General features: G+C 38.4%; 1 protein-coding gene, 1 long non-coding RNA gene and 1 pseudogene across 2 annotated transcripts; all 3 read left to right on the forward strand.

Moving 5' to 3' along the window:
* The first annotated feature begins 440 nt into the window (after positions 1-440).
* On the forward strand, positions 441-7,746 carry LOC133097817 (uncharacterized). The gene is made up of 3 exons (XR_009702066.1): positions 441-501; positions 5,938-6,064; positions 7,711-7,746. It is a non-coding gene; the product is annotated as an uncharacterized LOC133097817 (long non-coding RNA).
* Positions 7,747-10,550: 2,804 nt separating this feature from the next.
* LOC133097285 (zinc finger protein 420-like) lies at positions 10,551-43,378 on the forward strand. The gene is made up of 3 exons (XM_061199181.1): positions 10,551-11,351; positions 11,430-11,649; positions 41,834-43,378. The coding sequence occupies exons 1-3, from the start codon at positions 10,551-10,553 to the stop codon at positions 43,333-43,335; spliced, it is 2,523 nt and encodes an 840-aa protein (XP_061055164.1). The 3' UTR covers positions 43,336-43,378.
* A 24,732-nt stretch (positions 43,379-68,110) lies between these two features.
* Positions 68,111-72,089, forward strand: part of LOC133098265 (salivary lipocalin-like) — a 5,287-nt pseudogene continuing 1,308 nt past the window's right edge.

Below are 72,089 nucleotides of genomic sequence, written 5' to 3' on the forward strand. Positions count from 1 at the left end.
TGATTTAACCAATCCCTATCGTCAGACATCTAAGTGGTTTCTACTTTTTAGGTGATAAAGCAGCATTGTGATGAATATTCTTGCAGATACATCTTTGTGTATATCCATGCCTATTTTTTTTTTTTTTTAGAATAAATATTTAATAGTAGATTTGTAGAGTCAAAGGAGGAAAAACTTTCTAAACATATAATGGAATACAAACATTCACATCCTCAAAGGAAAAACATCATGTCCTGATCCTTTCAGAACTGTAAATTAGTAGATTGATGTTATCACGGTGTAATTCTTTGTGGTCTCTCTGAATCTTTGAAAGGAGCAGTCTCTAAAGGGTAGTCTTTTATGTAGTTGATCATAGGAGTTAATAGGCTCATGGTTGTGGGAATCACAGAGCAGGCTCAGACTCTCAAAGCTATCTTCTTTTTCCCCTCCCTGCTCATCCCAGCTCTGTCTGTACAGATATCTGCTGCTTCTGAAGAGCAACAGAAAATGAGCAAGTCTCAGGTAAGTGAGCTATTTATACCCCGTTTTGTTTTCCACTGTATTTGAGGCAGTTTAAAAGAATTAATTCAATTAACTGAAAAAGTGGAAATAGAGATCAGGGAAAATAAAATAGAAGATCTGACCAAGGAAACTTGGAACATAGTCATACAAGTTGTAGGATCTTTCAGAGTTAAAGTTGAGCATACCACCTGCAATTATATGATTTACATTGTACATTAAATGTGATAATTTCTTGAAGAAAGTAAAGATTTTTTTTGCATTTAGGTTTGAAGTTATTCTCCTGATGGGACTGCATGCATATGATGTAGTAGTCAGTGTCCTTGACATTTACCAACACATGATAAATTCCATAGCAGTTTTCTCCCTGGCTGTTTCTTAAACCATTTCTCCAAATAAGTATAGGGCATAATAACAAGGCAGAATTCAATTTCTAGGCAGTAAAATCAGAGGGCCAAGTACACAGCTGTCAAACAGTCTGGCTTGATCCATGAATAAAATCTGTAATTTTGGGAGCAGCATTTCTGGGAGTTTGTAAAATTAGTCCAGGGGATTCATGTTATTAAAGGTAATACTAATTTTAATTTTATTAAATTTAAAATAATTTTAATTTGCAGTTTTTGACCAATAAATAATCAGATATTTTTCCTTTAAAATGCAATAGATTGAGAACCTCGAAGTGTGTATCAAGTGAGCATGCTTGGTGGATAGTGGAGATCAAGTGAATTTGCTAATTTCTGTTGGTTTATCACTCAGCTACTAGCCAGCATCTTAGTGGTTGTGATTGTCATACAGTTTTAAATGTTTTTATTTGAAGGTATATATTGTTTGACTTTTACCTATAATGTTCCATTGGTTTATTCCCACTGTGTAGCATATAGCTTCAGCATAGTAGTGTTCAAAGTGGGGAGCATGCATTCCTTAAGAGATGTGCAAGATGATCCCCTGGGATATGGAGAGAAAAGATGAGAAATTCTACTTATATATCTTCTTATGATCATAATATCTCAGTATTGAGTTACTTACATATAACTTATGGGTTTTTTTTAAGGTGTATATTATTGATGTGTGTGCTTTTTTTTTTTTAACTGAAAAATGTCTTACCAAGATTCGCCTCTTTAGAACGAAATATGCTCCTGTCAACCAGGAGATTCCAAAAATTTTAGGAGCTCTGTCAAAAACTCAGAGTCAAAGATCAAATATTAGAACAAAAGATGCTCCTGGTACCTTTATTGCTTAGGAAATTACAAAAGTTTTAGGAGATATGACCAAGAGCCAGGGAGAAGACTAAAATGTATATTTCTTATCATATCACAATATCATGGTTTCTGATTTTAAAAGTTTGGGGATTACTGTTTTTTTTTTCTTTTTTTCATTGAAATATAGTTGCTGTACAGTACTGTATAAGTTACAGGTTTACAATATAGTGATTCACAATTTTTAAAGGTTATACTCCATTTATAGTTATTATAAAATATTTGCTATATTCCCTGTGTTGTACAATACATCCTTGTAGCTTATTTTATACCTAATAGTTTGTACCTCTTAGTCCCCTACCCCTATATTGCCCTTCCCCTCTTCCCACTGGTAACCACTAATTTGTTCTCTATATCTGTGAGGACTACTGGGTTTTGTATCTATAATTCTGTACCCAATTTCAATATGTGGGTTTTTCCATACCACCAAGGAGTCTTCCAACACCAGCTGGGTGTCCTACAATTTAACTTAATTTTGACACTACCTACTTGGAGAAAGCATCAGATCCTACAGGTTACGAGCTTAGTTCCACAAGGCTGCCCTCCACCTCGGATGCTAGTTGCAAGTCCAGATTGTTATCTGTGCTTCTGACCCACTGGCTGTAAATCAGAGGTTCCCACCACCCCCTCCTTTGTTTTGATTTATTTGCTACAGGGGCTCACAGGACCCAGGAAACCAGTTTACTCACTAGATTACCAGTTTGTTATAAAGGATATTAAAGGATATGAATCAAGAGCCAGATGAAGAGATACATAGGTCCCGAACAAAGGAGGTTGGGGACCAGCATGTGACACATGGAAGCATTCTGGTCCACCACCCTGGAAGTTTTCTGAACCCTTTCCTCTTGGGTCTTTATGGAGGCTTCATTATGTAGGCGTGATTGATTATCATTGGCCATTGGTGATTTGTTCAACCTCTAGCCCTGCTCGCCTCCCTAGAAATCAGGGAGTGGGGCTAAAAAAAAAAAGCACCCTCTATTCACAGTTGGCTTCCCTGGCAACTAGCCCCCATACTTAGGTGCTTTCCAAAGATACCTCATTAACATAACAAAAGATACCTTTATCCCACTCCTCACAGAAAATTCAAGGGTTTTTAGGAGCTCTGTGCCAGGAACAGGATAAGGACCAAATATACTTTATTATAAATCACAATGTCACAGTACCATTGGTACTAGTGCATCTCCTCATTTCCTTTATTCAGCCACCAACTCCCATAGTCATAGTCCAGATTTATAATTACCAATAGCTCCAAGCATTTCACTCTCTGGCCTTTCTTTCTTTCTTTCTTTCTTTCTTTCTTTCTTTCTTTCTTTCTTTCTTTCTTTCTTTCTTTCTTTCTCCTTCTTTCTTTCTTTCTTTCTTTCTTTCTTTCTTTCTTTTCTTTCTTCCTTCCTTCCTTCCTTCCTTCCTTCCTTCCTTCCTTCCCTCCTTCCTTCCTTCTTTCCTTCCTTCCTTCCTTCCTTTCTTTCCTTTCTTTCCTTTCTTTCCTTCTTTCCTTTTCTTTTCTTTCTTTTCTTTCTTTCATTTTTTCGCTGCGTGGCCTTCATTGCTGTGTGCGGGCTTTCTCTAGTTGCGGTGAGCGGGGGCTACTCTTTGTTGCGGTGTGCGGACTTCTCATTGTCGTTGGCCATTATTTCTGTTTCTAGCTCATTATCTAGTACCTTGACTCCAGCAATTCTTTAGTTCTGTACAGACCTCTGATCAATTGACCATCCATTTTTTCACTGTTTATTACATTCCTCTCCCCACTTCTTAATTCTCTCTTTTCTCAGCTTGAATTCCATGCTTCTCAGTTTTTGTTAGGAGTAACTGTCACCCCACTGAAGTCCAGTTGCCTACCCATTATTGCCATGTACATGTCAATTATAATAGATACCTTGAGCTTAATGGGGCAAGTAGATTTTCTTGTGGTAAAAAATATATAACATAAAGTTTGCCATTTTAACCATTTTTATGTGTACAATCAGTTGTATTAATTATATTCACAATTTGTGCATCTATCACCACTATTTCCAGAACCTTTTCATCACCCCAAACAGAAACTCTATGCCCAACGAGCGATAACTCCCATTCTTCCCTTCCTCCCACAGCCCCTGGTCACTTAAAACTACTTTCTGACTCTGTAAATTTGCCTATTCGAGGTATTTCGTGCAAGTGGAATCATACAATATTTGTCCTTGTGTGTCTAACGGATTTCACTTAGCATGTTTTCAAGGTTTATGTGTGCTGTAGCATGTATCAGAACTTCATTCCTTTTTATGGCTGAATAATATTCCACTCTATGGATATACCACATTTTGTTTATCCATTCATCTGCTGATGGACACTTGGGTTGTTTGTACCTTTTGGCTTTATTGTAAATAAAGCTGCTATGAACATTTGTATACAAGTATCGGTTTGAGTACCTGTTTTCAAATCTTTTAGGTATATACCTAAGAGTGGAATTGCTGGGTCATATGGTAATTCTATGTTTAACTTTTGTAGGAACTGCACAGCAATTTATGAGGGTTCCAGTTTCTTCACATCATTGCTAACACTTGTATTTTCTGTTTTGTTGTTGATAACCATCCTACTGGGGTAAAGTGGTATCTCATTGTGGTTTTGATTTGTTTCTCTAATGACTAATGAGGTTGAGCATCTTTTCATGTGCTTATTATCAGTTTGCATATCTTCTTTGCAGAAATGTCTATTCATGTTCTTTGCCCATTTTTTCATTGAATCATTTGTCTTTTTATTGTTGAACAAATAGAATTCTTGATTCCACCTCTCCCTCCACCAAGACCAGATCTTTCTTGTCTCCTGGACTTCAGTGGGATGCAGTTGCTTACACCAAAAACCAAGGAGTTTTAGTTGATTCCTCTCCTTTCCTCATACACTGTCTTTCAGAAGTATCTCAGTTGGATTTGATTAAGATCAAATTTTAAAATAGACTGCTCTTATTGAGGTCTATTAATCATGAGAACTTAATCATGGTTTGAATAGTAAGGAACAGTGAGTTCATTAGCACTTTATTGTTACTAACTGATCAAAAATTATTTCATTTTTCTCATTATGTCTAGATATGCATTTTAAAAAATTGAGTAGATTAAATATTACTTACATTTTTAATTTTAATTTAAGCTTTAAAAACAATGGTTTCTGCTTTATTTAATTTTTTAAAGTGTTTTAATGGAAAAATTCCAACATATATAAAAATATAGAGAACAGTATAATAAACCCCTTGTACTTCCTCATATATTTTCAACAATTAATATTTTACCAATCTGACATCTTTCCTCTTTCTCTTCTTTTATTTATTTGTTCTCTGGAGTTACACATTTTAAAGCAAATCTCATACACGGCATTTCGCCAGTATATACTTGCTTTGCAGATTACTGTTGTTGTTATCTTCGTTTTCTGACAAGTGATACTGGTTTTCCCTTTAGTGGTTTCCTTTTAAAATACATTTATTTAAGTAAAGAAGTTGTTGGGTTGAAACTATTAAGTCAATAATAGCGCAGGTAACATGCAGATATGGTAAAACCTCTGAAGGCTGTATGTGAATAAATGATGTTTGAGAGCATTATACTGAAGCGCTCACATGTCCTTGAATTTACCATGTTCTTCATGTTCACATGCCTTTTTCCTACTCCACTCTTCATCTGGAATGATCTTTCTCCCTCCTCCACAGGTTACCAGAGAAAACACTATTCATTTTTTATGTTTCAAAAACTTTTTATTTTATCTTTACATTTAAAATTTTTAATTTTTACATTTTTCATTATTCATTTTTTATAACTTTACAAAGCCCAAAATAGAATCACTCTTTCTTTCCTATTTCTGTCATAACCTATTTAACATCTTATAGCATTTATATACTTACTTGTTTGCCTCCATCTACTAGTCTGTAAACCTGCTGTGTTTTATTCATATTTGTATCCTGAGCACCAAATAGTGCTGGTCACATAGGTTCTTAATACATGCTTGATGGAAAGAGAATGGATGATTCTTAATGGCAAAGTTTTTCTAATAGGAGTGTGACTTCTCCCACGTAGTAGAACCCAAAATTGGCCTCATGGTAAACATTTTCTTTAACTTTTTGTGATGAACCCTGCATGACGAAAACAGCAATAATTTCTCATACATCTTTTATACATCACTCAGTGTTTTTCACTTTAGATTTAATAGGAATGTTCTATTACAGGGATTTGTTTCATTCAAAGATGTGACTGTGGACTTTACTCAGGAGGAGTGGAAGCAGCTGGACTCTGCTCAAAGAAACCTGTACAAGGATGTGATGCTGGAGAACTATAGCAACCTTGTTTCAGTGGGTAAGGACATCTTCCCTCAGAGGGTACTGATATTGGTTACCTATTGTTGTATAACAACTATTATAGTGGCTTAAAGTAAACATTTTTTACAAACAATTTCTGTAAGTCAGGAATATGGAACAACTCAGCTGGGTGGTTCTGGCTTGTGGTCTCCCATGTGGTTGTAGTCAGATGTTAGCAGGGGCTGCATTCATCTGAAAACTTGACTGGGACTGTAGGATCCATTTCTAAGGTAACTCACTCCCGTGGCTGTTGACAGGAGCCTTAGTTCCTTGCTGTTCATTGGCTGGAGATCTCAATTCCTTGCCATGTGGGCCTGTTCTCACGACTGGCAACTAATTTCCCCTAGATAGAGTGAGAGCAAGGAGGAAGTCACAGTGCCTTTTATGGCCAAGTCTCTGAAATCACACATGATCACTTCTACCTTCTTGTGTTCATTAGAAGTGAGTTACTAGATATACAGATTGAAACACATGAAAGGATACTCAACATCCCTAATCATTAGAGAAATGCAAATCAGAACTACAATGAGGTATCACCTCACACCGGTCAGAATGGCCATCATCAAAAAATCTACAAACAATAAATGCTGGAGACGGTGTGGAGAAAAGGGAACCCTCTTGCACTGCTGGTGGGAATGTAAATTGGTACAGCTACTATGGAGAACAGTATGGAGGTTCCTTAAAAAACTAAAAATAGAACTACCATATGACCCAGCAATCCCACTACTGGGCATATACCCTGAGAAAACCATAATTCAAAGAGTCATGTACCACAATGTTCATTGCAGCACTATTTACAATAGCCAGAACATGGAAGCAACCTAAGTGTCCATTGACAGATGAATGGATAAAGAAGATGTGGCACATATATACAATGGAATATTACTCAGCCATAAAAAGAAACGAAATTAAGTTATTTGTAGTGAGGTGGATGGACCTAGAGTTTGTCATACTGAGTGAAGGAAGTCAGAAAGAGAAAAACAAATACCGTATGCTAACGCATATATGTGGAATCTAAGGGAAAAAAATGGCTCTGATGAACCTAGGGGCAGGACAGGAATAAAGACGCATAGAGAATGGACTTGAGGACACGGGGAGGGGGATGGGTAAGCTGGGAGGAAGTGAGAGAGTAGCATTGACATATATACACTACCAAATGTAAAACAGATAGCTAGTGGGAAGCAACTGCATCACACAGGGAGATCAGCTCGGTGCTTTGTGACCACCTAGAGGGGTGGGATAGGGAGGGTGGGAGGGAGATGCAAGAGGGAGGGGATATGGGGATATATGTATACATATAGCTGATACACTTTGTTATAAAGCAGCAACTAACACAACATTGTAAAGCAATTATACTCCAATAAAGATGTTAAAAAAATAAATTAAAAAAAAAAAGAAGAAGTGAGTTACTAAGTCCAGCCCACACTCAAAGGGTGCAGAATAAGCTCTACTTCCTGAAGGGAAGCGTGTCAAAGAATTTATGGGGATATATTAAACCCATCATAGTACCCAATCGACTGCCTTTCCTTTATATTTTGCTAAAAGCTACTGGGTCTCTGAATGCTTAAAGGGCTTCATTTCAACCTATAAAGGTCAAAAGAATATTAATTTTGAGTACCAAATACTGTGCTTCTACCTCTCCAGTGAACTTGGATGGAAAGAAAATGGGTACTGCATCCTGCTCATTCTTCAGAGGCTGAAGACAATGGGCTGGGCCGAAGTTCTTGGTTTTTATAAATTAATTGTGATATAATATATATAATAAAGTGTTCAAATATTAATTACACAGCTGATGCATTTTTTCATATGTATACACCTACCTGACCACTACTCAGATCAAGATACTGAATATTTCCAGCACCCCAGCAGGCTCCCTTGAACCGCCCCCTTACCATTTACCTACCTCCTCAGAGATAACAACTTGTGGTTCTATCACCATAAATTAATTCTGTTCTTGACCTTCATGTAAGTGTAATCACACAGTATGTAAGGTTTTTTTTTTTTTGTCTAGCATTTTCATTTAACATAATATCTGTGAAATACATTCATGTTATTGCATGTGACAGTAGTTTGTTGCTCCTTATTGTTGTATTGTATTCTGTTTAATGAGTATACAATAATTCTTCAATTTATCCAGTCTACTGTTGATGGTCATTTGGGTTGTTTCAGATTTTGGCAATTATGAATAAAGTGCTTATTAACATTTTTATACATATCTTCTGGTAGAAATAAGCATATCATTTCTATTGGGTATATACAAAGGAGTGGAATTTCTGGGTCATAGGGCATATGTATATTTAGCTTTAGTAGATACTACCAGTTTTCCAAAGAGATTATACCAATTTATATTATACTAGCAATGTAGTAGAGTTCCATCAACCTTTAGTAATGTCAGTCTTTTAAATTTTAGCCATTCTGGTACATATGTAATGGATGTGAGTTCTAGGTTGGTTAGTTTATCCACTAACACCCAAGTCCTATATTATTTCCCATAAACAGGGTATCAGTCTCTGAATTCAGATGTAATCTTCTTGTTTAAGCAAGGAGAACCATGGATGGAGGAGGGAGAAATGTCAAATTGGGCCTATTCAGGTAAGTTGAGAACCTGGCAAATGGGAGGCAGGGAAGGAAGATTCATATTGATTAGTGATATGTTTGTCTTTGAAGTATTTTTTAGGAAATTATTCTTGAAGGCCATAGATGTATACAAATGGCTGAAAATAATTGATGTGGGTTTGTGGAATACCTAAATGACACTGCTACGTATCAAACACCCACATAATCCTTTTCCTTTAGTTGACTTTTAGAGAAATAGGTAATCCTCCTACCTATACTCTGAATCTTATCTAGCCCACATATTTAGGACACTTCTTAATTAGTTAGCATCTCTTTGACTAATATCTTTAGCACTCCATTCTCCCAAAGTGGGCTTATACTCCTCTCCTCATGCACTCAGGCATTCTTAGGTATGCTCTCTTTCAAAGTAACTTACCAAATGATATTCATATTCTTTCTAATTACCTTCTGTTTTTCTCACCTTTCAGTGTGAAGTGTCTTGGAGTTATAATCTTGTTTCTTAAAAAAATTCTTTAGGGTCTCCAGTAATAGAAATATTATTCCTTCTTTTCCTGTCTTCCTTTTCCACTGCGTTCTCTATGACCATTTTAATCTGATTCTTTATGTCATTTTTATTATCTTGGTTGTTTTCTTTCCTTTAGTCAGTGCCACTTATTAAATTTTTATTTCCCTTCTTTTCTTCCTGACCACACTTTTTAATTTAATCTTCCATTTTTTTTCCTGAGTTCAATCAATTCTTTTTCATTTCTCCCTGTTTTTTGTTCATTTTGGTTTTTATCTTTTGAAGTTCTGACTCATGGTGGTTTTCCGTGTCCTGATATGCTTGTTTGGGTATATTTAATTCTGCCTGGAGTTCAAACAAAATTTTCTTCTGTTTCATGGCAAGTTTTTGAAGGGGACAATTTCCTCTGTTTATTTCTGCACAAATTCATTTCCTGATTTTATGTAATAGTTCTCTATGGACTTTACTTTTTCTTTTCATTTTATCATATCACAGTGTTTTTATAAGATTTCTAATTTTATGGATCCCTTTTCTGTTAATATAGCAAAGTTCAGGGACTTGAGCAGAGTCCTTTCTTCTTCTCTCCCTCCCTCCCTTCCTTCCTTTCTGTGATTAAGGAGGAGTTTTGAGTTTTCTGGTTTTGTGGTTCTCTTTTGTCTTCCAGGACCCTAAATTTCCTCTTTTTTTTCTTTTCCCCATTGCCACCACCCAGTTACCAGAGGGTACTTCTTCCTTCTTTTTTGCTTTTTGTCTCCCTTTGAAACTGCCTATTCTTCTGAGGACTGTCCCCTTTAAATAGAGCCTATCTTATCTTGTGCCTTTTTAATGTCATCTGACCCTTTAAGATGCATGTACTTTGAAATCCTCTCCCTGTAGTTGTGCTCTAATCTGCCTGGTTACATATAAAACATTTTTATATTTACTGTGAGTTTAATCTTTCTGCTGGTCACATCAACTCACTCTCAGTCCCCTTTGCTAGCATGCTTCCTCTGTCTTCCTGAAGTTATTTTTTGGTCTGCCTTCGTTCCTCACAGAGCCTTGTGATGGAGTAGAGATGGGGCAGAAGTGTGTGGGGCTGTGTGGGACCATGACACTGAGCTCATCAACTCTGCTTTTTCCATTGCTCTCCTGCTCACTTCTTTTTATGTCTGTTCCTTCTTCTGTCTTTGGGTTTTAATATCATATTCTTAAATTTCAAAGCTGAACATACTCATTATCAGATTTCTGTCTATTTCCCTTAAAATGAAGACCTTTATTTTTTGTTTTTGTGTTTTGTGTTCCTCAAAGCTCGAGAGAGAAATAATATTATTTACACTTGGGTTTTCTCTTAGAGTTTGAAATTAGACCCAAAATGAAAGAATTAGCTCCACAGAAGAGCATTTCTGAAAAAGTAATACTCCATAACATGATAGTATACTCAATTTTTGAAGACTGGAAACTTGAAGATGAGATAAATTACCAGGAAAACCAAGACAAGCTTTTGAATCAAGTTACATTTATTAACAATAAGTCACTGACTGAGGAGATAGACCAAGAATATAATGCACTGTGGAAAGTAGTTCATCTGAACAGAACATCTAATGAACACATCAGAGCCTTCATACATAAGTCTCACCTCTCTGCACAACCAAAATTTCTAACAAGTGAAAAATATAAATGTATTCAGTGTGGGAAAGCCTTCAGTGGAAAGTCAGGACTTATCGTACATCAGAGAATTCATACTGGGGAAAAACCATACAAATGTAATGACTGTGAAAAAGCCTTTATTCAGAAGTCACAGCTCACTGTACATCAGAGAACTCATACAGGAGAGAAACCCTATGAATGTAGTGAATGTGGAAAAGCATTCATCCAGAAGTCAAACCTCATCATTCATCAGAGGATTCACACAGGGGAGAAACCCTATGAATGCAATGAATGTGGGAAGGCTTTCATCAAGAAGTCAGCACTTAGTGTTCATCAAAAAGCTCATACGGGGGAGAAACCATATGAATGTGACGAATGTGGAAAAGCCTTTATCTGGCGGTCACAGCTCATTGTACATCAGAGAATTCATACTGGGGAGAAACCCCATAGATGTAATGAGTGTGGAAAAGCCTTCAACAGGAAGTCAGAACTAAGTGTGCATCACAGAATTCATACTGGAGAGAAACCCTTTGAATGTAATGAATGTAAAAAAGCCTTCATTCAGAAGTCAGATCTCATTGTACATCAGAGAACTCACACTGGGGACAAAAGATATCAATGCAGTGAATGTGGGAAAGCCTTCATCCGGAGTTCACAGTTCATTGAACATCAGAGAATTCATACTGGGGAGAAACCTTATGAATGTAGTGAATGCAGAAAAGCTTTTATCCAGAAATCACAACTCATTGTGCATCAGAGAATCCATACTGGGACAAAACCATATGAATGCACTGAGTGTGGAAAAGCCTTTAGCAAGAAGTCACACCTTACTGTACATCATAGAATACATACTGGAGAAAAACCCTATGAATGCAGTGGTTGTAGAAAAGCTTTCAGCAAGAAATCTACTCTCATTGTTCATCAGAGAATTCATATTGAACAGAAACACTTTTAATGGAGTGAGAAAACTTTAATTCAGTGATCAAAATTTCATTACACTTCATAGAATTCATATAGGTTAGAAACTCTATAAATGTACTAAACATGGGAAGCTTCAACAATAGTTCCAGAACTATTAAGCATCAGAAGATTCATACTAAGAAGAACTTTGAAAAATCATGTTTCCCCAAAACAACTTATATATTGGACATCTTGGTTGAGATCTAAAAGTTTTCTTAAGTCTACTAGAAAAATCTCAATTACACAGGATTGACTCGTTCACTGTGAAGTACACATTTTTTTTAATGAGTAAGTAAATTGATTTATCATGACAATAAAGTGACAACGATATGTAATCATTCTGCAAGTGATCTAAGAATGGCATTTAAACCCAAATTATCTGTTGGTTGGAAGTGAATATGGATATTTACACCTGCCTTGCTTTTTCACACTAAAACAGGGGTCCCCAATTTTTTTGGCCAGTTTTGTGGAAGACAGTTTTTCCGTGGACCTGGGGCGGGGGGATGGTTTCAGGATGATTCAAGCACATTACATTTATTGTGCACTTTATTTCTATTATTATTACATTGTAATATATAATGAAATAATTATAGAACTCACCAGAATGCAGAATCAGTGGGAGTCCTGAGCTTGTTTTCACTTGCCACTCACTGATAGGGTTTTGATATGAGTCTACAAGCAATGGATTTATTATGGTCTGTGTGCAGTCAAACCTCTCTGCTAATGATAATCTGTATTTGCAGCTGCTCCCCAGTGCTAGCATCACTGCCTCAGCTCCACCTCAGATCATCAGGCATTAGATTCTCATAAGGAGCACGCAACCTAGATTCCTTGCATGCACAGTTCACAGTAGGGTTGACGCTCCTATGAGAATCTAATGCCGCTGCTGATCTGACAGGAGGCGGAGCTCAGGCAGTAATGCAAGTGATGGAGTGAGGCTGTAAATACAGATGAAGCTTCACTCACTCCCCCGCCCCTCACCTCCTGCTGTGTGGCCCCCCGTTCCTAACAGGCCATGGACTGGGTACCTAAATCCTGTCCCTACATTATGTTGAATTAATTAACAAGAAACATGCATTTTAAAGGGATTATTAGATTCCGTATTCTTATATGTAAGAGCTGTCGGAAGATACTATATATTTTTTGAGATATTTGTTCAGGGATATCTGTTTTGCTGCCCTGTAAATTTCCTCATGACCAGCCTAAACATCAGAAATTTTACTATTATTTTCTAGTTCATTTGAAAAAAAATTCTTGTTTTGTTGAGTTGTCATTTTATTATCACAAATAACTTTTCTTACAAATCCAGTCATTATCCAAGGCATGCTTTCCTTTTAGAAACACAATAACCTAACCTTATATAAGTATTCATTGTCAAGTAATATTATGAAAAGAGGGATTGATATCTAAAAACCTTTTAAAACTTTTCTTGAATGAAGGTGAAGCTGATATATGAAGCTGATATACCGCGTTGAACTTGATCCTAAATTTTTTTATATCAAATACTTCTTTCTTAGATTTTTAAAGGAAAAATAATGCTTTAAAATTGAAATTAGTGAATAACAACCATGATTATTAATTTAAATTTTAAAATATTTAAGCTTTCAAATAATGATTTTAAACTAAAAGAAGTAAATTGCAGTCATGCAATTTTTTTATTAGTCATTTTTGAAGGTCTGGGATATAAAAGTATGCAATTAATTTTCTAAACAAACATATCAGCAACTAAAATATCCATGTGTGTCTTGCCCTTCATTGTTGTCATCTTGGAACTTATTTAATAATGCAGGTTGTTCAGTCACCAGTAATTTATGGAGTCCCTATCTTTTAGAATTTCCTTCAGGTCCAGCTTACTTGTCAGGCCTCATATGAACCCAAGTAATATTTTCAGAGAGCCTTAGTCATTAGAATTCATTGTCTTTCTAGCTCTTCCTTATCCCTCCCCACTATCAACCCATTAATTCTGTGCCTGACTTCAGCAAGAAAAAAGCTCATACCCTTTCTATAGTCATTTCAAGTCTCAGATCCTTAGAAGATTCAATATCTTTATTTTCACATTTTGGCCTTCTACTTCATGGTTTCCTACCTGTAGCTGGTATTGCCATGAACATTGAACAGGCATGAAATTCCTTTACTTTTTTACTTGCCTTCTAATATTTTTGACGTCTGACCCTAGTTTCTTCTATTCTCTTTAAAAGGACACTTCATACTGCTTCCTTTCTACTTCATTAGTATTACTATTACTAATAGATATCTATTGGGCACTATGAGTCAGATACTATCTTGTTTTAAACAACTGGAATTTGAGAGATTATACAAGAAACCATGACTCATACCCAAGAACTTGGAAACATTACAATATACATAAATTCTTAGATATTTCAAAGTTTTCAGGCAGAGTTAAAAATGGAAACTACCCTAATAATAATATGGTTTAACATGGTTTGCAAATTAAATGATTAAAATGTTAATCATGAATGCCATTCATTGAGATACTCATGTGTATTTAAACTTTTATATGCTGATGGTCACTCAAATGCTTAGGTATTATGTTTATTTCAACTTCAAGTTCTAATCACAGGTGAATACTTCACAGTTGAATCTACCCTATTTCAGACATTCTTAGGGGCATAATAGATCAAAGGGGCATTATACAAGTGTGTGGGAGGTAAGATGGAAAGGAGTCAAACCATGGATTTTTTTTTTTTCTGGGAAGGTGAAGAAAATGGAATTTCAAAGCCCCTTTCCTATTTGGTAGCGTAGGTAGGGGTGAGTCACAAGAGAAATTAGAGAATATTTAGATAATACTGAAATGAAAACACAATCTATCAAAGTATTGGGGATGCTGCTAGAGCAGAGCTTAAAGAGAAATTTATAGCTTTTAAGTGTTTTATTAGAAAAGACGAGATGACTAAAATTAATTATCTAAAATTAATTATCTAAGCTTCCACCTTATGAAGTTAGATATGAGCAAATGAAACTCAAATAAGTAGGAGAATAAAGTAATAAATGTAAGAGCACAAATCAATGAACTAAAACTGGAGTCAGACTATAGGCCAAATTTGGCTAGTGGCCTATTTCCATATAACCCTTAAATTTAGAATCATTTTTCATTTCTAGCGGGCTGTAAAACAAACACCTATAAAACGAAGAGTACAAAACAGATACCATATATGGCCCATAAAACCTAAAATATCTACTATCTGGCCCTTTACAGAAACTGTTTGCCAATTCCTGAACTGGAATGTACACTAACAGTAGAAAAAAGTCAATAAAAACAAAAGGTGGTTCATTGAAATGATCAATATAATTGATAAATCTTTGGATAAACTGATCAAAAAAAGAGAAGGCCGGGACTTCCCTGATGGCACAGTGGTTAAGAATCCGCCTGCCAATGCAAGGAACACGAGTTCAAGCCGTGGTCCGGGAAGATCCCACATGCCGCGGAGCAACAAAGCCTGTGTGCCACAACTACTGAGCCTGTGCTCTAGAGCCCGCAAGCCACAACTACTGAGCCTGTGTGCCACAACTACTGAAGTCCGTGTGCCTAGAGCCCATGCTCCGCAACAAAAGAAGCCACCACAATGAGAAGCCCACGCACTGCAATGAAGAGTAGCCCCCGCTCGCCGCAACTAGAGAAAGCCTGCGCCCAGCAATGAAAACCCAACGCAGCCCATAAATAAATAAATAAATAAATAAATAAATGAGTTTAAAAAAGAAAAAAGAAAAAGAGAAGGCCAAAATTATGAATAGGAAATAAAGGAGATGACACCACTATCCTAGAATCAACAGATAATAAGTAAGTTACTTATAACTTTTTTCAAAAATTTGATGACTTAGATGAAATGGAAGATTTCCTTGAAATACATGTTACCAAAGCTGAGTAAAGAAGAAATAGAATACTTAAATAACCCTATAATAATAAAAGAAATTAAATGTGTTATTTAAAATCTTCCCTGAAAGAAAACTCAAGATCTAGACGGCTTCACTGATAAATTCCATCAGTATTTAAGGAATAAATAATGCTAACCCTACAGAAACTTTCAGAAAGTAGGGAGGATGAACATTTTCCAACTCGTCATATTGGATCAGTATTACCCTGAACCGAAACCAGATGAAGACATCATAAGTAAAGAAAGTTATAAGCCAGTAAATACCCTGATGACTATAGATGTAAAAGTTCCTTTAAAAATTAGTGTATTGAATCCAACAATACATGAAAAATGAAATATGTCCTGATTAACTTCTGGAGATTATTTCAGGAATTCAAGTTTTTATTTAAACATCTGATTATCACTCCATGTAATTTACCATATTAAATAATGAAGGGAAATACTCATGTTTCATCTCTGTAGATACCAAGAATGCATTTAGCAAAATTCAACATCCATTTGTGATGAAAACTTTCAACAAACGAGCAATAGGTAGTAACTTCTCTACATCTACCAGTTTTATGGTTATTGCTTTCTACATAAAATCAGACACAAAGCAAAAATATCTGTTCTCATCCTTATTCAACAATGTAATAGAAGTCCTGGCCAGTGCAGTAAGAGAAGAAAAATTAAAAAGGCATACAAATAGGGAAAGAAGAAATAAAACTTTATGAACAATTAACATGATCTCATACATATAAAATCCTAAGGAATCTACAAAGATTCACTAAAACTTACAAATGAATTTTATAAGGTTCCAGGATAAAAGACCAATATACAAAAAGTGATTGTATTTCTACATATTAACAACCAAAATAAATTTAAGAATCCATGTACAGTAGCACATAAACCATAAAATAGTTTAAGAAAATTAACCAAAGATAGGCATTGGAAACTGCAAAATATTGTTGAGAGACACTTTAAAGCTAAATAAGTGGAAAGATTGATCATCTTCATGGATTGAAATACGCAATAATGTTAAGATGTCATTTGTCTCCACATTGGTCTATTCTATCCCAATTAAAAGACCAACAAAACACATGAAAGAATGCTCAACATCATCAATCATTAGAGAAATGCAAATCAAAACTACAGTGAGATATCATCTCACACCAGTCAGAATGGCCATCATTAAAAAATCTACAAACAATAAATGCTGGAGAGGGTCTGGAGAAAAGGGAACCCTCTTGCACCGTTGGTGGGAATGTAAATTGATACAGCTACTATGGAGAACAGTATGGAGGTTCCTTAAAAAACTAAAAATAGAACTACCATATGACCCAGCAGTCCCACTACTAGGCATATTCCCTGAGAAAACCATAATTCAAAAAGAGTCATGTACCCCAATGTTCATTGCAGCTCTATTTACAATAGCCAGGACATGGAAGCAACCTAAGTGTCCGTTGACAGATGAATGGATAAAGAAGATGAGGCACATATATACAATGGAATATTACTCAGCCATAAAAAGAAACGAAACTGAGTTATTTGTAGTGAGGTGGATGGACCTAGAGTCTGTCATACAGAGTGAAGTAAGTCAGAAAGAGAAAAACAAATACTGTATGTTAACACATATATATGGAATCTAAAAAAAAAAAAAAAAGATCATGAAGAACCTAGGGGCAGGACAGGAATAAAGATGCAGACCTACTAGAGAATGGACTTGAGGACACGGGGAGGGGGAAGGGTAAGCTGGGACGAAGTGAGAGAGTGGCATGGACATATATACACTACCAAATGTAAAACCGGGGGGCTTCCCTGGTGGCGCAGTGGTTGAGAATCTGCCTGCCAATGCAGGGGACACGGGTTCGAGACCTGGTCTGGGAAGATCCCACATGCCGCGGAGCAACTAGGCCCGTGAGCCACAACTACTGAGCCTGCGCGTCTGGAGCCTGTGCTCCGCAACAAGAGAGGCCGCGATAGTGAGAGGCCCGCGCACCGCGATGAAGAGTGGCCCCCGCTTGCTGCAACTAGAGAAAGCCCTCGCACAGAAACGAAGACCCAACACAGCCAAAAATAAAAATAAATAAATAAATAAATATTTTTTTAAAAAGAGAGAAAAAAATGTAAAACCGTTAGCTAGTGGGAAGCAGCCGCATAGCACAGGGAGATCAGCTCGGTGCTTTGTGACCACCTAGAGGGGTGGGATAGGGAGGGTGGGAGAGAGGGAGACGCAAGAGGGAAGAGATATGGGGATATATGTATATGTATAGCTGATTCACTTTGTTATAAAGCAGAAACTAACGCACCATTGTAAAGCAATTATACTCCAAAAAAGATGTTAAAAAAAAAAAAAAAGACCAACAGGTTTTTGTTTTTTGTTTGTTTTTGTTTGTTTTTTAGTGTGAGTCAGGGGGGAGAAATTGATCAGCTGATTCTAACGTATATAGAAGTGTAAAGACCTAGAAGAGCCAAAATAATTTGGAAAATGAACAAAGTTCGAGGACTTAACGCTATCTGATTTCAAGTCAGCAAAATATTGGCCTAAGTGGAAGTGTAAAGATAGTGTGGTATTGGCCTAAACATAGACCTAGATCAATGAAATAGATAGAAGAGAATGTCCAGAAGTACACTCACATATACATGGTCAATTGATTTTTTTAAAAAACTTTTTGTTTGGGAATAATTTTTGATTTACAAAAGTTGCAAAGATAATAGAGTTCCCATATGCCCCTCACCTGGTTTCCTCTAATGTTCATGTCTTACATTATTATGGTACATGAGTGAAAACTTAAAAAACAACCTATGTCCATTAATATTAACCATATTCCAGGTTTTATTTTAATTTCACTATCCTTTTTCTGTTCCAGATTCCAATCCAGGATATCACATATCATTTAGTTATCATATCTCTTTAGTCTTCTCTGGTCTGTGACAGTGTTGAAAGTTTAGCTAAACTCCTCCATAATATTGCTGCTTTGGCATCCATTTTGTGTGGCTAAGTGGCCAGCAGGGCCTTGAACTGACACTAGCCCCTGCCTCAAGTGAATGCCCTAGATAACAGTCCACAGAGTCACAAGAAAGTGTTAAGTTCCTGTTATGACTCCTCCAATGCCCCTTGTGATAAACTGTCTCTCCTGCCTCCCTGCTCTTTCCCCTTGTGTCTCCTTTAGATAAGAAATCCTCCCCAAAACTTAGCAAAACCCTGCTTTTGTGGTTTGAATTGACTGATCAGGCCTTAGCCTGAGAACCCCAAAGCACTTCACTCTCAGAACCTTATAAAGGCACATGCTCCAGCTCCTGCAGTTTGCTCCCTGCCTTGACCTTGCCAAGTGGCCCTTTGAAGAGTGCCTGCAGGACCTGTGAATAGTAAACTCTATTTCACTTTCCCCTGTGGTCTTTGTTGAACCTTGGCTTGCCATCCAACACCCAGGATTATATGTAAGATGTTAATTTAACAAAAATCAACACAACAGACAACTTCTTACTTTTCCCTTGTTTTTCATGATCTTGACTGTTTTGAGGGGTACTTTTCAGGAATTTGTAAAATGTCCCTTAATAGAAAAAAAATTTTTTTAGCCATTCTATTAAGTGTGTAGTGATATCTCATTTTAGTTTTAATTTGCATTTTCTTAATATCTAATGATGCTGAGCATCTTTACATGTGTTTATTGGCAATTTGTTTATCTATTATGGTAAAATTTCCAAATCTTGTGCTCATTTAAAAAAAATTGTTAGTATTTATTTTGGAGTGCTATGTTCTGAATTCAAGTTCTCTATAGGATATGTTTTGCAAATGCTTTCTCCCAGTCTATGATTTGTCTTTTCATTTTCTAAGGGGTTTCTTTAGAGGAGAACAGTTTTAATTTTGTTAAGTCCAATTTATCAATTTTTCCTTTTAATGCTTTGTGTTTTTTGTGTCCTCTTTAGGAAATCTTTGCCTAAATTGAAGTCACAAAGATTTTTTTCCAGTGGTGTCTTCCAGAGATTTTGTATTTTTAGCTCTTATATTTATGTTTAAGAGCTCTTTTCAGTTAATTTTAATATATTTGTGAATTAAAGTTGAGGTATATATTTTTATATATGGATACACAACTGATCAACACCATTTGTCAGAAAGATTATCCTCGACTGAATTACCTTGACACCTATGTCAGAAATCAAATATATATTTTTTACTTTCTTCCTTTTTCCACTTATATTTACATCTATGCTTACCACATTGTATTTTGTAATTTTCTTTTAATTCTTGAAATCAACTTTCTTCTTCTTTTTTTAGAATAATTATGCCTATTCTAGTTCCGTTACACTTCCATGTCATTTAAGAATCAGCATGTCGGTTTCTACAAAGAAACTGAGAGGATTTGATTGAGATTTGATTGAACCTATAAATCAATTTGGAGATAATTGACATCTTAGCAATTTGAATTTTCCTTTCCACAAGGCATGATATAACAATTTATTTAAGTCTTATTTAATTTCTCTCAGCAGTGTTTTGTAGTGTTCAATGTACAGGCCTTACACATATTTTGTTAAATTTTCTCCCAAGATTTCATATGTTTAGGATACTATTGTAAATGCTATTTTATTTTCATTTCAATTCAAATTTTTCATTGTTCATATATTGGGTGGACCAAAGGGTTCATTCGGTTTTTTCGTAAGACAGCTCTAGTAGCACCTAGTTATCTTTAACTTCATTCAAAACAATTTGTGACAGCTGTCATATCAGTGTGCATTTAAAGAAAGACTTAGCAAAACTGATGAATTTTTGTGTAGCCATTTTAATATTGAAGAGGAAAGAAAAACAACATTTTCAGCATATTATGCTTTATTATTTCAAGAAAGGTAAAAACGCAATTGAAATGCACAAAAAGATTTGTGCAGTGTATGGAGAAGGTGCTGTGACTGATTGAACATGTCAAAAGTGGTTTGTGAAGTTTTGTGCTGGAGATTTCTCACTGCACGATGCTCCATGGTCAGGTAGAAAAGTTGAAATTGATAGGGATCATATTGAAACAATAACTGAGAACAATCAACATTAGACCACGCGGGAGACAGCTGACATACTCAAAATATCCAAATCAAGCATTGAAAATCATTTGCACCAGCTTGGTTATGTGACTCGCTTTGATGTTTGGGTTCCACATACGTTAAGCAAAAAAACCTTCTTGACCATATTTCTGCATGCGATTCTCTACTGAAACATAAGGAAAACGTTCTGTTTTTAGAACAAATTGTGACAGGCGATGAAAAGTGGATACTGTACAACAATGTGGAATGGAAGAGACTGTAGGGCAAGTGAAATGAACCACCGCCAAAGGCCGGTCTTCATCCAAAGAAGGTGATGTTGTGTATATGGTGGGATTGCAAGGGAGTCATCTATTATGAGCTCCTTCCAGAAAACTAAACGATTAATTCCAACAAGTACTGCTCCCAATTAGACCAACTGAAAGCAGCACTCGACAAAAAACATCCAGAATTAGTCAACAGAAAACTCATAATCTTCCATCAGGATAATGCAAGACCACATGTTTTTTTGATGACCAGGCAAAAACTGTTACAGCTTGGCTGGGAAGTTCTGATTCATCCGCCGTATTCACCAGACACTGCACCTTTGGATTTCCATTGATTTTGGTCTTTACAAAATTCTCTTAATGGAAAAAATTTCAATTCCCTGGAAGACTGTAAAAGGCACCTGGAACAGTTCTTTGCTCAAAAAGATAAAAAGTTTTGGGAAGATAGAATTATGAAGTTGCCTGAAAAAATGGCAGAAGGTAGTGAACAAAAGGGTGAATACATTGTTCAATAAAGTTCTTGGTGAAAATGAAAAATGTGTCTTTTATTTTTACTTAAAAACCGAAAACACTTTTTGGCCCACACAATATAAGTATAATTATTTACTGTATCACTTTTATTCTGTTACCTTGTTTAATTATTTACTGGATTTAGTAGTTTTTTAAATAGATTTCTTAGGATTTTGTCTGTGTAAATTTTCTATGTGCAAATAAAAACTAGTTTTATTTTCTCCTTTCCAATTTGTGTATGCCTTTAAAAAGTTTTTATTCTTGTCCTAGCACACTGGCTATTACCTCTAACACAACATTAAATAAATGTGAAAAGAGTGGACTTCATTGCTTTTTTCTCAATCTTAGGAAGAAAGCATTAAGTTTTCACCATAAAAGATAATGTTAGCTGTAAGTTTTTTGTAGATGTCCCTTATTAATTTGAAAAAGTCCTTTTCATTCCTAGTGTAAGAGTTGTGTTTTTTTCCCCTTTATCCTGAATGGGTACTGAATTCTATCAAATGCTTTTTTCTACATCTATAGAGATGAGCATATGGTTTTTCCTTTTTGTTCTGTTAATAGTTTTATTTCCTGACTTTTAAACTTTAATCCAACCTTACATTCCTGAAGTAAACCCTATTTGTTCATATGTTATTTTTATATATTTCTGTGCAGCTCACTCCTCTTAAGTAATCTGGTTTGAATATTCTAAACTCCTTGGCCTCCCCGTTGTCTGATCTTTTTCTCCTCAAGTTAGTGAACCCCTGGCCTCTCTTTGAGGTATTCCTCCCTGAGAATTTATCCTGGAGACTTCCTCCGGGATGCAGACTGGGGCAATCATAGAGCTCACCAGATTCATTTTTCTTATGTATCACAGTTCTGTGCTGTTATTCAGTGTCTGAAAACCATTGTTTTATATGTTTTGTCCAGTTTTCTAGTTGTTTAAGGTAAGAGGGTAAATCTACTTTCTTTTATTCCATCATGGATGGTAGTGGAATTCTTACCTCTGACCCCATTCCCCTAAGAGATTTTTTAAGAATGGAATGGTCACATGTATTTTCAACTTCGTCTGAAATTTAAAATTCAAAAAATAGCCCTAAATTTTTTGTAAAGAACACTCACAGAGGAATTTCTCTACCTGATAAACTTATGTAGAAAACAATAATAATTGAACTAGTATAGTACTGGCACAGTAGTAGCTCAGTAGTAAAAAAGGGGGAGTCCAAAAATTATATATGTATATATAATACATATATATACACACATATATATATGTATTACATATATAACAGCTGATGCTTGAACAATGCAGATTTGAACTGCATGGGTCCACTTATATGTGGATTTTTTTTTCAATAGTAAATAGTACATGTTATGTGGTTGTTAAATCTGTGGATGCAAAACCGCAGATATCGAGGAACCGCAACCTTGTATACAGAGGGCTGATTATAAGTTGTTTTTTTTTTTAAATAAATTTATTTATTTATTTGGCTGCGTTGGGTCTTTGTTGCTGTGCGTGGGCTTTCTCTGGTTGCGGCGAGCGGGAGCTACTCTTCGTTGCCGTGCAAGGGCTCCTCATTGCAGTGGCTTCTCTTGTTGGGGAGCACAGGCTCTAGGTGCGCAGGTTTCAGTAGTTGTAGCACGCGGGCTCAGTAGTTGTGGCACACGAGCTCTAGCGTGCAGGCTCAGTAGTTGTGGCGCATGGGTTTAGTTGCTCCACGGCATGTGAGATCTTCCAGGGCCAGGGCTCGAACCCATGTCCCCTGCATTGGCAGGTGGATTCTTAACCACTGTGCCACCAGGGTAAGCCCTAATCATAATTTATACTCAGATTTTTGACTGTGTGGAGAGTCAGTGCCCCTAACCCCCACGTTGATCAAGGGTCAACAATATATATTTATTTATTTACACGGGTATATATTTGGCATTTCAAATCCAAAGCCATAAAAGTGGGATTGGTAGATTTGAACAAATAAACCAAAATACTGTATTCAAAGTCAGAAAAACGAGAGACAGACTTGAGAGGAAATATTTGCAATGCATACAAAGGAAAGGTATTAATAGTCAGAATATAGCAAAAGTTTCTATAAGTAAAACAGATAAAGATAACCTATCTGAAATAGAAAATTTCAAATGATAAAACAGGTAATTGTCCAAAAAAACATATGAATGATACCTAATTTTACTAGTAATCAAAGAAACACAAATAAAAATGAAAAAATAATCAAATAGGCAAAAATAATTTTAAAAATTCATGTATGAGTTAGGTTCCAGTCAGGAAAATAGAACCTATGCTAGATGGTTCAATAGAGGGACTTCAATACAGGGAAGTTGTAGCAAAGGTGTAAGAATACCTTAAAAATGCAAAAAGGGAAAAGTGAGACACACCAAAGATTAGCACCAATAGGCATTTCTATGCTTCCAGAGACTGAATATTTGTGTCCTCCCAAAATTCATATGTTGAAACATAATCCTCAATGTAAAGGTATTTGGAGGTGGGGCCCTTGGGGGTAATTAGGTCTTGAGACTGGAGCCCTAATAAATGGGATTAGTGTCCCTATAAAAGAAACCTCAGAGAGCTCTCTTTCCCCTTCCACCAAGTGAGGTCTCAGGATAAGACAGCTGTCTATGAACCAGCAAACCTCATTAGAGTTGTAAATCTACCAGAGCCTTGGTCTTGGACTTCCCAGCCTCCAGAACTGTGAGAAATTTCTATTGTTTATGAACCATCCAGTCCACAGTATGTGTTCTCTTTTAGCAGCCCAAATGGACTAAGACATGCACTGCTGGTAAGAGTATGAATCATCTCAGTCTTTTAGAAAGATAATTAGACAATATCTAAAATTTATTTAATCCTCTGTGATTGTGTCCTAACCAAATAAGGGTGTGGATAAAGATCTGGCTATAAGTGTATTTATTTCACATTTGTTTATGATAGCAAAAATTGGAAATAATATGCTAACTATTGTGGAAGGAAAATAAAAATGGAGTCAGTATTGCTAAAATGGAGCCAGGAGGCCATTAAGGAAGTGTAACAGGCACATCTCAGCCTGGATGGAATATGACCTTTGACCACTTATTGTCCTGATGAAGTCATCCAGAATATCTGCTAGAAACTCAAGATACCCACCCTAAAATGACTCGTGATTTCTTAAGGACAAAGAAAGACTCACATCAGAGTCAATCACAGTTCTTGCCAGGCAACTTTTAACAACCTCATGGCTTTTTATCTTTATCTTTAAGATATCTTTCTCAGACAGTCTTTATCCGACTCTCTTCCCTGGAATACTCTTTCAGGGTCACCTGAATCTGTGTCTCCTGAACTGCAATTCTTAAGACCCCAAACAAACCCTTTTTATTTGCAGACTCCTGCATTATTTTTTGGTCGACACTATTCAAGTATTTTATTTAGACTCAGTTTGTTGGAAAACTATGTTACTGAGATAGGCTGGACCTGGGACCCTTTACTGGAGTGCTTGCAAGAAACTATAAGGGACTAAAAATAACTGCATGCATGCTAGTTGGGGCAAATTATGAACAATAAGATACAAAAAGGCCAAAACCCAATTGCCACTTCTGAGGTGCCTGGAGCAAACTCAGAATACTGTGCATGATTCCTGCATATAGCACCACCAAGAGAGTGGGCAGACCACCTAAGTCATCCCTGCAGCCCGACCCACATATCACACCCTACTCTCACCCTATTTAAGGAACCAGCTCGCCCCTCCTCCGGGAGAAAGCAAGGGCACCTGTTACTTGTTTTCACTCCCTAGTGCTGCAGCACGAGATCCAATAAAGCCTTGCCTGAATTTCTCGTCTGGCCTCTTACCAATTTCTATTGATTAAAGAATCCAAGAACTTGGGTCAGTATCATTACCATTAAAATAATACTGTAGAATAATATTTAAAGACATGAAGGAATATTTACCAAAAAACGAAATTTAAAAAGCACTTTTCAATATATCACATTGCTCTATTTTTAATTTTAAAAGCATATATAATGCATATTTAAGCATATGTAATTATATATAATTTGCACATATATGCATAGAAATAGCCTATATATGTAAAAATATAATAGTGGGTATCTTAGAGTGGGATTTTATCTGATTTTAATTTTGTTCTTTTTTCTTATCTCTATTTTCTACAGTCTATATATAGTCTTTGTATAGGAAAAAGTTAAGTATGTACATTCCTTTTTAATTAAATCCATTTATTGGACTTATTCTCAAAAATAGATGTGGAAGAGGGCACAAATTAATGTACGAGGATTCACCAAAGAGTACTATTTTTGGTAGTGATAGGGATAGAGTAGGATAATTAAATAGTTAGTTTAAAAAAACCCACTAGGGGATTAAAGATAGAAAGGGAATTTTAAGGGAGTTTAGGAGACTGTTGTAAGCTAATGACCTCTCAAGGAAAAATCCAGTAAACTAGCAACAATCTACCTTGAAGGAAGACCAGGTGCATTCAAGCTCCAGGCACACTCAAGCCACAAGTCCTGATAATTAAAACATAAGACAGTAGATACGGGTCTACATCTTGTTACATGAAGTCAGGGAGTTAATGGTCCTTGAAGAGTATCATTTCTGCATGTAGCCACGACAGGAATGTAGGTGAAGGGGGACATTATACTGAAACTTGAGATGAATTACCATATTTTAGTATATGTTACCACACTTTTGCTAATATACATATGATTTAAATAGCACTATGACAGTCCTGGTTAGACCATATAGGGTCAAAGGAGAAACTAATGATGTAAGCCTTGATGTCTACCCAAAAATGCGGAAGAAGGTGGTCTTCTCCCCTCCCCACCTTTTCTTTGATTATAAAAAATGTAGCCCTTTTTGTTCTCAGGGCAGAGCCCTCTCAATAGGCCGATTGTCTCTCACAAGCATACTATGTTAATACACTCACTCTTTGCCTGTCTCTCGCTGAATTCTTTCTGCATTGAGACAAAAGAATCTGAGCTTCAGTAAATTCTGACACCAGGTGAGTGGTTTTAATTAAAAGACAGTGGGTTCGAGCCCCCTCCTAAGTATAGGGATCAGTGGGTTCAAGTCCCAATCTGAGGTTTGGCTGGACTTGAGTCCCATACGAGAAGGAGTGCAAGGAGTGCAATTTCAGTAGCGTTAAAGTGAACATAACCTAACAGAAAGACAAAAAAAGCTAGAAAAAAATTTTATCACAAAATATAGCCTCATTCTTTTTTTTTTTTTAAACGAGGGTGTCTTTCTTTCTTTCTTTCTTTCATTCATTCTTTCTTTCTTTCTATCTTTCTTTCTTTATGGCTGTGTTGGGTCTTCGTTGCGCATACGGGCTTTCTCTAGTTTCAGAGAGCGGGGGCTACTCTTTGTTGTGGTGTGCGGGCTTCTCATTGCGGGGGCTTCTCTTGTGGAGCACGGGCTCTAGGCGCGTGGGCTTCAGTAGTTGTGGCACGTGGACTCAGTAGTTGTGGCTCATGGGCTGTAGAGCACAGGCTCAGTAGTTGTTGTGCATGGGCTTAGTTGCTCCATGGCATGTGGGATCTTCCCGGACCAGGGCTCGAACCTGTGTCCCCTGCATTGGCAGGTGGATTCTGAACCACTGTGCCACCAGGGAAGTCCCTCATTCTTTTTTTTTTTAACATCTTTATTGGAGTATAATTGCTTTACAATGTTGTGTTAGTTTCTGGTATATAACAAAGTGAATCAGCTATATGTATACATATATCCCCTTATAGCCTCCCTCTTGCGTCTCCCTCCCACTCTCCCTATCCCACCCCTCTAGGTGGTCACAAAGCACCGAGCTGATCTCCCTGTGAGATGCAGTTGCTTCCCACTAGCTATCTGTTTTACATTTGGTAATGTATATATGTCAATGCTACTCTCTCCCTTCCTCCCAGCTTACCCTTCCTCCTCCCCGTGTCCTCAAGTCCATTCTCTACTTCTGCGTCTTTATTCCTGTCCTGCCCCTAGGTTCATCAGAACCTTTTTTTTTTTTTTCTTAGATTCCACACATATGTGTTAGCATATGGTATTTGTTTTTCTCTTTCTGACTTACTTCACTCTGTATGACAAACTCTAGGTCCATCCACCTCACTACAAATAATTCAATTTCATTTCTTTTTATGGCTGAGTAATATTCCATTGTATATATGTGCCACATCTTCTTTATCCATTCATCTGTCAATGGACACTTAGGTTGCTTCCATGTCCTGGCTATTATAAATAGAGCTGCAATGAACATTGGGGTACATGACTCTTTTTGAATTATGGTTTTCTCAGGGAATATGCTTAGTAGTGGGACTGCTGGGTCATATGGTAGTTCTATTTTTAGTTTTTTAAGGAACCTCCATACTGTTCTCCATAGTGGCTGTATCAATTTACATTCCCAACAACAGTGCTAGAGGGTTCCCTTTTCTCCACACCCTCTCCAGCATTTATTGTTTGTAGATTTTTTGATGATGGCCATTCTGACCGGTGTGAGGTGATACCTCCTTGTAGTTTTGCTTTGCATTTCTCTAATGATTAGTGATGTTGAGCATCCTTTCATGTGTTTGTTGGCAATCTGTATATCTTCTTTGGAGAAATGACTATTTAGGTCTTCTGCCCATTTTTGGATTGGGTTGTTTGTTTTTTTGATATTGAGCTGCATGAGTTACTTGTATGTTTTGGAGATTAATCCTTTGTCAGTTGCTTCATTTGCAAATATTTTCTCCCATTCTGAGAGTTGTCTTTTTGTCCTGTTTATGGTTTCCTTTGCTGTGCAAACGTTTTTAAGTTTCATTAGCCCACCTCCTAGAGAAGTGGAAATAAAACCAAAAATAAAAAAATGGCCTCATTCTTGGTTGTAATCAATCTCTGTCTCTCTCTCCGTAAGGAAGAATGAGGCTGTCAGAAAGATTTATTTTTAGAATGATATATATGCACCACAGGGTTAATAGTGATTATCTCTGTTATGGAATTCCATCTAGTTTGGGTGGGTTTTTTTTTTTTCCTGTCCTTTTTTGCCTACCTGTTGAATAAACGGTTATTTATAAATAATCTATTGATATAATGAAGAGGCGTTACTTTTGTTTAAGAGGGAAAAATTTGTTAACGAAAAACTTGCAACCCTTTAGACTCCTTTTTTTTTCTTTAGCGAAAGGAAAAGCTTTTTTCCCCCTTTTTTCCATTTAAATAACGAAGGAGCAACGCACAATCGCGACTTGCAAGCATATGGAAAGGCAACTCCCGAGCCCAATAAGCGACACTGCGCGCAGACGCCCTGCCTTTGCGGAGGCTGCTGGAAAATGTAGTTCTAGGCGGCTGAGGGCGCATGCGCATTTGTTGGCTTGCGGGTTCCGACAGAGTCCTTTATTTTTCGGTGGAGCTGGTGAGCTCGTTTTTAACCCGATTGTGCACGCGGGTGGGAGTTAGGGAGGACTCCGCTTCGGAATAACGCCCCCACCCCAGGGATGAGGCGGGGCTGGAGGGGCCTGAGAGAATGCTTTGGTCGGGCTTGGTTTGGGGGGGGGGGGGGCGGGCGAAAGGCGGAGATTAGGGCATCGGGGTTGGTGTTTGGTTCTCTTTGGAGTCGAGTGCGGAGTAGTGACCTGTACTCCGAATCGGGGTTATGCGGGTCTAGGGCTGTCTCTGGGTTAGAGGGAGGCAGAGCCCTAGCTGTGCCTCCCCGCCTTAAGGGCCAAGAATTTGGGCTCTCACTTCTGGGTGGGGGGCTGGGGGGTGGGAAATCTCGAGGACAGAGCTGGGGGCTTTGGGGGCTTTGGCAGTAATGGAATCGATCGGGCAGATAAATACCCGGACGGGAGGGGCGGGCATCCTGGACTTTGGCAGGAAATTGCAGGTAAACTGATCTAGGAACTTAGTGGCCCTAGAATTTAGGGCTCCGGACATCCAATTCTTTGCTCTTTTATGTGAAATACACCTCGCCTAGAGGTAGTTTTTTATTTGTTTTGTTTTGGTAAATTCCTGAAGCCTCTTCTGTAAAGAGTTGTGGGAATGATTCCCTACTTTCTGTGCGCAATGAAGAGCTGTTGATTGTTGTTCATTGAGATGGCATTGGTGAATGAGCTTTCAACAACTTAAAATGCTTTGCAAATGTTACTATTTTTATTAATAAACGGGAGAGGACTGATGTCGTAGATATCACCCATCTTGAGAGGGCCAGAGCTTTGGAGTTAACCCTGTGTCTGGATCGCAAGATTGGAGCCGTGCCCCTAGACACTGCTGAGAATATAGTGACGGTGTCAGAGCCCCAGACAGCAATGTCAGTGGCCTTTCCCTTTGTACTCTGCAGGGAAGAAGTTTGTTCCTAGACTCATTCTGACCTTATTTTTAGGGAGGGTTTGGGTTACATCCAGGTGGTTAGATAGGGGTTCCATAAAGCAATCCTGAGTTCTGAGGGCCCCTTTTCTTTTGCAGCTCTGTTTTCTTAAGTCTCTACTTGATTGGATAAGATGGAATTAAGAAGGAGGACCTGACCATTGGCCTCTGATTACATGTCTTTGGTGAGCAAAACTTTTCAAGCCTTTTGTATTTACCTTGCTGGGTTTAATTTCTAAAGTTAACATCTGCAGTTTGAAAAATCACATGTAGTTAAATAGCCCTTGAAATTCTCTTATATTGCTTATAATTTATATGTACATGTTATGTGTATATAACCATGCAGTAATGTATGTATAAATGTACACAAATATATTCTTTAAACATTAAGATAACTCTTACCCTGGCAAAATGCTCATTTATGAGAGCATTGTGAGAATTGAGACTGAGGAAACAGCAGAATCTCCCATCTCACACTTAACTCCAGATAGCATATTTTCTTGAGCCTGTTTGGCAAATTTGTACACATAAAACATACAAGTCAATCAACTTGGCTTTATTTTTTCTTTCCTGAAATATCTCTGTGCCCAGAGGGAGGAAAGATTTTTTTTTCATTCATTGAATAAATATTAGTTAAAGGCAAAAGCCAGGTAATGTTTGAGGCACTGGGGATACCTCCAGTGAGTAAAGCAAAGTCCCTGCCTACATGGAACTGACAGTCTAGGATGAGCACACAGACAGTAAACAATATACAGTGTGTCAGATGGTGGCTGGTGGAGGCAACTGCACTATAGTAGTGATGTTAGGGAGGGCCTGGGACAGCTGCTTTTTCATGTATGGGGTCAGGGAAGGCTTCTCTAATAGTGTGACATTGAATAAAGACTTGAAGAAAATGAGGATGTGAGCCTTGCAGATATCCGGGAGGGGAAAAGTTCCCAGAGAGAGGAAACAGCAAATGCAAAGGCCCTGAGGTGCAAATGTCCGTAGCCTGTGTGGAGAGCGTCAAAGAGGCCATTGTGGACAGAGGAGTGAAGACATAGCATAGTAGAGGTTGCGATGACAGAGGTAAGAGGGGTCCAGATCACACAGGGCTGTGCAGGCCACTTGGAGGAGGTTGGCTTTTACTCTGAGTGAGAAGGGAAGCCATAAGGAGGTGGTTGTAGTTGTTATTGTTTCATCAGCTCTACTGAGGTGTAATTTACATACAATTTACCAATTTTCACAGGAGGATTTTGAGGAGAGAAGTGACATTATTTGACTTACATTTTAAGGGAATCATTTTGGATGCTCTGTTGAAAACAGACTGTAGGGGATCAAGAGGAGACTAGGGACACTGGTTAGGAAGCTAAGGCAATAATCCAGGTGAAAGATGATTTCCCCATTCCCTTCGCTCTCCTGCTGTTTAAGGGAACCATCTGACACTTCACTCACATCTGACCTTCAACCCCTCCCCCACCTTCACTCTCAGTGATGATCCTGCTTTCTATTTCACTGAGAGAAGAGAACAAGCAGAAAAAAACTTCCAAAGTTACCACCACATCCACCAGCCTTCCTGGAAACATTTCCATAGAGTCTGTCCTCCCTTCTGTTACTATAGAGAAAAGGTCTGTGCTCTAATTTATATCCAATTAAATGTTACTTGTGCATTAGATTCCACTTCCTCTCACCTACCCAGGACAGTGCCTAGGGTAATCATTGGACAAAATTCCTGGTCTGTCATTTATATCTATTTTTTGTTTATTTGGGTATATGGACAGCATTAATTTTTCCAGAAAAATAGAAAAATTCAAATATGAAGTGCTGATTTTTAAAAATTATAAATGACCTAATATCCATCAACACTAATTTGCTCTGGAAGAAATCTTTACACATATGTTATGCCTTTATCATTCTTCCGTTACAAGGGAGCTTCTATTAAACGTTTAACTAGAACCTCATTGGAAGAGAATTAAACACACAGGATTTCCTTCCTTTTCATAAATATCTCTTCCTATTGTTCTATTCCTCACCGCTTTCCAAGATCCTGTCTCATTTTCAGTTTAGTGTAGTTCAAACTTAGAATGTTAAGAAAAGACATCTTAGCCAATTCTCAAAGCTCTGGTATGTATATGTTCAACCTGGGTTTAGATCATTTAAATGTATCTTGATCTCATTTCAATTGTATACATAGTCCAGTGTCATTAGTGAATGTAAATTTTCTTTACAGAAGATAAATTGCATTTGTCAAGCACGAGGCTTTCCATTTTAAATGTTTATAGTTATCTACCTATTTGATGAAAAGCTAATACATTATCATGATAATCATTAGCTAAACATTTATTTATTTTTAATAAATAAATAAATTTATTTATTAAATAAATTTTAATTTATTTAAAGTAAATAAAGGGAAGTCCCTAAACATTTAATTTATAATGTATTCATGTCTTTCTAAAGACTCAGAGTGATTTGAATGACTCATTGTTCTTTTAATAAAATCTCTCTACAGAATTCTGAACCAATGACTTAAAAATTATTTTTTTCCCTCTATGAATTTGGTTAATAACTCAAAATTATTCTTTGAGCCATCCTTTTAACTTTCTTTTCAGAAATAGTGTTTGGATTATTTTTAAGTGGAGAGAAATAATATTGAACTCAAGAATAGGGTAGAGGCTGTAGTCCTAGCCCGCCAGTGGCTAACTGTGTGACATAAGCAAGTCTCTTGTGACTGTTGCCTTGAATTGCACATCTTGGAGAAACTAAGGAAATTAACCTTAATATTTCCTGAGCCTCTTTCTAGCTCAAATACTCTGACATTATGACATCAGTTGTGAGGTTTAGAAAGCAGGAGCCTCTAGCATCTGGTCCTTGTGTTCATCTTCTTGTCTTTACTGCTCTAACAGCATCGGAGTCAGCCTTGAAAAAACAAAGAATTCACAGTTGGATGGTCTGAATGATTGGCAAGGGTTAGCACAGTCACCCATCTTTGCCTGACTGATTGCAGGGGTGGTTATGAGTTGAGAGCATAGTAACCACAGGGCGTTTTTAATAACAGATGCCAGGTCGCCAGTATACCAGAAAGTAAGAAAGACAGGGTCTAGAATCACATTTTGGGGGGTATTCATGGATTCTGTCTGGCAACTCAGATCCAGAAGCCACAGATTCACCAAGAGCAGAAATACAGTTTAGAATTCTGATAGGCAGGCTTCCAAAACCTAAACTGATAAAGGAGTAAATATCAGTTTATAGACTATTCATCAGCAAGTATGCCTTAAAACAGCTACTGTGTGAGGGGCACTCTACTAAGTACATGGGGATTAAAAAAAAACGCAAAGAACTGGTCATAGTCCTCGCCCAGAACTGTAAGAGCTGACGACAGGAAACATTAACTCTAACTTTGCTTTGCAGTTAGAAGATGTTCAAAAATCTTGAATCGAAAAATGTAACTAATAGTGGTTTAGCTGGAGATAGGTCTACATAGAGGAAGGGGGACCGATTAAATGATATTTCAGGATCCTAAAGCCTACCCAGTTCTGAACTTTATAGCAATATCGTGAGGCAGTCTGGATACTTTTATACAATGTTGAGACATAGAAAAAAATAGTCTTGAATCCCACTTCTTTGAGATAGCAGGTAACTATCAGCATGCTGTAGTACAAAGACCACTTGATTGGGAATCAAGAGAAAACTTTATACATTCACTAGTTCAAGAAATACTTATTAGTTATGTAATATATGCCAGGTTCTGTGTGTGGCCCTGAGGACAAAAGAGTATATAAGTTAGTATAACTGTCCTCAAGAAACTTACAGTCTAAGGAAGGAAGACAAGACATTGGAAGTAGAACATTGAAGTATAATGACTGTAGTAATTGGGGAAATATAAGGTGCTGTGAGTTAATTTTTGCAGGTAACATAATTATTATTAATATATATAATTTAAATAAGAATAAATTATTATGAACCTGGTATGATTATAATGTGACTTTAATACATATAAATAAGTGTCCTTTCCGGGAAAGATCTCCTCCCCTTACAAAGGCTATTTTGGCTTAGCACCTATTTCCCCACATGCTTAAACAGCACTGGATATTATATGCTTTTAACATTTTTGCCAATTTGATGTTTGAAACATATTTTACTTTGCATTTCCATGATTAAAAGTGAGGTTGAAAATTTTGTTATATGTTGGTCATTGGTGTTTCTTTTGTAAATTTCCTGTTCATATCGTTTGCCCATATTTGTATTGCATTATGTTTTCCTAACTGACTTGTAGGAACTCTATATAACTAATGATCTCTTCTGTTTTATTAGTTGTAAATATTTACGCCCAGTATGACTTTTCTCTTTTAATTTTGTTGATTGCCTTGTATATTTGTGTAGTCAAATCTGAGAGCTTTTTCCTATATAACCTCCAGGTTTTATATATTTTTAAGGACCTTCTCATGCAAGATTATAAAAATATTCTTCTGATATTTTTCTGGTTGTTTTATAGATTTATTCCTAATGTCTATTGCAATTATAGTTTATTTTTATAAGGTATCAGTGGTACATTTATTTTTTTCCCTAGATTGGTAAGCCAGTTGTCCCAAATCATTTGTTGAATTTCCATCTTTCCCCAAATATTCAAAATGCCCTGTTTAGCATATATTAAGTCCCTATAAACAATGAGCCTATTTCTAGAGTCTGTTCTGTTTTATTATTCCTTCAGTCTATACTTGTTTCAGTAATACAATATTTTAATGTAGCTGTATGTTTTGTTACCTAGTATGGACAAATCTCCCCTCATACACATATTTTTTCTTTTTCAAAAATATGTGTTATATATATTAAGTTGGGGGCGTATTAGTTTCAAAGGGCTGCTGTAACAAAGTACCACAAACTGGGTGGCTTAAAACAATGGAAATGTATTGTCTCACAGTTCTGGGGACTAGAAGTCTGAAATCAAGGTGTTGGCAAGGCCATGCTGCCTCTGTAACCTGTAGGGGAATCCTTCCTAGCTTCTGGTGGTTTGCAGGCAGTCTTTGGTATTAATTGGCTTACAGCAGCGTAATTTTATCATCACATGGTATTCTCCCTGTGTGTCTCTGTGTTTTTGCATGATCATCTTCTTATAAGGACACCAGTCATATTAGATTGGGGACTACCCTACTACAGTGTGACTTCATCTTAACTTATATCTGCAGTGACCCCATTTCTAAATAAGGTCACATTCTGAGGTACTAGGGGTAAGGAGATATATATATGTATGTGTGTGTGTATATATATATATATATGTACACATGTGTACATATATGTGTGTGTGTGTGTGTGTGTGTGTATATATATATATATATAATTTTTTGGAGTGGGGGACACATTTAACTCATAACAGGAGAGAACTGGCATCTTTAAATTATTGAGTGCTTTTCACCCCAAAACATGGATTTTTCAGTTGATTCGCCTCAACTGTTGAGAGTCAGCAGTGTTGCTGCTTTGAAGTTACTGTGCCTGTTTCTTAAACTGCTTTTAAGATTGTTCTCTGCCTCTGATTTTAGAATTTGGCTATGATATCCTTGGGTGTGCTTTTCTTTAAATTTAGCTTCCTTATGGTTTGGGACTTCTTGAATCTATAACTCATCAGTTGGGAATATCTTCTGTCCTATTCCTTCAATTATTGTGTTATTCCTATTCTCTCCTCTTCTTTTGAGACTCCTGTTATACGCATGTTAAACCTCTTGAGTAAATCTCATAGGTCCCTTATGCTCCAATCCTTTTTTTTATTGGTGCCTGTGAGATCTTAGTTCCCCTACCAGGGATCAAACCTGGGCCCCATGAGTGAAAGCTGGAGTCCTAATCACTAGAGTGCTAGGGAATTCTCTCTAATCCTTTTTTTAAAAAAGAGATAAGCTTATATGAAAAGATATATGAAAAGAACTATGTAAACTGCATCATCAGGAAATAAAACATAAAATAAGACTAAATAATGGTCAAAAGAGAAACATAAGTTATAGGAAAATTGTTGTGGTGAAACAGGAGATTAACTGAAATACAATGGGATAACTTTTTGTTTTCTTTGATAAACTTTTTATTTTACAATAGTTTTAGATTTACAAAAAGGTTGCAAAGATGGTACAGAGTGTTCCCTATATTTCACAGCCAGTTTTCCCAATTAACATGTTACATTAGTTTGGTACATTGTCACAATTAATGAATGAAGGTTGATACATTATTATTAACTAAAGTCTGCACTTTATTCAAATTAACTCAGTTTTTAACCTCATGTCTTTTTTCAGTTCTAAGATCCTGTCCAAGATACCATGTTATATTTAGTCATCATGTCTTTTTAGACTCCTCTTGGCTATGATATTTTCTAATCCTTTTTAAAATTATCATCAGTCTTTTTTTTAAACCTCTGTTCTTCAATTTGCTTGTTTTTATTGATCTTTCCCTTAGCCCAATCTGTTGTTTTACCCATCCAATTGAGTTCTTAATTTCAGGTATTCTGTTCTAAATGCTTATTTGATTCCTTTTGGTTGATTCCAAATTGCTGTTAAACTTTTCCATTCTTTTTTCTACTTTGTCTATCCTATTTTGTTTTCTCTTGATATTGGTCAGTGGTACTTACACTTTGTATGTTTACTAAGTGTTGTTGTTTTTTTTAATAGATCCACCTTTGTTTCCTTTTCTTTTTTAAAAAATTAATTAATTAATTTTTGGCTGTGTTGGGTCTTCATTGCTGCGCACGGGCTTTTTCTAGTTGTGGCAATTGGGGGCTACTCTTCGTTGTGGTGTGCGGGCTTCTCACTGTGGTGGCTTCTCTTGTTGCGGAGCATGGGCTCTAGACATGTGGGCTTCAGTAGTTGTGGAGTGCCAGCTCAGTAGTTGTGGCTCGTGGGCTTAGTTGCTCCGCGGCATGTGGGATCTTCCTGGGCCAGAGCTCGAACCCGTCTCCCTTGCATTGGCAGGCAGATTCTTAACCACTGTGCCACCAGGGAAGCCCTGTTTACTAAGTTTTGATTATGTGCTTGTTGTCATGATAAAAGCACCATAGAGGTTCAAGCTGATATCATCTTTCACCAGGAAGAGTTCTCTTTTTTTCTCTTTAAAGTAGATAGGATCATCTCAGCCAAGCTGAGTTAGTGCTGGGTTGCGGTTTTGATAAGATTTATTTTACCTCTTGGTTGCTTCTTTTCCTAGGATGTGGCCCTCCTGGGCACTCAGTTGAAAATGTGGCAGCTCTTTGTCTCCTCAGTCCTGAAAAATTGTGGGAGATTTACTTCTGACATTCAGAGGTTTTCAGCCTAGCTCTCCAGAGCCCCACCCCATACAGCTTAAAAATTCATATTCTTTGGGAAGAATCTGGTCATGTCGGGACTTCCCTGGCGGTCCAGTAGTTAAGACTCTGTGCTTCCACTGAAGGGGGCGTGGGTTTGATCCCTGGTCGGGGAATTAAGATCTCGCATGCCATATGCCGTGGCAAAAAAAAAAGAAGAAGAAGAATTTGGTTATGTGTTTGAGGCCCCTTCCATCCCTAACGTTACTTTAGCCAGTTGTAAATACCAAAATCTATACTGGTTCCTTTGCCCTTCTTGAGTGGCCTTCTGTGAGGCATCAATCTTGGATTCTAAGCCGGAATTGGTAAGAATTTAGGTCCTCTAGGTGAAAAGTGGCTGTATATCCTCAGCGTCAGTTTATTACTCCTCTAGAGCTTTCTTTTGCCTGTTTTGTTTTCAATCCCCTCCCAAGTCTCCATTAAACTTTTCTTTCCAAATAGAGAACATATCTTTTAATATCAAATCTTGTATCTGTTTTATCTGTCCTATTCCCTAAAGAGGGTAGCACAAGGGAAGTTATATTGCAGTGTGAAATATGACAGACAGTGATATCAGCGTTTTCTGGGTAAGTTGATTAGCTGTTTGACATCTGAGGTATCTCACTGTGGCACTTATCTTGGTGAATTCCTTATCATCTGTGGTCTGATCCTCATATTTGCAGTTTCAGAAACTTGAAGTTAGTGTAGAGATAGATTTAACCATGTAAGTCTACAAGTGACTGATGAGTTAAACCGAAAGTGGATTTATATTACATTGAGATCCAGAACTACCAAGGAATTCATATTTTTATGTTGTCTGGCAAGAAAGAAAAAAAAAGGAAACAAAATTCTAATCCTAATTTTGCTTGGCAAGTGTGCAGTTATACCAAAGGGAGTTAATGGTGTGATGCAAATATGTAAAGCTCTTAGATAAAGTTATCATATTAGTTCTAGCCCCACAATAAACTCTACCTGCTTACTGAGATAAACAGATCTAGCTAGTATTTGGTGCTAGTCTCTTTTCTTCCAGGTTTTGTGTGAATAGGAGGAGCCTACCGTTTTTTTGTATCTCTAACACCTCTTTTTTCTATGTTCTGTTACCATCACTTTACTTTTGATTGATCTTTTATAGTTGATTGATAGATAGATAGATAGATAATTTCTTATTTTCAGTGTTTTTTTAGGGAAACTTCAGAATTGCTTCTGTATACTCTCAACAGGTACATAGTATGCACCAAATAAGTACTTTTGGCCACTCTTGAATTTAGAACTTTAGAACCCTGAACTCTCTTTGAACAACTTCCTAACCCTCTACTTTGTCATTTTGAGTTATTAGCTTTACTCTTTCTTTCATAAGTAGTTGCATGAATGATCCCTTAGAAGGTATTTGTTTGCTGTTCTGGGAACCAGTGGCATTGAAGGGTGTGCCAGTGGACTTTACCTTGTGGTAATGAAAAGAATCAAACCATTGTCAGATACTATACGTGATAACAACTGCAGGAGCCTTGTCTCATGGGTTAAGTATAGCTTTGTAATTACTAGAGACTGCCATGACTTTTTCCTCAAACGTCAAAATGTGTGGGATTATGGGATTTACAAGTGTTTATCTGAGCTGGGCTTTGAGTTTAGGGACCAGAGATCTTAAAATTTTATTTGTGCATGGAGACAAGATATTTCTTTTATTATTAAACAGGTGATTGCTCTTTTCTTCAAAACATTGTACGTAGATAACTTTATTATGTTGCCTTAGCAGCATCAACATTCCTATATTTCATAGTTCCTGAAGATAACTTAGGACACAATTTTGAGATCCATCATAAACACCCAAGCCCATATCCTTCACCAAGATTCCGAGCATCAGCTTTTCAAATCAGATATTATCTTCTAAGTAGGAAGAACCATATTAATAGATAACAGAGGAAAAAACAGAGAAATGTCACAAGATACTTAGCCAAGAAAGAATCAGATAACTAACAAGCAAGTTGCGAGAAATCCTTATAAATAATAGTTCATCTGTCCATTGTGGTGGTGGTACCAACGATATTGGTACTAGGTGATAGATTTGGAAATGCTGGTTAGTGTCCACTGTGCAGAGCCCCCTCTTATCTGTGTATAAAACAGAGTTCACCTAGTGGGAACAGCATTCAACTTCATTTCTACATATCTTTATCCATCTTCTCACATATCTTTGTGATCTCAGAGGAAGGGATGACCCTCTTTCATTTATTAATGAATCTCTCTATTTGTACCCCAGACTCCATTATCTTCTACTTGTTTTAGGACCTTGATTTAATGATTATTTCATAATTCATTGTCTCCCTCTTCGAATTTTAGACATCAAAAGTTTTTCTGGGCTTCCCTGCTGGCGCAGTGGTTGAGAATCCGCTTGCCAATGCAGGGGACACGGGTTCGATCCCTGGTCCAGGAAGATCCCACATGCCACGGAGCAACTAAGCCCATGCGCCACAACTACTGAGCCTGTGCTCTAGAGCCCACGAGCCACAACTTCTGAGCCCACGCGCCTACTGAAGCCCGTGCGCCTAGAGCCCGTGCTTCACAACAAGAGAAGCCACCGCACCACAACGAAGAGTAGCCCCCACTCACCGCAACCAGAGAAAGCCCGCGCACAGCAACAAAGACCCAACACAGCCAAAAATAAATAAATAAAATAAATAAATTTATTAAAAAAAAGTTTTTCTTACTTTTGAAAGAACATCTTCTGTAACGATGCTCTTTTATTTACCTTTTAATTTTATTCTCTGCTTTCATTATCAAACTTTTCATACTCGTACCTAACAGCCTCAATTCTATTCAACTTTAATCTTTGAAGTTAGACTCTTATCATCTATTTTTCTACTAAAATTATTTTGAAGAGACCCCTGAATCCTGAATTCTTTCTTGATAGAAATCTGTTCTTAGTCCTTTCCATATTCAAACTTTCAGCTGCATTTGATATTTTGTCTTTGCTTGTGTGACATCGCTAGATTATTTTCTGTTTTAATCTCTTTCCAAGTGCTTTTTCATTAGTTTCACTTCCTCCCTAACACAAATGCATGTCTTTTAAGGTTTATATTTTCCTTGTTTATTTTTTATCCCAAAGAATCATGCATTCTGATATCCTCAAAAATAGTCCTTCCATGTCATTAATTCCCTGATATATTTTTTCAGCTCACATATCTCATTTGAATTCCCCATAGTTTCCCTGCTTAGAGTATATTGCTACTTGAATGTGCCACTTCACTTTAAATCACTTTAAACTCAATATGGTAAAAAGTGAAATCACCAAATTTCTCTAAGTAGCCTCTTTTTCCTTCTTCAGTATTTCTATAATTTGTACCACTATTATTGGTACTATTAATTCCTCTATTAGTACCACTATTACTTCCAGCTTTCTTGGCTAGAAACCAAGTATCTTTATGAATCTCATTTTGTAAAAATTCCTCATAATCAATGTTAGTATATTTTTGTTTCTTCCTTTTTATGTTTTAGATTTACTCCTATAGTAAATTCTTTTGTATTATCTTAATCCAGGCCCATGTCATTTATATTATACTTTCTTGCTGAATTTGATAGCCTTATTCTATTATCCATTTTATTTATTTATTTGTTTTTTAATTAATTTATTTATTTTTGACCACGTTGGGTCTTCATTGTTGTGTGTGGTCTTTCTCTAGTTGCGGCGAGCGGAGGCTACTCTTTGTTGTGGTGCATGGGCTTCTCATTGCAGTGGCTTCTCTTGTTGCAGAGCATGGGCTTTAGATGCATGGACTTCAGTAGTTGTGGCACACAGGCTCAGAAGTTGTGACGCACGGGCTTAGTTGGTCTGCAGCACGTGGGATCTTCCCGGACCAGAGATTGAACCCGTGTCCCCTGCATTAGCAGGTGGATTCTTAACCACTGCGCCACCAGGGAAGACCCCTATTACCCATTTTAGATGAAATTAACAAGCACTTCATCTAAAACATCACATTTATCGTGTTGCTACTCTGACAGAAAACTTCAATTTTTCTCTCTCCTACTACATAACATTTCTCTGTTTGTCAGAATTTGTTATTATATGATCCCATTTCATTTTTCCTTTCTTATTTTTTCCTCTGCTTTCCAAAGACATATATTTGAACTAGTATCATTGACTCTTTGTCATGTCATGTACTTTTTATATCTTTATTTTTAATTATACTATGAATTTTGTCTCAGTGCTATCATTTCTTTTACCACACTTATCTATATTAATCCTTTCCTTCTTTAAACTTCCATATTAATCAGAACCAATACTGTATAATCTTTTGTTTTATCAGCAGTGGTTTATTTTTATTATATATTTTTCTGTAACTGATGAGTGAGCTTTGTTTTCCCCTTTATATTCCAGAGGGAAGAAATATTGTCTTCTGCTTAATCCTGAATATTATATCCAAAGTCAGAGCATTAATTCCAAAGCAGAAAGCTTCTGAAAAACAAATAGTGTCATGGCATGATGTTAGAACATTTTTCAAATGATGGTTCTACACATTAGAAGAATTGGAATTCAATAACCAATTTGAGAAACACAAATAAAATTAAATTATAAGGAAAAATAATTCAAGAGGAAGATCATGAATATAACAGTTTAAGGGAAATATTAAATCTCAGCTCAAATCTTTTAAACAACTGAGAGTTTCTAGAAGATAAAGACCTCATAATTATGACACAAATGGAGCTTAAAACATAATTCTGCTTCAATAGATTTTTTTTAAAGGCAACTTATAAATGAAAAATAATTTTAAATATAAGAAAGGATGCATTTTTACCTCCAACCTTACTTAGTCTGGAAACAGTTTAAATGTAAACCCATAATTCAGTACTAATGGAATCTGAGAAAATTTGTATGAGAGAGAAACGTAAATGTAAACTATGTGGTAAATCCTTCAGCCGAAACACTAGTCTTATTCAGCATCAAAGAATACATACTGGAGAGAAACCTTATGAATGTAATGAATGTGGAAAAGCTTTTAGTCAGAGCACTAACCTTATTCAACATCAAAGAGTCCATACTGGGGAGAAACCTTATAAGTGTAATGAATGTGAAAAAGCCTTTAGTCATAGGTCATCCCTTAGAAATCATGAGAGAATACATACTGGAGAAAAACCCTATCCTTGTAATGAATGTGGAAAAGTTTTCAGCCATATTTCAGCCCTTACTCAACATCACAGAATTCACACTGGAAAGAAACCATATGCATGTGTTGAATGTGGGAAAACCTTCAGCCGGAGCACACATCTTATAGAACATCAAGGCATTCATTCTGGGGAGAAATCCTACCAGTGTAAGGAATGTAAGAAAGTTTTTTGCCACAGCTCATCACTAATCCGACATCAGAGAACTCACACAGGAGAAAAACTGTACAAATGTAATGAATGTGGAAAAGCCTTCAGCCATACCCCAGCCTTCATTCAACATCAGAGAATTCATACTGGAGAGAAACCTTATGAATGTAATGAATGTGGAAGAGCTTTTAGTCAGAGCACTAACCTTATTCAACATCAAAGAGTCCATACTGGGGAGAAACCTTATGAGTGTAATGAATGTGAAAAAGCCTTTAGTCACAGGTCATCCCTTAGAAATCATGAGAGAATACATACTGGAGAAAAACCCTATCCTTGTAATGAATGTGGGAAGGCTTTCAGCCATATTTCAGCCCTTGCTCAGCATCACAGAATTCACACTGGAAAGAAACCATATGCATGTGTTGAATGTGGGAAAACCTTCAGCCGGAGCACACATCTTATAGAACATCAAGGCATTCATTCTGGGGAGAAATCCTACCAGTGTAAGGAATGTAGGAAAGTTTTTTGCCACAGCTCATCACTAATCCGACATCAGAGAACTCACACAGGAGAAAAACCCTACAAATGTAATGAATGTGGAAAAGCCTTCAGCCATACCCCAGCCTTCATTCAACATCAGAGAATTCATACTGGAGAGAAACCCTATGAGTGTAATGAATGTGGAAAGGCCTTTAATCGGAGTGCACATCTTACTGAACACCAGAGAACTCACACTGGAGAGAAACCTTATGTTTGTAAGGAATGTGGAAAAACTTTCAGCCGAAGTACACACCTTACTGAACATCTAAAAATACATTCTGGTGTGAAACCCTATCAATGTAATGAATGTCAAAAACTGTTTTGCTATAGAACATCATTAATTCGACATCAGAGAACTCATACAGAAGCGAAACCCTACCAGTGTAATGAATGTGGGAAATCCTTCAGCTTAAGCTCAGCCCTTACTAAACATAAGCGAACACACACAGTGGAGAAACCTTATCAGAGTAATGAATGTGGGAAAGCCTGCAGCCATAGGTCATCCCTTACCCCTGAGCACTCACAGTAGTAAAAAATTCTTAAGATTGTTATGCAAGAAAAACTTGAGGTAAAATACTCATTTACTCAATATTATAGTGTTTGTACTGAGAAGAAACACTGTTCTTGTAATTCATCTGAAAAATGTGTTATCATTGATATAAAAACTTATAATGGAAACAGTCATCTCTAAAACTGAAGTTTGTCTTTTAAAGACATTTAGGAAATTAATTTTAGAGATAATTTATTACCAATGTATATATTTGCTTATAATTAAAGCCTTTTCAGATACACAGAAGTTTTAGATGGATGATAAAAATTGTTTATATATAATCTTTTTAGTAGTTCTTATCTTATTTTTAAATGTTAAAGTAACACCTTTATAGAGGGTTTGAATTTTAAATTTTGACAAGTTTAATTAAGCCATAGACAAGAATGCTTTCCCCCACAGAGATAAGATGCATTATTTTCCAGTATTCATGGAATTAAAAAAAATTTTTTTTTTAATTTATATTTTTGGCTGCGTTGGGTCTTTGTTGCTGCTTGCAGGCTTTCTCTAGTTGCGGCGAGCAGGGGCTACTCTTCATTGTGGTGCATGGGATTCTCATTGTGGTGGCTTCTCTTGTTGCGGAGCACTGGCTGTAGGCGCACGGGCTTCAGTAGTTGTGGATGCCAGCTCAGTAATTGTGGCTCGCGGGCTTAGTTGTTCCGCGGCATGTGGGATCTTCCTGGACCAGGGCTCGAACCCGTGTCTCCTGCATTGGCAGGCAGATTCTTAACCACTGCACCACCAGGAAAGTCCCAGAATATATTTTTTTAATGGACTATATATATGGCTACAAAGAAAATTTCAACAAATTCTCCCTGAGGGAAATATTCAAACCTTCCCTGTTTATTTATATATTTTTACCACAGTGAGATAAAAGAAAAGAACAACTGAAAATAGCACCACAAAACTATTTAGAAATTAAAAATAGTTTTCTAAGTAATTTTTGTGTTAAAGAATAAATCCAAACAGAAAAAATGCAATTATTAGAAAATAATAAAACTGGAACATAAATTAAGTATTCAATTTTAAAAGATAGGAAACCAAATAACAATATAAGCCCAAAGGAAAAAAAAGGAATGCATTAATAAAGATAAAAGAATACATTAATAGACTAAGTACAAAAAATACATTTGATAAGTCAATATATAAATTCTAGCAAGTAGGATAATGGGGAAAAAAGGAGAAAACACAATATCTAGGAGTAAGGAAAGGAATATAAATACAGATAAAAGGGAAGCTAAATTTTCTAATTCAATCATTAACAAGTCAAATCTAGCAGTTTAGTAAAATTAATACTGATATTTGTCATAGCACTTCCAGACTAGTTCAAAAGGAGAAATGTACATTAATAAAGAAAGACTGTATTATACTAGATGCAGTAAAAGGATTTGGCAATATTCTACAGTGGTTGGCATTGTTTTAAAGTTAGGAATAGAAGGAAACTTCCTTAAATTGATAAGAGATATTTACCAGAAACCTACCAAACACTGCATATAACTAGAATGTTCTTATCAGAAGCAGGAACGAGACAAGTGATGCTTAATGTCAGCACTCTTAGCAATGTTCTACAGGTCTCAGGTAATTCAATAAGAGAAAAAATTCTGAGCCAGTAATATTTAAAAGGAAGAGAAAAAATCCTGACATCATGAGATGATATATTTGGTAGCTGAAAATCCAGCCAGTAGGGCACATGTATACTATCAACAATGCCCAAATAAAAAGCTTTCTTAAATAAAAGAAATAAAAAATGTAATGGAAAAAAGTGACAGTCACAGTATTGACCAAAAAAATCTAAAAATGCCAGGAATAAAAAAAAATTCCAAGAGATTATAGGATAAATTTGTTTCTAAAGAACATAGAATAGTATAATAAATGAAGAGGCACGATTAGAAAAATTGTATAAAGATGTCAATTTGTTTTAAATTTATCTTTGATTTGCAAGCCTAAATCAAAATCTCAATAGAGTTTTAAAAAATAACAGCTTTATTGAGATATAGTTCTCATACCACATAATCCAATTTTTCAAAGTACAATTCAGATATTAACATATTCAGAGTTGTGTGACTGCCACCACTATCTAATTTCAGAATATTTTCATTACCCCAAAAAGAAACCCATACCTATTAGCAGTGACTCTCCATTGCTCTTCTCCCTCCAGCTCCTAGAACTACTCATCTACTTTCTTTTTCTGAGGATTTGTCTCTTCTGGCTTTTTTTATTTCAATAAAATCACAGAATATGTGGTCTTTTGTGGCTGGCTTTCACTTAGCATTATGTTTTCAAGGTTTGTCCATGTTGTGGCACACATCACTACTTCATTTCTCATTATGGCTAAATAACATTTCATTGTATGGGTAGAGCACATTTTGTTATCTGTTCATCAATTGATGGACATTTGGGTTGTTTCCACTTTTTTGTTATTGTGAATAATGCTGCTATTTATATTCCACATATAAATTTTTGTAATGTCATGTTTTCAGTTCTCTTCCACATATATACCAGGAAGTGAAATTGTTGAGTCTTATGTTAACTCTGTGTTTAAACTTTTGAGGAAATGCCAGACTATTTTCTAAAGCAGCTGTACCAGTTTTCAGTCCCATCAGCAACATATGAGGGTTCTTATTTTCCCCCATCATTGCCAATACTTGTTTTTTTCTGTGAGATAGATATATATACACATACATAACTATATATATATATATATTTATATACATATACATAAATATATATGTACATTTTCTTTGGGGAAATGTCTATTTGGATTCTTCATGCATTTTAAATTAGGTTATTTATCTTTTTATTGTTGAATTGTAAGAGTTCTTTATATATTCTGGATACTGGACCCTTATATATCTAATTTGTAAATATTTTCTCCCATTCTGTTGATTGTCTTTTCACTTCTTGATGATGTCCTTTGAAGCACAAAAATTTCAATTTTGATGTAGTCCAGTTTACCTATTTTTCTTTTATTGTTTGTCCTCTTGTTATAACCCAAGGTTGTGAAGATTTGCATATTTTCTTCTAAGAGTTTTACAGTTTTAGCTCTTTTAGGTCTATGATCCATCCATTTTGAGGTAACTTTTTAATATATGGTGTGAAGTATGGATCCAACATCATTCTTTTGCATGTGAATATTCAGTATTCTCAGCACCTTTGTTGAAAAGACTGTTCTTTCCCACATTTAATTGTCTTGGCATCCTTGTCACTCAATGGGATTTAAAAATGAAACTTAGCACACTAAAAATAAGTATATTAGAACAACTAAATGACTGTTAAAAATTAAAAGCAACAAAATAGGGCTTGCCCCCCAAGTTATTCAAATGGTAGTCTGTAGGAAACAAAATAGTTGGTATACCACAGATGAAACAATTGTTATCTATAGAATAGAAAACAAAGAGAAATATTTATATATGATACTTTAATATATGATACAAATAATATCTCAAAACGGAGAAAGAATGGACTATTCAATAAGTGACATTGGGATAACTGGCTATTTATTTGGAAAAATACCTCATAACATACACAAAATTAAATTCCAGAAGGGAATAATTGAATGCCGTTTTGTGGTAGTTTTCCAGAAGACAGGAACTGGGCACACAAATCTGAGGTTTTCTTCAGATCCTTCCATAACTGAGGCAGGAGATAGATGGGCCCCAGGCTGAGGAGCTTGGAGTTCGCCCCCCCATGGACAGATACTCCAAAATAGCAGGAGGGAGGAGAAGCTAAGCCCTGCCCAGATAAAAGACCAAATATTTCTCATTCTCAAGGTCAAGTAGACCTTCCTGACTACACGAGCAGAAAGACTCCTTGAAGGTCAAAAAGGGGGGCGGGTGCCATAGCATAGTAGGTGATGTCAACCTACCCATAGGCCTCTTTGCTAGAATCCATCTTGGCTAAGAGATGCGTGTGCACACGTGGGAGGACCCTGAGATATACCAAATATGGACTCAGACCAGGCAAAGCAAGATGACTGGCCAAAGGAAACCAGGAAGAAATGCCCCATAAAAGTGATTCAAACTATCACAAGGGTGCGACTCTTTCTCTAAGCCCACCCGTGTGTCTGTCCACCTGTACTCCTTTTCCTCCTGATAACCGTTTACTTTCATTGCTTTCCGTCTTTGTGGGAATTCTATTCTGCAGAGCTGAAGGGCCAGGGCCTTGTCACTGGCCACTGGTCTAGTGGCTAGGATTCAGTGCTCTCAGTGCCGCTGCCCGACCTCAATCTCTAGCCAGGAACTGAAGCCCTGCTTCAAGCGGCTGCAGTCCGAGGCCATCCAAGATCATAACCACTATTGGATAAACACAAATATTAGAGTTTTGGAAAAGTTTTATTATAACTACTGATAGAATTATAATGGCATGGCTCTCTTCAAATCACTGCAAAAAATGGAAAAACGATAGAAAAGGAATAAACCTAAAACAAAGGAACAAGTAAGATTGGGTATAACCATTTTATCAGTGAAGATCCCTTTTAAAAGTTACAGCTTTTAGATTAGATTTACAGGAAGGAAAACTAACATTTGTTGGTTGCTAAATTACATAGTATAGAAATTAAGGTGCTAAGGTTATCTAACTCATCCATGGTTACCCAGCTTTTAAGGGCAGGAGCAAGATTACAAAACAAATACATCTAAAATTATGCAAAAACTTTCACAATAAAAAGGTAGACAAAAATAAATCTGTAGGGCTCTGATGACAAAGCTTGTATGAATTTTGCGATGACACCATACACAAGGGCCTATGCCATAGGGTAGAGCCCATTATTGGGCAGAATACGGACATAGGAATCCAAAGATATGCATTTTTATTTTCTAGGACTGATGTAACAAATTACCAGAAACTGCGTGGCTTAAAACAACAGAAATTTATTGTCTCTCAGTTCTGCAGGCCAGAAGTCTTAAATCAAGATGTCGGCAGGGCCACATTCCTTTTGGAGCCTCTACAGGAGAATCCTTCCTCACCTTTCCAACTTCTGGTGGCTGTCAGCATTCCTTTTGGCTGCATCACTCCAATCTCTGCCTCTATCTTCATGTGACCTTCTCTTCTGTGTTTGTCTTCTCCTCTTCTCTCTCTTATCAGGGCATTTGGATTTAGGGCCCACCTGGGTAGTCCAGGGTGATTTCACCCCAAGACGCTAACTTGTATCTGCAAAGACCTTTTTTCCAAATAAAGTAATATTCACAGGTTTCAGGGGTTTGAACATAGACATATATTTTGGGGGGCCACAATTCAACCCACAACAGTACATGAAACTGGAGGACAAATATGAATCATAATCGAAGCAGAAAACAAACAGATGAAGCCATTCTGAGTTTTAGGATAAGAGGTGGGGCAGATATTGAGGTAAAAAATCCTGACTATGATTGTCTATAAATTAGAACATGCATGTAAAATTAGACCAGGGCAATGACTTTCAAACAGGAATTCCTGGAGGTACATGGAAATACATGTAGGTATGATTTGGAGATAATAAATTTCCATATTCTCTTTCCTAAAGTTTATTATCTGAAAGCAAAGCTGTATTCACAACAACTCTTCTCCAGGTTTACATAAGGTATACTCCTCACTCATCCCACACTTCACTAATGCATACCAGACAAAATGGTTATCATTTTCTGGTGATAAAATGAAGACACCATAAAGCCTTATGGCTTCCTTCTGTCAAGGGTGAACTATGGGATTAGAAATGATGTACTTTGGCCAATGTTAGGATTTCGAACATGAGATTATAGTAGAAGTAGGAGGAGGAGTAATTAAATTTTTAAGAACTTCACTTTTTTTTTTATTACCCCAACTGTTGCCAAAGAATGTATCGCTCTTGAGAGAGGGTCCCTTGAGAAGACAAAAAGAACATAAAAATATTAATGCTAAAAACAGCCTTCTTTTTTTTGTTTGTTTAGGTTTTTGTTTTGTTTTGTTTTGTTTTGTTTTTGGCCACGCTGCACAGCTTGCTGGATCTTAGCTCCCTGACCAGGGATCAAACCTGTGCCCCTGGCCCCCTGCAGTGGAAGGTCGGTGTTCTAACCATTGGACTGCCAGGGGATTCCCAAAACAGCCTTCTTTATGTAATTAAACAATTATTTTCACCTGTTTTCAACCTTCATCCCTAAGTGTTTTTAGCTGGAAAGGAAAGCATATTAGAACAACAGTAGTAAAGGTCTGCGGCACTATATTTGGTCATCCACTTGACAGGAAGTGACATGTGGTCTGAGATAAGGGCCTACAAGGATTCCCAACTAGTGGCAAGTGGCTTGGTTGGTTGGCAAGAGGCCTGAAAGGATTAAGATTGGGATATTGTGGACAAGGAAGTCTGGGCAAGAGGCATGTGCTTGGGGTTGTGCACCAGCTGTAGACTTTTGTGTCTCAGAAAGAACCCCCTACAGAAGAGGCACTCAACAACTGGATGTACTAGCAAATGTCAGCCAGGCTCTGTGTTTTTCCACCACAGTGCTTGTGCAGTGAGCTCATGAATTGAGAAACCATGACTGTAGAGATGGAAGTGTTATATAAAAGACTCAACAGTATGGTCTCCTTCTCACCAAAGCTGATCTAGCTAATGTTGCTGTTGAATACCTGAAAGTTCAGCAGCAGAGACTGACTCTAAGCCTCTGTGGTAACATCTCTGAAGAAATCAGCCAGCCACTTGGTGGCAAGTTGATTACAATGGGCACATTCCATCCTGGAAGAAATGGTGATTTGTTCTTAATGGAATTGACAACTAACCTGGGTGTGGGTTTGCCTTTGCTGTGTGCAGTGACTCTGGCTGCATAAGTAATTGAGAGCTTACTGAATGCCTAAGTTATGGATGTGGGATCCTACAAATCATTGCCTCAGACCAATGTACCCATTTTTTTAATTTATTTTAAAAAATTTATACAATTTTATTTTATTTTAAGTTTTTTAAAATTAATTAAATTTATTTTTGGCTGCGTTGGGTCTTCGTTGCTGTGCGCGGGCTTTCTCTAGTTGCGTCGAGCGGGGGCTACTCTTCGTTGCAGTGTGTGAGCTTCTCATTGCAGTGGCTTCCCTTGTTGCGGAGCATGGGCTCTAGGCGCGTGGGCTTCAGTAGTTGTGGCACTTGGGCTCAGTAGTTGTGGCTTGTGGGCTCTAGAGTGCAGGCTCAGTAGTTGTGGCACATGGACTTAGTTGCTCCACGGCATGTGGAATCTTCCCGTAGCAGGGCTTGAACCCGTGTCCCCTGCATTGGCAGGTGGATTCTTAACCACTGCACCACCAGGGAAGTCCCCCCAAAATTTTATACAATTTTAAAGGTTACATTCCATTTACAGTTATTACAAAATATTAGCTATATTCCCCATGTTGTACAATACATCCTTGTAACCCATCTTACACCCAGTAGTTTGTACCTCCCCATGTTGCCCCCCCCTCAACTGGTAACCACTAGTTTGTTCTCTATCTGTGAGTCTGCTTCTTTTTGGTTATATTCACTAGTTTGTTGTATTTTTTTAGATTCCACATATAAGTGATACCATATATCAATAGTATTTGTCTTTGTCTGTCTTATTTCACTTAGCATAATGCCCTCTAAGTCCATCCATGTTGCTGCAAATGGCAAAATTTTGTTCTTTTTTATGGCTGAGTAGTATTCCGTTGTATGTATATGTGTGTGTATATGTATATATATCACATCTTCTTTATCCATTCATCTGTTGATGGACACTTAGATTGCTTCCATATATTAGCAATTATAAATAATGCTGCTGTGAACATTGGGGTGCATGTATCTTTTTGAATTACTGTATTTGTTTGTTTGTTTGTTTGTTTGTTTCAGATATATACCCAGGAGTGGAAATGCTGTGTCATATGATAATTCTATTTTTAATTTTTTGAGAAACTTCCATACTGTTTTCCACAGTGGCTGCATCAATTTACATTCCCACAAACAGTGTATAAGTGTTCACTTTTCTCTACATCCTCACCAACCAACATTGTTATTTGTGTTCTTTTTGATCATAGCCATTCTGACAGGTGTGAGATGATACCTCATGGTGGTTTTGATTTGCATTTCCCTGATGATTAGCGATGTGGAGTATCTTTTTGTGTGCCTGTTGGCCATCTGCATCTCCTCTTTGGAAAAATGTCTATTTAGTTTGTCGATGAAAAATTAATCAGTCGATCTAAGAAATAAATGGAGAATTTTATTTGAGCCAAATCTGAGGGTTATAACCGGGGAAGAGCATCTCAGAAAGTTCTTAGAACTATTCCACTGGTTAGAAATCAAGGCAGAGTTATATAAGTCTCTTGAGACAGAGGGCTGTACATCAAATGACATATTATTGACAGTTTACATAATCCAGATCTAAGCGTTATTATGGTGGGTCATGTGTACCCTCACAGGATCAAGAAGAAATGTTACCTTTTAAGGAGTTGTCTTGTTGATGCTAGGAGAATGTTGCTTTTTATGGTTGAGGAAGTATTAATGCCAGTGGGGGAGGTTTGGCTGATGCATAATGCAGATACACAATGCACAGTGTGGGGAGAGAGGAGGTTAAAGGGCAGAAAAAAATTTATGTTTAAATATTTCTTGTCTTGCCATAGAATATAAATTTTATTTCACAAGTTCTTCTGCCCATTTTTTAATTGAGGTGTTTGGTTTTTTGATGTTGAGTTGTACGAGCTGTTTATATATGTTGGATATTAATCCCTTTTTGGTCATATCATTTGCAAATATTGTCTCCCATTCAGTATGTTGTCTTTTTGTTTGTCCATAGTTTCCTTTGCTGTGCAAAAGCTTTTAAGTCTAATTAGGTCCCATTTGTTTATTTTTGCTTTTATTTCCTTTACTTTAGGAGACAGATCCCCCAAAAATATTGCTGCGATTTATGTCAAAGAGTGCTCTGCCTATGTTTTCCTCTACGAGTTTTATCGTATCTTGTCTTACATTTAGGTCTTTAAACCAGATCAGTGTACCCATTTTTGGTGAAGGATGTGTGAAAACGGGTGTATGGTCAAGGAATCCACTGGTCCTCCCATATGACCTACCAGCTGCCATTCTAGTAGAATTTTCAGCCGGCCTCTTCAAGACTCAGCTAAGGCACCAGTTTAGGAATGACACTCTTCAGGGTTCAAGTGCTGTTGTCCAAGTTGTGGCACATACATTGAAGCTGTGCCCCCCAAGTTGTCCTCCATCCCTGAGCCAGAAAAGCTCAGTTCTTTCCCTCCTGAGTGGGGAAAACCCAGTCCCCCACCTCCTGGGTGACTCTTTTATGCTCACACCACTGCCACGCTCACACAGAACCCTTCACTTCTGGTCACCAAATGTGTGGGTTTGTTGCCTCACAACAAGCAGTTCTGCACAGCACCGGCTGGTGTCCTATACTTTAACTCAGCTCTAACACTATTTACTTGGCAATGGCATCAGATCTCGCAGGCTGAGGGCTCGGTCCCATGAGACTGCTCCCACCTTAATCAGACGCCAGTCACAAGTAGTAGGTCCCTGAGTTACCCACAACTTCCGTCTGGTTTGGCTACAAATCAGAGGTTCACACGGCCCCCTCCTCAGTTTCAATTATTTTGCTAGAGTGGCTCACGGAACTCAGGGAAACACTTACTTACGTCTACTAGTTTATTAAAGGAGATGATAAAGGATACAGAGGAGCAGCCAGATGAAGAGATACATAGGGTGAGGCCTGGGAGGGTCCCGAGCTCAGGGGCTTCTGTCCCTGTGGAGTTCGGGTGAGTCACCCTCCCGATGTGGATGGGTTCACCGACCCAGAAGCTCTCTGAACCCCGTACTATTAGGACTTTATAGAAGCTTCCTCACACAGGCATGATCAATTATTAATTCCATTTCCAGCCCCTCTCCCCTCTCTGGAGAAATTGGGGTGGGGCTGAAAATTCCAAGCTTCTAATCATGGCTTGGTCTTTCTGGTGACCAGCCACCTTCCAGGAGCCCAATCAGAGTCGCCTCATTAGAACAACAGACGCGCTTAGTGCTCTTATCACCTAGGAATTTACGAGAGCTTCAGGAGCCCTGTGTCAGGGACGGGGTCAAAGACAAGCATTAAAACAAGAGATGCTCCTAGTGCTCTTATCTTGGGAAATTACAAGGGTTTTGGGAGCTCTGTGCCAGGACTGGGGGCAGAGACTAATACACATTTTCTGTTATCTCACAGCCCCCAGTGGCTGTTAGACACAGGCCCAGGAACCAAGGGTTAAAGTAGGACCAGCTCCTGTCACCATCACTCCCAGAGTCCCACCTGTCCTTCCTTTCCCACAAACTTAGGCTGTGCTGGAGTGGAGGTCCTGTTTTCCGGGGCAGGATGTCCACTGGACGTGAAGCTGTGACCTACCACTGGTCTTTAGGGCCCTCATGTCAGTAGATCAGCTGGTACAAAAAAGAGATATTGGTGGGTAAACTGTGTGACCCCAACCGGTTAGATATTTTCTATTTGTCTCTCTGTTGTTCTTTATTCTTTATCCTATAAAAGCTTCATGCTTTCTGCCCCGTTTTGCAGTTCCCTGAAAAGAGACTGGCCACTTCATGAAGTGTTTAATAAAGTTTGTCTGTATCACCTAAGTGTTTGACAGCACTAAGAGAAAGTGGTGCAGAAGGGCCAGGCTAGGAGGGTTCAGGGCCTGCTCTGGGTGCTTCCTCGATCTTACTCCTCTTTTCAGAGTGAAAGTAGTCCAGGATGAGAAGATTCATATTGGTAGAAACCACCAGCCTGTGGGACTGGGGCTTTAAATGAACTACCGCAGCACACCCAGACCTCCCACCTCTAACCATTAGCTGCTTCGGGCCTGCATACAGACAGAGGCTCTCAAACCACCACGTGCCCTCTGCCTAGAGGGAGGATCTGCCAGGTCTGGGACCCTGGCACTGAGGGGCACCAGGGGGCCCAAGGAGCGGAGCAGTGGAGGTCATGCTGGAGGTGCCCACCTCCTCTATTTTCAGTTTACTTTGCTTTTCTTCTACAAGCCTTATGGAGTGAAACGTTGGGTCATTGATTTTTAGACTTTTCTTTTTTCATAAAAAGGAAGTATTTAAAACTACAAATTTTCTTCTAAACACTGCACTGGCTGCAGCCCACAAATTTTGATATATCACATCTTCATTGTCATTTAACTGACCCAAGTATTTTCTAATTTTCTTGTGATTCCTTCTTTGGCCCAGGCCCTAGCTGCCCATTCCCAGCTCCAGTGGGCGTCTGGGCCAAGCCCTGGATGCCTTCATCTCAGCCCGTTAGGTATTCAAGCCAATCTCACCTTCCCGCGATCCCGCCCCTGTGCACTCGGCCTTAGAGGCAACTCGCGTGTGCGCGCGCACACACACACACACACCCTGCACCACCACACTCCAAACGCCAAGTGCGGGGCCTGGGCCCTCTGCAGTGCCATCTGCTCTCCGGCTCAGGTTTGAGTCAGGTTTGTCCTTTCCTCTCCCTTTGGTTGGGCACAGTTGCCCCTTCACTTTCTTTTCATGGTCTCCATTTTCTTCTCATCACCTGCAGAGGTTTCTTTCTTTTTTTTTTTTTTAAATTTAAGTATAGTTGATTTACAATGTTTCAGGTGTATAGCAAAGTGATTCAGCTATATATATATGAAATACATGTTCAGGTTCTTTTCCATTATAGGTTATTACAAGATATTGGATATAGTTCCCTGTGCTATACAGTAGGTCCTCGTTGTTCATCTATTTTGTATGTAGTCGTGTGTAATTTATCCCTCCTTCCCCGCTTTCCCCTTTGATAACCATGAGTTTGTTTTCTATGTCTGTGAGTCTATTTCTGTTTCGTACAGAAGTTCATTTGTATCATTTTTTTAGATTCCACATATAATTGATGTCATATGATATCTGTTTTTTTTCTTTGACTTACTTCGTATGATAATCTCTAGGTCCATCCATGTTGCTGCAAATGGCATTATTTCATTCTTTTCTATGGCTGAGTAATATTCCTGCAGAGCTTTCTTGACCGGCCTCCTTGACCTGTTGCCATGGCTTGGTGAGGGCCCTGTGGGGAGAGAGGGATGGAAAAGAGCGAGTGGTTGGCTGATCTCGCTACGGAAGTCTGGCGGAGCTGGCGGAGCGGGCGTTAGACCAGGCATCCAGTGGCGCCAGAAGTGACCTCACTCTGAGAGCTTTGTCGCCGCCTAGCGGCCACTAGCCTCAAATACAACTTCCCAGGGCCTTGCCTTGCCGGCAACTGCTGATTCTTCCGATGAATAAAGGAGTTTTGGCCTCATTTTAGTATGGAACCTGAGACCAGTATGGAGATTTCTTCTGGCCTGGTGGTGAATGAGGAAGTCAGAATTTAGACTCGAAGGCATGTCAATTAGAATGGGAGAAAATAAAGAAAATAATTAAATTCCCATGTGCACTGTGGGACCGTGGGCTGTGCACCACCTGTGGGCACTCACAGGAGGCTGGCCCCCGGAACCGACAGCTCTCCCAGGGCTACTATCCCCAGTGCACCCATGTGCATGAAGAACATGAATGTAGGCTGGGCACTCAGGCTGCCAAGACAGGTGGCTTGAACCCAGACTTTACATTATTTGGTCCCTTTAAATACGATTTACACTGGAACGTCATAGTGTAATATTACATTATCTTGTCTTCTAAAAACTTACGTTTTCCTTGGAGTTGTTGTTTCTTTATAGGTTTAGTTTCTTTATGTACATCTCCTTATTCGGGTAGCTGGCAGAAGTGTAAATTGCCTTTTAGTTATTTCTTTTCTTCTTCCTCTTTCTCGGTTTTTTCCTTCTGCCCCTCCTCCTTCTTCTTTTAAACCTGGAGACATATTCCTGGAGCTTTTCACCCTCTCCAGTCAGATATTTGCTCTTGTGCCAACTTTGCTGCTTTGGTCTTGGGACGATCCTTTCCCATTATCCTAAGAGTTCCTTTTGCTTCTCTCTTGTGTATCATCCCATTTCCCACATCTTTCTTTTTCTTTGTTTCCTTCCTCATTTCATGAATATCTTCCTCCAGAAACTTCCTGATAAAGGATACAAGGAAGTAAAAATGTTCACTCTTCATCTGTGAAACTGTCTTTATTCTACTCTTACCCTTGATGGATAGCTTGGCTGGATGTAGAGCTCTAGGTTGAAAAATCATTTTCTTTCAGAATTTTGAAGATATTTCTCCACCATTTTCTTACTTCCAATGGTCCTGTGAGAAACGCCATTCTGATTTTGTATGTGACTTATTTTTTTCTTTGTAACTCTTAGGTTCTTTTGTTTTTCTCAAATTTAAGTGGGATGGTCCTTGCTTTTAGATTTTTTTCATTCATCGGCCTATAAATCGGTCACTGTATCATTTTACCTTCCACCAGCAATGTATGAGAATCCTGGTTGTTCCACATTCCTCCAGTATGTGATGTTGTCAGGTTTTTGGTTTTGCCTTTTTTTTTTTTTTTTCTGCCATTCTGGTTAGCACATAGCAATATCACATTGTAGTTTTAATTAAAGAATGTAAATAAACAATAAAATACCAATTTGGTCTCCAAATTGCTTAACCAAAAACGATATTACTACTCTTTTTTCTTCGGTGGGAGCAAACATAAATGACATTTTGATATTTATCACATTATTGCTGAAAGTTTAAATTTGTGCAGGCCCTTTGGAGGGCAATTATCTATTCAACAAATCCTCACTTACTGTCTGTCTACTACGCGAAGTACTGTCCTAGGCGATGAGTATAATGGGGAATAAGACAAGTCCTGCCTTCATGGGAGAGACAAATGATAAAAAAGTAAATAAATACAAGATCTTATATATCATTATCAATGCTAAGAAGAAAACAAATAGGGTGCCACAAAGTAAAGCACAGGGGTCGGCATACCTAGATGGCAGGGTCATAGAAAGCTCTTCAAGGAGGTGATATTTAAGCAAATTTGGATACATATCTAAAGGTCAAAGGTGCTTACCTCATGACCAAGAACTCCCACTTTGAGGAATCCAGATTACAGAAGTACACGCACACAAATATATGTGTGAGGATGTGTACCAGTGCTTCCTCTCTTGTCCCACCAACACTGCATCTTAGCTCACAGCAGCCAGTGTGATCTTTGGAAAACTCAGATCTGATCATGTTCCCTTCCCGGCTTAAAACCCTTCAATTACTTGCACTTTGGATAAAGTCCAAACTCGTTACTTTATAAATCCCACAATAATCTGACCATTCCCTGGTTATAACTTAACTCTGTTTCATACCATTCTTCCCCTGCTCCTTATGATCCAGCTGCCCTGCTCTGTTTTCTGTTCTTCACATAAGCTAAGCCTTTACACATACCATTCCCTCTGTCTGAAAGCTCTTGCCTGGATTCTCCCTGTGATTGGCACATTCTCGACCTCAGGTCTCAGCTCAGGGCTCATTGCTCTCTGAAGGTCATGGTAGTCAGATGTGGTGATGGACAGATGGATGCAGAGGTGCCCAGCAGGTTCCAGCTGGTAGTCTTTCTCCCTACCCTCGCCCCACTGTGTCTGGCTCTTCTTTCCAACTCCTGGCCCTGCTGACAGCCTCAGGCCCACCCGCAGCAAAGGCAAGGGACGTGATTGAGGGATCCCACCCCACATGGGCACCGAGAAGCTGAGGCTCGTGAAAGCTGGTCAGTGCAGCCAGTAAAACAGGGAAATGAGATAATTCAGAGGCCTCCTGCCTGTTATGCTTCTTGGCCCCCAACACACATTGGGCAAAGTGGCTCTGATGATTTGCCCCTGGGAGGAGAAAAAAGACTGGATACCCACAAATTATCCAATTTGAACTATCTGAGGGAGAGTATATTAATCATTTTTATTGATTATTTCTGATATGCAATTTTCCGAGGTCTTTGGCTGTTTTTCTCTTTTCAGAAAAGTTGAAAAATGTTCAGTTGAGAGGATGAAACAAAAAACAAACAAACAAAAAAAACAAACAACTTTTGCACGAAACATCCAAAGCAGGATTTTTGACATGCCACATAGCCAGTGTCTTACTATTCCTTTATTCTTTATTTGCCATGTGTTCATTTACCTCCTGCTCTGTGCCAGGTGCTGTTTTGGGCATTAAGGACACAGCAGGGAACAAATGAACAAAATCTCTGTACTTGGGGAGTTTATATTCTATTCAGAGAGACAGACAATAAGCAAACAAATGAAACAAATGTATAATAAAATTGCAAGGACGATGTGCTATGGAGGAACTAAGCAGGCTAGGCAGTGACTTTGGGAAGAACAAGCCTTGCCACCGGGTAGGAGAAATGTGTTTTAGAGGGAATAGCAATTGCAAAGGTCATGGGATGGAAACAAACTCGACATGTTCAGGGAACAGCAAAAAGCCCAGTGAAGGAGGGAGCCAGCCAGGACATGAGGGTGGGCTTGGAGAGGTCAACACCGGAAGCAGTTTGGATGGTTTTTCTAGGAGTGATGGAAAGATCGAGATTTTCAGCAGTAAAGTAAAAGATCTCATTTCCATTTTTATAAGTTTTCTCTGGAAGTTGTGTAGAAAATAGGTTATACTTGTGAATGAAAATCAACCAGATGAAGATTAGAGCCAATAGCCATTGCTGCAGTTCTCAAATTTGCTAAAATAACAGACATTACAATTTTTTTAATATAAATTTATTTATTTATTTATGGCTGCGTTGGGTGTTTGTTGCTGTGCGGGCTACCTCTAGTTGCGGCGAGCGGAGGCTACTCTTCGTTGCGGTGCACGGGCTTCTCACTGGGGTGGCTTCTCCTGTTGTGGAGCACAGGCTCTAGGCACACAAGCTTCAGTAGTTGCGGCGCGCAGGCTCAGTAGCTGTGGCTCACGGGCTCTAGAGAGCAGGCTCAGTAGTTGTGGCGCACGGGCTTAGTTTCTCCGCAGCATGTGGGATCTTCCCAGACCAGGGCTCGAACCCGTGTCCCCTGCATTGGCAGACAGACTCTCAACCACTGCATCACCAGGGAAGCCCCCAGACTTTCCAATTTTTAAAGGTTGCCATAATGGGTAACACTTCTGTACTCTGCTGGGACTCTTCAGCTAACAGTTGCAAATTATATTTACATGTGTGTATATGACAAAAATAAGCATTCAGTACTCCTGACCTCAGAAACCTTCTCACAATGCACAGAGGAGGAGAGGAAGCAGGAAGAGGCTGCGCCTGCGGGCCCAGGAGCAGCCAGTGTGGCTGTGGGGAGCAGGTCATCCCTCTGGCTGGCCACTAGGGGGCGATCCTGCACCTTGCTGCACTTTCCGCCTCTGCTCCGCTCTGCACTGTCTTCCTCTTCTGACTTCAACCAGCTTCAGCTGTGTCCCACGCTGCTGATGGAAAATGTGGTTATGAATTCTTTCCCTTTCATCTCTGGATGATCTGGGACAGATCCAAGCATGGACAGTTACAGAGATCTTGGAGAGGCTGCTGCCCCTGTAGCTTCATAGTAACAGGTCTTTCTAAGGCCACCCGTTATCTTCAGAATACTAAATTACACAGACCTTTTTTCAGTCCTCATTTTACTTGGCTTTTCATCAGCATTTGACCTGCCCCTTCCCTCCTTCATTTTTCTATATACTAAATTAAAACTTTATTGAATAAAGAACCCTCTCCAAAACACATGATTGGATGGACTACATGACATGCGGTTAGACTGAACACTACAGTCGTTTAACATGGAAAATCACACAAATCGGCACTTCTACAGAATCTAAAAAAGAATGGATATATGCATTTGTATAACAGATTCACTTCGCTGTACACCTGAAGCTAACACATCATTGTAAATCAATTCTACCCCAATAAAAATTTTTTTTAAATTTGGCAGTTCTCACTGTACAAAGCTGTTTATATACTTGCTTTATAATAAACAAAGTGTATGTTACTAGACTTGCAAATAATGTATTTGAAGAAACTGGTAGATTTTTTTTTTTAATTAAATTCTTTTTTTTTTTAATTTTTATTTATTTATTTATGGCTGTGTTGGGTCTTCGTTTCTGTGCGAGGGCTTTCTCTAGTTGCGGCAAGTGGGGGCCACTCTTCATCGCCGTGCGCGGGCCTCTCACTATCGCGGCCTCTCTCGTTGCGGAGCACAGGCTCCAGACGCGCAGGCTCAGCAACTGTGGCTCACGGGCCCAGCCGCTCCGCGGCATGTGGGATCCTCCCAGACCAGGGCTCGAACCCGTGTCCCCTGCATTGGCAGGCAGACTCTCAACCACTGCACCACCAGGGAAGCCCCGAAACTGGTAGATTTTTAAAGCATATATTTAAAAAAATCTGTTCCATATATACTATTCAAAAACTTTTTCATTGTTTTACATTCTAAATAAAACCTAAATGCCAGCATGAAAACTATGATCATCCCAGAAAATTGACTCTCAAGCTCAGACTGCAAGTTCTGAATTAATGTCTATTAAGTGAATTAAGTAAAATAAAAATCAGGAAATGCCAGTCATTTCCAAATTCATCTTGGCACACTTAATAGTCCAGTTTTAAGGATTTCTTTAGGCATTTTTAAAAGTTTCTGACATTAATGACAAACATATATTTTAAAATTCTATGTTTTATATTGAAGTATAGTTGATTTACAACGTTGTGTTAATTTCTACTGTATAGCAAAGTGATTCAGGTATACACATATATACATTCTTTTTCATATTCTTTTCCATTATGGTTTATCACAGGATATTGAATATAGTTCCCTGTGTTACACAGTAGGACCTTGTTGTTTATCCATTCTATATATAATAGTTTGCATCTGCTAATCCCAAACTCCCAGTCCATCCCTCCCTCAACCCCCTCCCCCTTGGCAACCACAAGTCTGTTCCCTATGTCTGTGAGTCTGTTTCTGTTTCGTAGATAAGTTCATTTGTGTCATATTTTAGATTACACATATAAGTGATATCATATGGTATTTGTCTTTCTCTTTCTGACTTACTTCACTTAAGTATGATGATCTCTAGGTCCATCCATGTTGCTGCAAATGACATTATTTCATTCTTTTTTATGACTGCATAGTATTCCATTGTATATATGTACCACATCTTCTTTATCCATTCATCTGTGGATGAACATTTAGGTTGTTTCCATGTCTTGGCTACTGTAAATAGTACTGCTATGAACATAGGGGTGCATGTATCTTTCTGATAAAATCCTATAATTTAAGAACAATAATTACGTGTCAGGAAAAGAAGATCATTAATGTCAGCAGTAGCATCACTACTATTCAGTTGAACCATAAGAGACTGCCAATTATCAACTGTCTTTTCACCTATAAAATGAAAATTTTATATGGTTCAACTCAATACATGTCTTGTTTTCTGCAGTTGTCCCCTGAATATGATCCAATGAGTTTGGTATAGGTTTCTGAGTAAGCTGGAGAAAGCTGGAGAAACTAACAACAAACAAAATTGTCCCACTTCACATTGAATTAATTAAAATTGAAAAATTATTTCCTTAAAAAAAGGCGTTTAAACTGATAAGCAGATTTTAACTGTTCACCTGTGTTATCATGATTCTTATCAATACATCACAAACAAGCAAGTTTCTAAGTGAAAACAGCTAAGACACTATTTTCTCATTAGTTCTTTCTCCTGGAGGAAAATAAAATCTCTCCTCTTCTGCCACCTTGTGGCCACTTCATTTTCCTGCTTTGCCAGTTTTTAATAAAAGACTCTCAATGGTCTTATGAAGACTTTGTTTTTCCAAAAGAAAAGTATTTGGTTCCTTGGCTTAAAGGACTTGCTTCTTTTCAAGATGCCAGGCAAAAAGGAGAATTGGTAGGCAAACTAGATTTGGTGTAAAAGGTATAAATTTAGTGCCTGTTGTGTACTAAGCCCAGGAGGAAACAGAAGAACGGGGACGTTATTTCCCGTTGGAGCTCAAGTCAGTATCTGGTGGGGAAGAGATCAGGACAGTTGCCTGATGCAAGGCCATAAGCAAAAGAATGAAAAGAAGAGCAGTGTTTTTGAAAGGGATTCACTCAGAATGCAGCTAGGATGCCCCAAGCTTTCTCCTGGAACGCTGGGGTTGCCTATGTTATAAGCTTGGTTTTTTCCCTCCTGATGGTAGGACCTTGTCTTCAACTTCCCTACTATTATTTGCACTGGGCCTGGACACTCAGCAAAGACTAGTTGGTTCCCAATAAGGGTGCCCTGGAACAATCTCTTTCTCCAGAAAATAGATGAGCTCAGTGTAGCTGGCAGCCGCAAAAAGCAAAGACCTATTCTTCAGACAAGATCCAGTCAACAAAATGAGGCTGTGTTTCAGGCACGGAATAATCTGGGGAATTGCTAAAATGTTTGGAAATAAAACATGCTTTTTTGTTTAGCAGAACAGGACTTTGTAGTGTACGCATCCTCCATCCTTTGAAAACACACGCACACACACCAGAGAAGCATTAATTTGTTGTCAGAAGGTGTACATTTGCAAAGCCCTGTAGATATGGTTCAGTATTTCCCAGTGGGGACGCTATTGATGTGTTGGATGAAACAGTTCCACTTCGTAGGGGGCTGGCCTAAGCACTGCCGAAGGTTCTCATCCCTGGATCCTGGGCACCAAATGTCGGTAATACTCTCCAGTTACTATAAAAACCAAAAATGCCACATCCACCACCCCCATTTCCAAAATCTCTCCCTGGACTAGTGTTGGCCGTAGTTAAGAACCACTGAATCTTCTCATTTTATCAGTTGAGGCCCAGAGAAGGGAAGGAACTTGCCTAAGTCACAGACAAGACACATAGCAAACAGCCAGAGAAGATTTATTGAAAGTCTATTACGCAGGGAGACTTACAGGCGGAGGGAGCACAGTAAATACAAAACGTGACCTCTGTTCTCAAAGAGGAGGGGAAGAGAGTGAAAGAACTAATATTTATTGGGGACCTATTGCATTCTAGCCCTTTCTAAACCTTTTCACGTTATCTTTGCAACGACGCTGAGGAAACTTGAGTCGCACAGAGATTAAGTGTGGAAGCAGAATTTGAACTCAGGCTTTTCTGACTCCAGAGCCTGTCTTTTCCCAATCACCTTTCCAGTGTGTGTGTAAACACAGAAACCAGTGTTTTATAAAGTTATCCCAAAATGGAGAAAAGGTAAAAGATAACCATGTCTCCTTTCAGAGTCATACAAGAGCGCTACCTAATAAGCCGTCCTAGGGTCACCTGGTTCTCTTTGTCGTGGTCTGAGCGCGGGTTGGAAAAGAATTTCCAGACACAAGGCAGAATGTGAGGGAGACAGAGTTTTCGCTGCAAGGACAGCGGGCCGACTTCCCGGTAGCCAGGGAAAGTCGACCATGAGCACGGGTTGCTTGTCGGTTTTTATAGCCAGGGAGCAAAGGGACTTCTGAGTCGCCTGCTGATTGGGTAGGGTCTCCATGTTTCCAATGGGATGAATACCTTTCTGTATATGGGATGGGAAAGGGGCAAGGCATGCTGCTTGGGAAAGCTCAGAGATGTTGGGTGGTTGGTGCGTGACAGAGTGACAAGGGTCTGGTAACCCTCTGTTCCGGTGACGTTGGCCTTTGAGTTTATCTTGTTCTTTGTCCTTGGAGCACACCACACTCTTGGCAAATGTGACTGTGTTTTTTGTTTTTTTTGTTTTTGTTTTTTTTTTTTTTGACTGTGTTTAACTTACTGTTTACTGTTGTTTAGGGGCCAGGCTCTGTGAAGTTAGAGATTAATTGATAAAAAACTGAGAAGGTGCAAATTATTTTTGTGTGGTAAATATGTAAATGCTTTCTGTCCAGTGGAGACAATAACCACACAGGTTGTGGATTTATTGCCCTGTAGGACATTAACCACGTGTGTCTAACTTAGCAATTTTATCCCAGCAGTTTTTTCTTTCACTGACTTATACATACATCAGCTTCTCATATCCTCCTTTGAATCAGCTGTCATTCTTTTGGGTCCTTCAAAAATAATTTAACATTAAATCTTTGACACAGGCTCGCTATATAGTTGTATGAGAGTTATGTTCTTTAACTCTTTGAGAATTATGTTTTGACAGTAGCACAATCCAATAAGTGACGGACTGCTATAATGTAAGCATGAAACTCTAGGTGCTATGGGGACATACAAAGGATGACAACAGTGAGCCCTGGGGAATCAAAGGAATTCTTGAGCGGGGCCTTGGAGGAAGGGTAAAATTTGAAGAGGCAGAGAAGGGAGGGCTTTCCAGAAGGGGTTGCAGCATGAGGAAAAGAAGAAAGAAGTCAGGGTTTTTTGTAGACGCTACAATTAAAGGAGAGGCACCTAGTTTGGTCTTTTTCCTCAGGTCATGCTCCTGGCCTTATAGGATCCAGCATGTGAAGATTAAAAAGAAAATGGACCACTGTAGAAGCTCAGTAAGGGCAGGAATTTGAGCTATTTTTGTCAACATTGTACTCTCAGAGCTTGGACATAGTAAGCCAATGATGACTGCTTGTTGAATGACTAAGGTGATCAAAAGAAAAAAATATGATTAGCTTCCATTAACTGACCACTTACTATGTGCCAGACACTATGCTAAGCTCTTTTGAAAAAATTTTTATTTTATATTGGAGTAGAGTCGATTTACAATGTTGTGTTAGTTTCAGGTGTACAGCAAAGTGATTCAGTTATACATACACATGTATCTATTCTTTTTCAGATTCTTTTCCCATATAGGTTATTACAGAATATTAAGTAGAGTTCCCTGTGCTATAGAGCAGGTCCTTGTTGATTATCTATTTTATATATAGTAGTGTGTCTATGTTAATCCCAACCTCCTAATTTATCCATCCCCTGCCCCACCTTTCCCCTCTGGTAACTGTAAGTTTGTTTTCAATGTCTGTGAGTCTGCTTCTGTTTTGTAAATAAGTTCATTTGTATCATTTTTTTAGATTCCATATATAAGTGATATCATATGGTATTTGTCTTTCTCCGTCTGACCTACTTCACTTAGTATGATAATCTCTAGGTCCATCCATGTTGCTGCAAATGGCATTATTTCATTCTTTTTTATGGCTGAGTAATATTCCATTGTATAAATATACCACATCTTCTTTATCCATTTATCTGTCGATGGACATTTAGGTTGCTTCCATGTCCTGGCTATTGTAAATAGTGCTGCAGTGAACATTGGGGTGCGTGTATCTTTTTGAATTATGTTTTTCTTCAGATATATGCCTGAAGCGGGATTGCAGGAGTGGGATTGCTGCATCATATGGTAGTTCTATATGTAGTTTTTTAAGGAACCTGCATACTGTTCTCCATAGTGACTGTACCAATTTACATTCCCACCAACAGTGTAGGAGGGTTCCATTTCCTCCACACCCTCTCCATCATTTGTTATTTGTAGACTTTTTGATGATGGCCATTCTGACCGGTATGAGGTGATACCTTATTGCTGTTTTGCTTTGCATTTCTCTAATAATTAGTGATGTTGAACATCTTTTCATGTGCTTTTGGGCCATCTGTATGTCTTCTTTGGAGAAATGTCTATTTAGATCTTCTGCCCATTTTTTGATTAGGTTGTTTGTTTTTTTTGATATTGAGCTGCATGAGCTGTTTGTATATTTTGGAGATTAATCCCTTGTTGGTCGCATAGTTTGCAAATATTTTCTCCCATTCTGTAAGTTGTCTTTTTGTCTTGTTTATGGTTTCCTTTGCTGTGCAAAAGCTTTTAAGTTTAATTTGGTCCCATTTGTTTATTTTTGTTTTTATTTTCATTACTCTAGGAGGTGGATCCAAAAAGATACTGCTGCGGTTTATGTCAGAGAGTATTTTGCCTATGTCTTCCTCTAAGAGTTTTATAGTGTCCGGTCTTACATTTAGGTCTTTAATCCATTTTGAGTTTAGTTTTGTGTATGGTGTTAGAGAATGTTCTAATTTCATTCTTTTACATGTAGCCGTCCATGTGCCAAGCGCTTTACATAAATAATTCCATCAGACCCTTACACTGATGATATGAAGCAGATTTTCTTATTTTTCAAATTAGGTCCAGCCTATGGCAAAATGGTTACACGAATGATTTTTATCTTTGGGGCTCCTTGACCCTTTCCCGAAGGGCACAGAATCCAAGACTTATGATTATTCTTCCCACTGCCCAAACTCTCTTCCTGCCTCCCCAAGCCCGGTGGTGTCAGTACCATTGGAATAAACTGGTCCTACTACTGACCAGCAACTGATGTGCTACTAGGAGAGTCCCAGATGGACCTCTGGGTAACCTGGCCCCATGTGTATGTAAGTACTTGCTGAATTTTGATGAGTGAATCTGGAGGTGACAATCACTGTTATCCTTGGGTTTCTTACCTACAGGGAACCCTCATGTTGTGGTAGAAATTTCAAACTAGAAAAGAAGGAAAGGGTTTCTGCTTCCACCCCTACCCCATGTGGGAAGAGAACTCTGGATCCCTTTTGACGGGACTGCCTCCTTCTGGACATTAGGATGGTGTGCCAGACGTAGACATGTATTGCTCAGATTCCCTCTTCACGAAAGGGCTCATTGTACAGCCTTGAGGAGTGTGGTTGGCTCACAGCCTCCACTGTTAACTGGTTCAGATTGGCCTCAACTCCTGAGCTGAGGTAGTGGTCTTCTTGGGGTGGCCCCATCCAGTGACTGTGCAAGACTGTGGTACAAGGTCCCATCCATTTCTGCCTAACACAGGACTCTTCTCACATGCTCAGAGATCCCTGCTGGGCTGACAAAGACTTTGTCAGATCTATGTCATGGTCTGGCAACTCCCCTTCCCTAATCCCATTTCCTCCTTTTTCCTTTCACAAGTGTTACTCCCAGTAAGCCTTTTATACTCCTAAATCTGTCTCAGGATCTGTTTTCCGAAGGACCCAGATGACACGATGGGACGCTGTTAGCTCCAAGCAACCTTTCATCAGTGAAGAGAATGGATATTTTAGAACTGGATTTGAGCTAATACCAGCAGAATATAATTACCCCGGGTGCTAGGGACCAAGGAGTACTTCCACTGTGGCACATGAATCAAATAAGCTTTATTTCTTGGTATTCTTCTTGGCACTGACTATGTCTTGCTATTATATAAGATGGCTTGAATGTTCCTACTGGCTTTCTCAATGAGTGATTTGTTCAATTAATTAAGAGTGTGACTAAAGACAAGGTCACTTAGTCCGTTTCCAGTCAGCCGTTAGTTTCAATCAAGTTACCTGTTATAAATGGATTGTTATCTGGTCATATATGGACTCCATAAGCCCTTTACCCATGCTGAGTCATGACTTAGGCTAGTTGTTTCTCAGCCTCCTGGCAGACTGTCACCCTTCCCATGGGTCACTTATAAAATGCTGTATGCAGTATTTTGGTTTTGGGCAAGGAAGTCTTAATGTGGTTGGTGACCAGCTACTTAACTTGCGGCCACAAATGGGAGGGCATAGTTTTTGCTTTTTTGGTATGGAAGCATCTCCTAATTCCCTATTAGAAGAGCAATACTCCTCAAATTATCCATTCATCCATCAAATATTTTTTGACCAAGAGAGAGTTGCTACTTGCCCTTCCCTTGATCAGACTCACAGCTACATCCCTAGCGTCACATTTTAGGGAAATCTACATGCAGCTTCTTCAGTAGTAACTACCAGCCAGACACACCTGAGGGTCTAAAGCAATACTTATTCCTCTTCCATCTGTCCTTCATGTCAAAGACATCAAGCCTCAACCTGTGTCGTGGAGTCAATAATTATAGGGTCTCTGGGATCAGATAGTCTTGGGTTCTCCCACTTCCTGGAGGAAAGGTTGTGCCTTGTGGACAAAAAACTGGACCCAGAACAGATATAAAAACAGAGGCCCTGGGGAGAGGAGCCACCGTCAGGGAAAGACTCACTCCCAGTGACTACAGAGAAGACAGCACTGTCCCCTGCCAAGATGAAGCTGCTGTTGCTGTGTCTGGGGCTGACTCTAGTCTGTGCCCACAAGGAAGGAAACCCTGATGTTGTGAGAAGCAACTTCGATATTTCAAAGGTAGGGGCAGTGGAGTAGAGTGACTTTGGATTTTGGGGGTGGTTTGGAGGATTCTGAAACAAGGTGACCCTCCTGGAGGGCAGCAGTTCCTTGACATATTAGGCAAAAGGGGTGATTTCAGACCTTAGACTAAGGGCAGTTGTGCCATGTTAAAAGACGACAACACTTGGGTACCTCCATTCTCACTGGAGGGACAGTGGAAAGAGTCCTAGGTGTGGTGCCAATTGATCTGAGTTCTAATTTCATCTTCACATCACCATGATGAGTCCTGGCCCACAGGCCAGAGTTCAAGGAGACAAGTGTTCATGTTGTATCTCTTTCCTCTTTTCTGACCCAATCATTTTATTGATTTATTGCAGATTTCAGGGGAGTGATATTCCATTCTCTTGGCCTCAGACGCTGAAGAAAAGGTAGAAGAAAATGGTAGCATGAGAGTTTTTGTGGAGCACATCCATGCCTTGGAGAATTTTTCTTTGTTCTTTAAATTTCATACAAAGTAAGTGGGTTTTTTGCTTGGGAAAGAAAAAACAGAAGCCTGAATATGGTCTTGGACCTCTACACACATACACACACACACACACACACACACACACACACACACACACACACACACACACATACACACACACACGTATACATACATTCTGGGCCTGTACCTAAAATCAGGGTCCATCATCTGGCACTGATTTGGGGTTTGGTGAACCTGTGGCTTTTCTAGATTCAGAGATAAGAATTGGTGACAGGCATGAATTTAAACGGGAGTAGAGGAGGTAAAGGGTAGAGGGGTATCAGAATCATAAGTAGTGTGGCAAGACAGCATAGGTTAAGAGCATAGGATTCAGAATCAACAGCCTATCTCGTTCTTGAATCTATATGTGTGACCAAGAAAATTCATCTGTTTCTTCCCCAATTTTCCCTAGAGTAAAATAAGATAATAATAATTGTCTCTCATGGTTTTTTGTGAGGACCAAGTGAGGTTATGTTCGTAAGGCACATATCTGAGAGGCTGGCACATGGTAAGAACCCAGCTAATTCTCTAGACAAGTAGCTATCGTAATAGTAATACTGGGAAGTAGTGGTAGAGTAATAGTGATAGAAGTAGTTGACTCATTCTCAAAGCAGCAAATAAAGTGAATAATGTAAATAAAAGTTCTTTGGAAACTATACCCAAAAATGTTCAACAGTTAATCAGTGGAATCGTAAACTCAAGTTACAGGTAGAGTGTGAAGGAGCCAGCCCCATCAGTATCTCTTGGGCATCAGCTCATTCTGTTTTACAGGGTAAGTGGAGCATGTACTGAAATGTCTTTGCTTTCTGACAAAGCAGGATAGGATGGTGTATATAGTGTTACCTGTAAGTATGCAAAAAAAAAAGGTCTTTCTAAATTCTACTTCCAACTGCAAGGAATTTGCTAAACCCCAGTATCTTCAGGATCTTGATCAGTTCCTGATATGCTTGTTTAGGTAATACAATGGGGCCATCTAATAGCCAATATCCTGAATTTGGGAGAAATGTGTGTGTAAAAGCCAGTACCTGGCACACAGTACCATCAGGTATAGAAGGCAGTTTGGTCACATGTACCTCCTGCAACAAAAGAAAATTGGCAAAAAAAAAAAAAAAGTAAATTGGCAGGACAGCTTCTCATTCCTTGCCCACTTTCTGATGATGTCTGATGGCCATTGCCACAGCACATTATTCAGGATACAGCCCTGGGTATATAATGCAATGGGGCTTATAGAGAAGACAGAGACACACAGTTGGCAGAGATGGCTGAGGGAGGGTAGGTGAGTTTCAGGGAGCATGATAGAGGGAAAGCTGCTGCTGTGGCTGAATTTTTCTACCCCTAGTGGTCAGTCTACCAGTGTTCCTTAGAAGTTGCCTCATGAATCCCAGAGAGATGCAAATGGAAGGCAGTAGATATCACTCTCTATTTCTTCCAGGATATGCACTTGAATTTGTTTTGTGGGAGAGAATAGGAAGTGAAAGGGTTTCACTTCCTTCCCATGGACCAAAGGAGTTCTGAGCTGTGTTCTGTTTCCTCCACAGATGATGAAGACAATAAATTTCGCATACTTCAAACGAACTATACTGAATATATTATTTTTTATCTCATGAATGTCAACAACAATGAATCATTCCAACTGCTGGAGCTCTATGGTAGAGTATTTTCATGCTGACACTCATCGTGTGGTGGGGAGACTGGGGAAGGAAGGAAGCCTGGAGACAGAGTGGTCTTCCCAATCTTATCCTGGGACATCTCTCCTCCTCTGAAGATAGATGCTCACCTTTGATAAAATCTCTCAGGCTCAGTGTTGGGAAGATGATGAATCTCTCATCATGCCAGAAAGATATCCTAAAGATGTCAAATTCAAGACAGGTTATTTTTTCATCCCAAGACTTCTGCCTAAGCACCCAATCAGTACCATTCATTTTTCCCATCTGGCTGGAGCCTCGCCCCTCTGATGAGCCTCAGTGACCAATAAACAAGACAAAGCAGTTACTGTCACTCTTCCCACAGTCCGAGAACCAGACGTGAGTCCAAAATCAAGAAAAAGTTTGTGAAAATTTGCCAAAAATATGGGATTGTTAAGGAAAACATATTTCCACACGTTTCCATATTACCAAAGTCGGTAAGTTGAGCTCTCTCTGGCTTTCTCTGCCTAAATTCCCATTTTACTGAATGGGAATGTTCCTGAAGGGAAAAATCCAAGAGAAGTTAATACCCCAGTCAGTCCCCTTTGTCCTAACCTGGAGAGTCATCTGATTTCATTCTGGGAAATAAACCAGGGTTGGTATTTGAATGTGCTCTTCTCTGCCTCTGTAGATCACTGTCTCCAAGCCCGAGGGAGTGGAGTGGCCCAGGCCTCCAGGTTGGTGAGCTCTGCTGGAGAGGGGCTGGCTCAGGGATCCGTGCCTCCCAAAAGCATTAGGGGTTTATGTCCAAAGATTACAATAAAAATAATTTGGTAAGGAAGCTTGTTGGGAGAGCTTGAAATTTGGAGTTGGAGGACCTGGGTTCAGGTTCTACTCCTGCTATGAGCTTTTTGAGCAAATGATGTAGCAATTAAAAGGGAAACAATGATGTCTACCTTACAGAGTTACTGTGTGGATATAATGCTGGAGAAAAGTGTTCAGTAATTGATAATGTGCTAAAAATCATGACTTAAAGTTTTAAATGGGAAAAGGGTGTGAGTGTGAAACTCAAATACATTTCTGTGTTTGTGGTCCATCTTCCAAGCCCAGAGGGCCATCTCACCCTCCAATTTATGGAAAAATTTTTTTCCTTCGATCTCTTCCTTTCTTCCTGCACATCCTTAACTTCTAATCTGGGAATAGAGTTGTCTGACTTTCCAGTTGTCTTCCAACCTGGAAAATAGACTCTTGAGTTTCCTCATCTGTCTCCTACCTCAGATTTATTGTGGGGCTTCATTAGCAATTATGCCTTACATAAAGTAAGCATTTAATAAAAGATTGCTATGGCTTTTGCCATTATTTCTCAATTTGTCAAAAATTCTTTAAAACTTCCAATGCTGAGGATGGCAGAAACAAGCCTAAGATCCTTCATTGCTTCTTTTCTTCTTTTCATAGACTCAACTGGGGGAAGGTTAAGATGGGATCAGCAATAGAAAAAAAAAAAAGTCATTTACTTAACACCCTCCCTACCCCTATTCTGGCAAATAGCATGGGTTAGAATGCAGGTTGATAACTATTTCTTCACCTTTTTTTTTTTTTGTAATAGAAATTCTCTTTGTCCTCAGTTCAATCCGAGAAGCACTTAATAAGTTTCGGTGTTCTTGTTCTCATCTGCTTATTTAGCACTGAGTGAGTGCCACCTCACTTGGGCTCCAGGATCTTCTCTTCCATGGTCCCCACATCATCTTGC

Source organism: Eubalaena glacialis, chromosome 9 (assembly GCF_028564815.1).
Source record: "Eubalaena glacialis isolate mEubGla1 chromosome 9, mEubGla1.1.hap2.+ XY, whole genome shotgun sequence".
NCBI lineage: Eukaryota > Metazoa > Chordata > Mammalia > Artiodactyla > Balaenidae > Eubalaena > Eubalaena glacialis.

What these genes read in the sequence shown, in the direction of transcription:
- LOC133097285 (XM_061199181.1), top strand. Translation starts at nt 10,551, where the DNA reads ATGATAGTATACTCAATTTTTGAAGACTGGAAACTTGAAGATGAGATA. An exon ending in TTCAGAAGTCAGATCTCATT is followed by an intron (nt 11,352 to 11,429) that starts GTACATCAGAGA and finishes CGGAGTTCACAG; the next exon opens with TTCATTGAACATCAGAGAAT. An exon ending in AAAACCCTATGAATGCAGTG is followed by an intron (nt 11,650 to 41,833) that starts GTTGTAGAAAAG and finishes TTTGTATGAGAG; the next exon opens with AGAAACGTAAATGTAAACTA.